Source organism: Chenopodium album, chromosome 15 (genome assembly GCF_948465745.1).
Source record: "Chenopodium album chromosome 15, dcCheAlbu1.1, whole genome shotgun sequence".
NCBI lineage: Eukaryota > Viridiplantae > Streptophyta > Magnoliopsida > Caryophyllales > Amaranthaceae > Chenopodium > Chenopodium album.
The window spans coordinates 3,245,424-3,306,371 of NC_137848.1; the positions used below are offsets into that span (position 1 = coordinate 3,245,424).

A 60,948-nucleotide genomic window follows, 5' to 3' on the forward strand; every position below is an offset into this window, starting at 1 on the left:
TGGTTTTTCTCATATATTAAAGCACTGCACTGCGCAAATAGGCACTTAAATATTACCAGCTGACTACAGTCGTGTTTTCTCAACTTATACATGTAACTTAACTATTTTTTGCCAAACTCTTGCTTAACTAGACTGATTTTGGCTGAACTACACTCATTTTGTTGAAAAGAAGCTTATTTTGGCTGAAACATATTTAAATAAGCTGTGAGAACAAAGCCTAAACACTTAATACAAACCGTTAATGCAACCACTTACAGTAGATATTGGCTAGTAAACCAACCACCGGCCAACAGTTGATAGCCAAACAATACCGATATACTTCATTTTATTTTTTTCACTTCACAAGGTCCAATGTGGATGGAGACTTGGAGAGACAACTACTCCATAAGTCCATAACAATACAACTCATGCCATACAGTCATAGTACTAACAAAATCAGTGGTACCAATACTAGCAATAATGCAATAAATTCCATTGACATAAATGCAAACTAAAATTCAGTCATACTTACATTATATAGACACATAAATACATAATAACAATATTCTACTGATATATTCATTCTTATGGGGCCTGATACATCTATATTCTTACTTCCCAACATCATCATAGTACAAGCAAATTCAATGGTAAATTATCAACATTCAATGTAATCTCACAACCTTTTCTTAATTTATCAAAAACACACAAATAAAAACATGGGTACCTTCTGTTTTTCAGCATCCACGTAGCTCTTAACACCAGGAACCAACCTACAGAATTCAGATTACAAAACAGAAGGTAAATAATTCATAACAAAAATAATAAATAAATGAATAAATTAATAATACCCAGATTGCAAAATCGAAAAATTACTTGATCAAATACATGAAGGAAGCAATAAGACAAGATTTGAACCCATTTTCATGAACCGTAGAAAGAAGAGATTGAAGAAATCCAGCAATTAAGAGAGATAAAATTGGAGCAATAACTAAAGTAAGAGGCTGGAATTGAGACAAGAAAGTGTTGGCAAATGCTCGGAATTGGGTTAGGAGAGAGAAAATCGCCATTTGAGATTAGCAAAGCTTCTCAGAATTGTTGAAGACGACGACTAACTTTCTCTTTGTCTTCTTCCCTTTAAATAATTACTTGAATTAATTTTAATTTTCTATTATAAGTATCATTTTCAATTGATTGTTAATTACGTAATTGGATTTAAATTTCATGTTTTGTTGTTTGTCGTTGATCTGATTGGTAGCGTAGACGTAAGTGTTAATGTGTTTGTGTGTTAAGTGTGTTACTCGTGAATCGTGATGGCCGGCAAATTGCGTGGTTAGCCAGTTAACTGAGGATTGATGATTGTACTGTAATACATATGAAAAATGGAATAATTTGCATAGGCCCACTTAATAAGAAATCAAACCTAATACTCCGTAGAATAGATCCATTGGAAAGAGTCTAGTTTTGATTTAATAAAGCCCGATTCAGTTTGCCTTTTTTTTTTTTTTTAAACTAAATTTTTTTTTTTTTTAATAGCATAAATATTTAATTAGTTAAAAGTCATATGACATCTACAATAGAGATTGGGCGTTAACAAATACATAAGATATTGAATTAAATAAAATTTTCCTGAAACTATTTTAATGAACTGAGATTATTGTTATTGAATAAAAATTAATTTTGCTGAACTGAAATTATTTTTTACTGAATTAAAATTGTTTTTACTATTTTCTCAAAAAAATATTATTTTTACGATTTTCTATTATATTTCTTTTTTAAAGTTACTGATTTTACTGAATTGAACTTATTTTTATTAAACTGAAAATATTTTTAATGAACTGAAATTAATTAACCTGAATATTATATTTTTAAAATGAAGTGAACAAGGCCTAACATTGTGTACATCTAAAATTCTTCAATATAATTCTTCATACTTAATTATGAGTAGGCTCACTAAATATTTTTATTAACGAATATTATTTTAGTAATTATGTTGAGAAAATTATCTGAGCATAGACCGATGCACCTAGACAACAATCAATATTGTTATACCTCCATACGAGATTACGAGGTAAAGGGAATTTACTTTTAATAGTTTGATTTTGGAGTCATATACAATATCGATCGATAATGTGACACCTAAATCATAATATGACTACGAATAATATTTGTGTCCGCGTGAACTATAATAATATTCAAGGTGATATGACTGATATCAAACTCAAATGCCATTTCATTATGTTTAGCATTGTATCTCTATAGTATCATCTTGTATTATGTTTAGTCTAACTAACAACTACTATAGACTAATAGTCTCTATCTATAGTACCTCCAATTATTTTCCAAAATGTATTTTCTTGACTATTGTAACATAAAATTAATATTACTCCAAGAGACCAAGACAGACAATTCAAATTCAACCGCCATATATTTATGGTAGTTTCAAAGGGCTTTATTTTGGGTCTATATTACCGACAGTGTCCGATTATTCCTTCTTTCCACTATAGTGACATAAGAGCACCGCTCAGCTCAACAAAGACCAATAATATGTCATCTCAATATAGAATATCATAAGAACGTTTTGAATAATGTATGAAAATTGAAAATGATAATTATATATATAAGAGGTCGAAATCGAATAGACCACTACCTTACCCTTTATTTCTTAAGTTGTTCATATTGTGATCTTAAATTTTCTCGTGCTTACAATAAAGGACAATATGCCAACTAGTGCATTAACATGACTTTTAAACAAATTCAAACATGGAGACTATACAACAATTTTAACGTTTTCATCTTGTGGCAGATCTAGCTTGGAGCAAAAAAAAAGAAAAGGAGAAATTAGCACCAACAGTCTCAACTATGGTCGGTCATCTTTAAAAGGTCTCGACTATCGATTAATTTAGAGCGATCATAACTTTAAAGGGATTCTGCTCAAAACAATCCCAAACATATTTTTAACTGAATTAACGAGTTAATAGTGTCACGTGTCTTGTTTTCAATAGACGTAGTTTAGAAAAAAATTCTCCACCACTCTAAAAACCTATCCCCTCTGTTTAAGTCTTGCTCTATTCACCTAGAAGTCGAACCCTACGATCCTAGCCAATTACTACTAGACAATGTATAAAATGAGTTACAATATGAGTTCCTTTCAACTTGAAAATAATTGCAATATGAGTATTATTTAGATTGAGAGTGTAAATAGGGGGAGGCCGCTCTTATCACAGGAGGAAGGACGAGGATCGAACTCTTATCATTTGGGGAGGAGATGGAAGGACGACTCATTGATCCTTTTTTAATATCGATGATATAATAATGTGATAGTTTAGACTTGTTTAGTCGTATCTTGTCCATAACCGAATTTTATTTTTATCCTTTAATTTATAATTAGAAAAATATTATATATAGTTTTTAGGTTTATAGAATACATTAAATGTTTATTTTTAGCCCTACCTAAGGACTACATATAACATTAGCCATATGATTATAACCCACCATCATTATTAATTGTTCCAACGTTGGTGCATGCATGTAATCCGATGCAAGCATGCAACACCAACACACAATACTTGTTCTTGTCAAAATAAAAAAATAAAATAAAATAAAATAAAAACACACACACACCATTCATACTTGTTGAGTAAAACAAAAGGTAGTAAAATATAAAGGCATGAGTTTGTGATTATCAATAATGTATTTCGAGTACTCGGTCCTTATATGACTAAATGACTAGTCGGCCGTGCAAGATGAGCAGAATTATTAATTGTTTCATTTTTTTTTCCAACGTCCTCTAGCCACTCTGCCGCAGCCACAGAAGTTACTGATTGGGTTAATTAAGCCGATGCAAAAGTGGTAAGCTAACTAAGATATCCAAAAATTCGAAGAATTTAATAAACATGTAGTAGTGTAATTATACCTTGACATTTACATTAGAATTGTCGATTTCAAAAAAAAAAAAAAAAAAAAAAAAAAACAAAACAAAAAAACAAAAACAAATACTAGTATTAGAATTGTCAATTCACGTGATTTGATCCTTCAAGTTAATAAGTTAAACGGGGTAACTTATAAGCCGCCAATATTTACCCTTTTTCATTTTTACCAAAAATTATATACTCCATTCCATATGTAACACTCTGTATACTTTATCTGTTTCTTTTAATTTCAACATATTTTATATTCACAGACTACAACGCATATAAGTATTTACAATGGTAATTTATTCCTATTATTTTTTCCACTTTTCTGCACATGACATTCTTGCTTGCTGGATCCTCATTAATAATTCCATTGCATCTCTCACGCACTATCACCATATATCTAAACTAAAAATTATGCATTTCTCATGGGGCAATTAAAATAAAGCAATTTTATTGGTGTACATACTAGTGATACTATCCCGTGTATAGCAACTATAGCAAGCGATCGAAGTCGTTATTCTACGAATTGAAAACAAATGCGTTTAATTTGAAGCTAAGCAATCAATTAGCTAGCAAGTAATAAGTGAGTAGCAAGTCAAGAAGTTTAGTAAAGTAATGTCTCTTATCTCAAAATAATACAGCGTTTAAGAAATTGTTACGAAACAATTAATACTGAAGTGAAGAGTGATGAGGACACTGACTACACAAAGTTTAAAATAAAGTACGTTACAATAAGCATAAACGTATAGTTTAGACATACCATGTCGAAGATAATGTGACCAAGATCAACCTTTCCAACTATTAATATTATTTGTAATAAACATCAGTGATGTATAATTAAACGACATCAACTGCGGTTTTCAAAAAAAAAAAAAAACAGACATCAATTACGTATGTCTTTTTTTTTTTTTCCGTGAACTACTAGGGAACTTATGCTCGACGGCTCGACCCCTTTCTAACCTCATAAGTATTTTTTTCTATCACAATAATAAAGTATTATACTTTTGTATTTCAAATCACTCTAGCTACCGACTTTGTTTAAATTTATGTGTAGAGTTTTAAGCCAATGAAAAACTTTATTTATTTCTCATTCCCTTTTGAAAAAAAAAATAATAAATAAAATTAAACTTTCACCTTTTAAAAGAAGACTTATGTGAGTGGGTAATATAATCTATCATATACTATACAAAATAGCTAGTAATCTAGTATTAAAGTATCGTTATAAGTCCAACAACAACTAACCCTAAAATAAAAGTTAAAAGAAGTGTAGAATAAGACATCCGGAGTAAATATTATATAAATTGCTCCAAATTCATCACGATGATCATGAAATTAAATATTAAAATTTCACAGCCAGTGAATGCAACAATTATTATAAATATGAATAATATAATATATACCCTCAAATTTAAAAATTAAAAAGGTAAAATTGATAAACACGAACACACAGAAATAATACTCGTATAAGCATGCATTAGTCTGTTGAAGTTTGAAAAGTATATGGTCAAAGAGGAACCAACTAAAATTTAGTGGTAGGTGTATCTTTGACAGTCAAACACACTCCATCTAAGGTATTCTAAATCAAGAATTTTGTGTACAAATTAAAAGGAAGGCGTCACTAGATTATGATATCATCTTATTACATCTTAATTATTCAAGGATAAGGCTCTAAGATATTTGAATAAGTTTTTGAGAAAAAACTTTATGTTGAATTTAGACTTAAACTCTATATTGTTCATCACCTACCTTTAATTTCTATATTTAGATGTTCACACTGTTAATAATTGCCTAATTGGTATTGTAGGGTTGTAGGCATTGCCTCATTGATCACAATAATGCATGTCCGCCTGTGGCCTATAATATATACTCACATTATAGACTGGGCCGTCTTAAGCAATTTAGAGGCCCTGTTCTAATTTTTAAAATTGGGCCCTAAAAATAAAATTTTGATTTAAAAAACATATTCCAATAATTTTCTAGTCCGTGTAAATGTAAAGTACCAAATATGTAAATTGCTTTACACAATAGTCATAAGGTGGGAGTTAGGGATAGTTCAAGTGGTTAGAGCTTGTTGATTCTCATAATTTACCCTTATGACCCTCTACACAACAAAAAAAGAGTCACAAGGTGATTTTGACTCAACTCCAAACTAATATTTTAAGTGAAACTAATTATTGAAAAAAAAGACCAAATTAAAACACATTAACTTTGATCAGTCTGATATGGCTAGACATTTTTTTAGGGTAATAAGTCTAGACATATTTTAATTCTCCTTAAAAAAAAAAAAAAAATCAACAATTACCTAGGTAATAGCCCACTAGCAAAAATTGAAGAAAAGAAATCAAACACAAACTCAATTGAGAAGTAACAGAACTGTATTCTTCCATGGATGCATGATGGTTCAAAGATCAAGAATATTATCAATATGCCATTGTTGATTTATACGAATGAGGTAAGAATGAGTGTTTGATGGATTTTTTTTTTTAAACAACCCAATTAATATTAATGCCTTTTGGGAATTGCAATATTAATGCCTTTTGGGAAATGCAATATTAATAGGGAGAGTGATTAATTAGAGGATGGATCATGAATATAATTGCTGGTTTAATGGAGATGAGTGAGGAAGAGAGGATTAGAGGAATCAACATTTTTTTAAAAAAAAAACAATTGGGCTCATATTTGGGGGCCCTAACACCTTGGAGGCCCTGTGCTGAGGGGCTGGTTGCACAGCCTCTTAGCCGGCACTGATTATAGAGTACCGATATTCTCATATACCACATATAAGCGCTTGCGTTCCATATAATAAAATAAAATAGAGTTAAATATTTTATAAGGTAAAGGGTTATTTGTTCGTCTTATTATCATGTGATTTAATTTTGTACTGTAATAAAAATCATCGTAGATTTATGAAGTGGGCTCTCTCTAGATGACGGATGCAGCTTAGACCATGGTGGATTGGTGGGTATCACAGAAGTACTAAATATGAAGAGTACGTAGCACATGACCTCAATTAGTAAAGTGGTACTACTCCAACGTCCAACCTCGTGTTTTTGCTTACATGCACGTGCCATTGACTAATGTGGGGATCAGTGAGAAGATTATGATGTTCGCTTGAAATTAAAACTCAAACTATGCTCGTACCATTAATTTTATTATTATAGATAATCGATCTGTACAAGTATATAATCTGATGGTGATATATATATATATATATATATATATATATATATATATACACGCAACGTTCAACAAGCATTGCTATCTTTATTTGACTAAGGTCCTGTTTAGCTTTTAGCGATCAAGTAGCGGGTAGCTGTTAAGGTAGCGAGTAGTTGTCAATTAGCAGTGGGTAGAGATTAGCTCTCAAAGTAATGACTGATAGTATGAGTGTTTGGCAAATTTAGCGGTTGCAATACTAAAAATATATCAAAATTCATATACTAAATATTGTTTAAAAAGTAATAAAAATTTGTCAAACGCTACCCGCTTATTATAAAATTTAATTCCCAAATTAACTAATTTATTAACTTGGAAGGAATTTATCTATTTCTTATTTTCCTTTGAATCGGTTTGGTTCACTTTATTAATTTTTTTTTAATTTTGTTTTTTTGGTTTATTTTAATTTTCTTAAAGATTATTTTTTAAGCTGGAAAATTTAAACAATATACAAAACTACAGAGTACGTAAACAGTCAAAGAACCCTAATTTCAATTTTAAAAAAACACTAATTTTTGGTCTTGATCATATCAATCACAAAAATTTGGAATTTCAATTAGCATTGTTCTATCAACTTATCAAGACTAGCGCAAATTTACACGACGATAAGGGATTTTAAGGTATTGTTCATCTTTTTTATGTCTATTAATTCTAACTCTTTGTTAACGTCGGCTAATTTGAATATATTTTTTTTGTTTAATGTGTATGATTAATCAAAGTTACATATATTTATGAATGGCAGAAAATGAATGTTCGGAGAACAATCTGCTACTCAATTGCTTGATCTTGTAAGTCATTCTTGCTCCTCTGATGTGAATATCGATGATCTTATCTCGTACATAGTGGCTAATGAGGTTCCAAGCAATGCTCAATAATGAGATAACAAATAATGCGGAAGAGAATAATATTGAAGTTCTTGAGTCTGACTTTGATATTGAATATGAAGAGCCCCCACATTCTGTTTTTATTTATCCTGTGCACTTTGAATATCTTGAGAATTACGAATTTAGTTTTTTTTAAAAAAAGTTATGTTATTATTATTATTAGGGATATTATCAATGGTACACCCGTGGTATTGACTTTTATCAATGATACACCTGTGTTTTTATTATTTATCAACGGTACACCTGTCGTTTGGACTTTTCTCACTAATACACCTATTCCGTTTGAAAAGTTAAAAAACCGTTAAAAATTTTAATTTTTTTTTTTTTAAATCTAAATTATTCTAAAATCTTTAAAAAAAAAAAAAATAACCCAGCCTCCCTCCCCACCCCATTGCCACCCCCTCCTCCCCGTCACCATCGGTCCCCCTCCCCCCCAGCCAGCGGCCGACGCCTAGAGGGTCGCCCGGCGCCGGCCACCCCACCTACGCCCCCCTTTCCCCCATTAAGGCAGCCTACCACCCTCCATTTCCCCCTTTTCGTTTCCCGACCCCAATCCCAAAACCACCCCTAACCACCGTTCTCCCTTCGAAAACGCCCCCTTCCTCTCCCCCCTCCCCCGGAAACCTCCCCTCACCTTTCCCCCTCCCTTAATTGACCCCCTATGGGTCCTAACCCTAAACCACCACCTTATTGAAACCCTAAAACCGCCGGCGAATTAAGGGAGGGTTAGGGCGTTAGAGTCCTTAAGGGGTCGATTAAGGGGGGGTTTCCGGGGGAGGGGCGGTTTCCGGGGGGAGGTGAAGAGGAGGGGGGCGGTTTCGAGGGGAGGACGGCGTTTAGGGGTGGTTTTGGGATGGGGTTCGGGAAACAAAAAGGGGGAAAAAGAGGGTGGTGGGTTGCCTTGGTGGGGAAAGGGGGGTGTGGGTGGGGTCGTCGGCTCTGGGCGCTGGCCGCCGGCTAGGTGGGGGAGGAGGGACTGGTGGCGACGGGGAGCAGGGGTGGGGGACAGGTGGCAGTAGGGTGGGGAGAGGGCGGCTGGGTTTTTTTTTTTTTTTAAGTTTTTATAATAATTTTTTATTAATCTTAAATTATTATAAAAGCTTTTCCCTTAAAAAAAATTTAACACTTTTTTAACGGAATTAACGGAAGAGGTGTATGAGTGAGACAAAGTCGAAACCACAGGTGCATCTCTGATAATTATTAAAAACACGAGTGTATCATTGATAAAAGTCAAAACTACGGGTGTACTATTGATAATTTCCCTTATTATTATTATTGTTATTATTATTATTATTATTATTATTTGTTGATTGAAAGTTTGGATCAATTTTTGAGTGATTGTTTATTTTGTGTAACTTTTTTAAAAATTGAGAATTGTTGCATAAACATTATATTGATTGTTATTGTTCAAATTAATGGGATATTTTAAACTATGACATTAGAATTTCCCAAAGAAAAACAAAAAACCAATTTTTTTTTGAACCAAACCGGTTCAAAAAAATATAAGAAGTAAATAATATCCTTCCAAATCAATAAATTTAGCTAGTTTTGGAAGTAAAATTATAATTAGCCGTTTTGGTAAATATTTTTGTAAAATTAGCCATTTTGGTAAAAGATTTTATTTGTTGTGCATGCAATCATGCATATATGGTGAGATTATAAATAAATACGAAAATACATAACAGACTAGAGCTATTATAGGATTAGTCTCAATATATATTTTTATAAATCTTTAAATAAAAATAAATTAAAAAAAAAAAACCTATTATTGGTGGTTTAAGTTATCATGTATATGTGCGTGGTACAAAAAATTACAACTATGATAAATAATTTAAAAGGGTCAGTTGTGGATTTCTTGTTGATTGTGCCATACTTTGTTAGCCAACACACCTCTTGAGCTAAGAGTATCTACACCTAAGTTAACACAAGTCTGTGTCATCACCTTGAACTTTTTCCCTAATTTTATTATATAGAATTAATTCGTATATTATCAATTGCACATTGCAAGCTTGCGTCGTGATCAATCGTTTGCCATGCATGCCCCTTGTCCATGTCTTTGCAATAATAGGTGAGTTCATGTCGCCTGCATACCCTTTTAAACTCAATGGGTGCCAAAGACCAGTACACGTATAATAATATTCAAAGGGTTTGTTTTCAGGCTCTTGGCTTAAGGTCTGTTCACATTTACTGAACCGAACTGATTGGAGCTGAACTGAACTGAACTGAACTGAACTAATTGGAGCTGAACTGAACTGAACTGAACTAATTGGAGCTGAACTGAACTGAAATGAAATGAATATTTTATGAGAAAAGGAAATTAGGAGATGAGCTGAAATGAAATGAATATTTTATGAGAGAAGGAAATGAAGAGCTGAGCTGAAGTGAACTGATTGGAGCTGAATTGAACTGAACCGAATCGAACTAAAATTAAGCTAAAGTGAACATACACTTAGATGGTAGGGAAAATATTGATAAACCAAGAGATTGAAACACGAGGAAGTTCCCTTCTTAAAAGACGAAAGTGTTGGTTGAAAGTTCAATTCATGCACTCAAAACAAAATACCTTTCAACAATTTAATTAGTTGATACAATTACCCTTTAATTATAAAAACTCAAATGATGCTAAAAATGTGACCAAGGAAAAGTCCAAGAACGAACATACTACTGTGATTATCATTTGATTCTTTCCCCCTTAATTATAATCACCTTCAAATCAGCTGATCACTATTATGCATGCACGTTTCCATTTATCTGACCGAATTCATAGTAATTATACTCCTAGAGTGCAACTTTTTACATTACTTTGGATTTTGGATTAACAGAACAATTACTTAATTAGGATTTAACAACTTTCACGTCCGCTACTATTGAATCAACTTTCTTTCAATTCAAAAATAAAAAAAGTATTTCTTAATTACACTCTAGAATTTTTTTTATTAGAACATTTATTTATGTACTTTGATCTATTAAGTGATAAATTAATTTAGAGTATGTTATATATCAGTTAATTTATACCTTATTAAAGGTTATTTTAGATCTTTATTAGTATGTAGTAAACTAAACTAATTTAAGACACTCCTTATCTGAATGTGTTAAGACTTTTTTTTTAATTTATTTTATCCGAACTTATATATACTTGTAATTTGCTGAAATAAACGTAATAAGATGAACAAAATAGGCACCTAGATGTTTCAGAAAAAATTTTAATAATAATAATAAAATTAAAAATTAAAAATTAAAAAAAGAAAAAGAAAAAAGAAGCACCTAGATTGGCTAGATAGTCTTCATTTATAATTTTGTGTCTTATTATTTTCTAAAATGTCATCACATACGTACATTACTAGTTCAAAATATAGAAAGGTCTAAAGTAAGATAGACTTCCTCTTATGGGGTTACAACTTATTACAAGTATTAGATTATGAAATCACAATTAAATTTGAGTTCAACTCTTTTTCAAATAGTTGATTTTTCAAGTTCAAACTAGCCTTTGTTCATCATCATATGAATTCAACTGGAATAATTTAAATATTTAAAATCAAATGTATTTTGAAAAGAAAAGTTTGTATATAATTTATTATTCTATACCCTAATCATTAAGCTGCCTTAATTTCAACCTTATCGTAGTGCTCCTTAAGTCATTTGCTACTTAATTTCAAAAGTAACTAATTAACCCCGAATTCAAACTAGCTAGTAATCCCCTAATCCATCCAAAATTTCTAAATTAAATATGAAAATTAAGCAGTACAGTAGTACACTAGTACTTTAAGTTATATTTACTGTTTACCATTTTGTTGATTACGTGCCGTTTACGTCTCTTATTTATAAATGTAATACTGTAGGTCTGTATTACATGCAGTCTCAAATAAAACACTCCCTGACTCCCTGTTGATCTAATTAGCTCAATATTTCCAACTTCATTTTTCGATATTAATTATAGTCATACATTGGAGGATTTTGGATTTTTTTTTTAACTGTACAAAAATGTCTTTAGAATAATTGTTTACTTTATTGTCTCATCATTTTACATTTTGCAATTGTAATCATTTTACATTTTGCAATTGTCAAGCGCATTCAAATGAAATTGTATATAATGTTCAATTATGTAATAAGTTTTCGCCTAGTTTCGAATGAATTTTTCAAATCATAGTCATTTGTAGAATATTTTAAATTTAATGAAAAAAACTATTTACTTCAAACACAGATACCGACTCAAATTGAATTGAAATAATGTACAAGTACACAAAATTCAACATGAATGAATCAAAAATATCCCATGCAATCGCGGTAACGAATTACCTATTGACCAATAACCAAGCTTTAACTATTGCTAGTCTAAAACACATGCGCATTTCTTTTTTTTTAAAAAAAAAAATAAAAAAAAAAACATAGGCCGCCATCAATCAAGCCGCCATATTTCTTCTACTTCTACCCCTTAATTCACACAACACTACACACATACTATTATAAATCTACATCTACTTTCATAATATAACCCTTTTTATGATCATCTTATTTACATCAAACATACAATAATAACCCCTCTCTCTCTCTCTCTCTCTCTCTCTCTCTCTCTCTCTCTCTCTCCTCTTACTCTCTCTAGATAAAAATGGAAGGCTACTCTATATTTTCTTCTTCTACAAACTCATCAAATTCTTCACCAACTAATAATAGTAACTTTCCTTTTTCATTAAGCCAAGTTTCTAGTTCTTCCAACAATAGCTTTGATCATGCTATAGATCAATATAATCATGATCATCACGGTGTAGGGAACCAATCTGGACCGTTGATCACGGAATTGATGATGATGGGTGAGCCGCCGCAGCAGATTCCATCATCCATGGTTGTTCAATCTCAATTAATAGATAATTATCATGATATTATTATCCCTCGTAATCATCAAGATATTAATAATGATGATGATCAAAGTAAGAGGTTTAATAATATGACTAATGATAATAATAATAAGTTAACTAATAATAATAATGATAATAATAATAATAATAAAAAGGGTTCGTCGGAAAAGAAGGCAAAGAAGCATAGGTATGCTTTTCAAACAAGAAGCCAAGTAGATATACTTGATGATGGCTATAGATGGCGAAAATATGGTCAAAAGGCCGTCAAGAATAACAAGTTTCCAAGGTGTGTTTATATTCTTGTGTAGTTGTGTATGTGTAGAGATGTATTTTTGTACTAAAACAAATTACTTTATACTTCAATTATAATTTGCTTAATTAATTAGTATCACATAGTTAATTATATATCTCACTTATTTTTATAATTTCGTCAAATGTCTTTCGATCATAGGGATGATCTTTAATTTACAGTAATCAGCTAATATACTCGGTGAAATTTATCGGTTCAATTCAAACAATTGCTCTATAGTAGTACTTATAAAAAATGCTATTCAAGTCAAAATGCAATAATAAAGATAACAATTCAATTACGACACTCAACACACTCTATGGTAGTATAAAAATGCTACTCGTATTCATATCAAAATGAAAGTAATAAAGATAACAATTCAATTAGAATACTCAGCAATACAAATTCTATTCTTCAATTTTTTTTTTTCATTTTTTTTTTTTTTTGAAATAATACTAGTATATACTTTGTAAAATTACTTTGTAAAATCTAGCGTAGATCAAACATGGGTAATTTAATGAACTAGCTTTTAGAAGTAAGGCCCCGTTCTCTTCACCTTATTTTTGCTGAACTGAAATTATTTTTACTGAAACAAAATTATGTTTGCTGAACTTAAATTATTTTTACCGAACTTAAATTAATTTACTGAAATGAAATTATTTTTGCTGAAGTGAAATTATTTTTACTGATTTTCTATTATAATTCTTCTTTAAGAAAACTGAATTTTACTGAACTGAACTTATTTTTACTGAACTGAAATTAATTTTACTAAACTGAAATTATTTTTACTTAATATTATTTTTTTTAAGGTGAAGAGAACGGGGCCTAAGTGTAGGTCCTTTAATTAATGTGCAACATCCTAAATTCAAGATTATATCTCTCAGCTAAATAAATCTATCTATTTCATATAGTACTTTGTATGAAAACATCTACACCGTAACTGAATTTTAGCTTCAGTATACTTCTCGTCATAAAAAACCATATAATATACGGAGTAATTAAGATACTTTGTATAATACATACAAAGTAATTGATTTGATTTTTCATGGAGTATAAAATTACATTTTGAATTAATATTTTTTTTCCTTACAAAAGTCATGAGCATTTAGATGAACGCATGCGGCATGCATATAAAAGAAGATAAAAGAAAAAACCTGTTCTCATCAGTCAACTTCATTTGAATTGATTATAGTTTAATCATCTTATTAATTACTAATCATTAATAATTCAATAATTATTCTAAGATAGCATGCAAATATTTATCATCTCATTTGTATTGAAAATATGCAGGAGCTACTACAGGTGTACGTATCAAGGATGCAATGTGAAGAAACAAGTTCAACGCCTTTCCAACGATGAAGGAGTAGTTGTCACTACTTATGAAGGAATTCATTCTCACTCTATTGAAAGATCAACTGATAATTTTGAGCATATTTTGACTCAAATGCAAATTTACACTTCCTTTTAAATAACTTGTTTTTTTTTTTTTTAATATCTTCAAACCAAAAAAAAAAAAGTTGATGAGTTTTAGATCGAGGGGAAAAACTTAATGTTACTTGTTTTTTTAATACTTCGTAATAATATACTATGTATGTAAATTGAACAAGCTAAGCATGCCTTGGATTTTTTTATTTATAAACAATTACAAGTATTTTTACATACTAGTATTTTTTTTTATTATCAACGAGAATAGGATTGGATAGGTTAAAGATTACTTCGTATTAAATCACTATAAGCAACAAGCACGATTGATCATATTTTGAAATCATATGTAATTTGATTAACATACATCGCGTGTATATTATAGCTAGTTTAATTTCTTATATATAAATTCATACGTATATAATACCCACTTTGTTCTTGTAGACACCAATTCAAATTGTGTCCCCTCATAAAATGATGATGGTGAAGCGTACATTACCGCCTAATTTAGTATTTAAATTCATATCATCATCCTCGAATCTCTTGTGTCGACAATTTCCCCATACATGTTGACCTAAAAAGTTAATTGGTTAATGTATCATGGTTATTATAAGTAGGATACAAGTGAAAATGTTCACAATTTGAGTCTACTCCTATATTATTAGTGTAACACCCCGACCCCAAACAGATTAGGGAGGGGCCTATTGTCACGAAATGCGCATCGAGGGCCAACAACTGTCCCCACAGACCAACACGAGTCCTTCCGGCGCATTTTGTCCTCACTCATGCGCACCCCGAGAAAACTTCCCAGAAGGTCACCCATCCCAAGACTACTCCCAGCCAAGCACGCTTAACTATGGAGTATTCTTAGCATATGAGCTCCCTAAAAGGAAGATGCATCTTGTTGATATGAGTAGTATATCAAACTCCTTTAAAGCAATCATGAGAGGTATTACATACACCCCCACTTGAGAACGGCTACGCCCCCGTTGCGCCTGAAAGCCTGAGGACTCCAGTATTACGCCTAACGACAACTGGGTAGCCAAAGTGTTACATCCAGTTTGGCTATGGCCATATGGCCCCAAAATTCTCCCCCGCTAGACGACTGACATAAGATCAATTATCCACGGTCAGCACGCGGTCGCAAGCTTGCTCTGATACCATTTGTAACACCCCGACCCCAAACAAATTAGGGAGGGGCCTATTGTCACGAAATGCGCATCGAGGGCCAACAACTGTCCCCACAGACCAACACAAGTCCTTTCGGCGCATTTTGTCCTCACTCATGCGCACCCCGGGAAAACTTCCCAGGAGGTCACCCATCCCAAGACTACTCCCAGCCTAGCACGCTTAACAATGGAGTATTCTTAGCATATGAGCTTCCTAAAAAGAAGATGCATCTTGTTTATATGAGTAGTATATCAAACTCCTTTAAAGCAATCATGAGGGGTATTACAATTAGTCACTTGGGTTTGTTTAAAGCGTATGCCTGTTAAAATTTGGATTAGTTAAAAATAAAGTACAATTGAAATTATCTAAAACAAATGACCTAAAATTAATTGTTTTTACTAATAATTGTTTTCTATATAAATTTGAATTTTCATGTTCCTTTTTATAATTGTATAACTAGTGTGTGGCCTGGGCGATGCACCGGGTTTTACTTTGAATTTCAACAAATATTATTTGAGCTATAAAATAAAAACTATATAATTAAAATAAAAGTGAATAATAATAACTAATAACTATGAAACTAAATAAGTGTTCTCAAATTGATGTTTAATATAAAGTATTTAGTTTTATTATAATTGAATATGAAACATAATTAAAAGATAGCAAAGATGGTAACACCATCAACTCATTTATTGTTGGTTTTGCGTTCAAATCTTGTAATAAGCATTTTTATTGCCATTAAAATATGTTATAGACCTTATAGTACAATGGATTATGTGGTGTACAATATATATGAAAAGTGATGTGACATAAATTTAGTAGATATGAAGGGTGGCACGTGGCACATATTCAGTTTTAGGAACGTTGTTTAATACATAAGTATAGATATAGATTATAATATTAAAAGTTATTTTTTTACGTGCTCATTTATTATTAAGAAATATTCATTTTTTCACTTGCTCATTTGCTATAACTAATTTTTCATTTTTTAACGTGTTCATATTATTTTTATTAAATGTTCATTTTATAGGGTGTGATCCAATTATTAAATCTGCACTAGTGTGCAACATAAACTAGTTAAATCTCATGTTACCCAAGCTAAGTCATTCTCAGGCTATAATTCTCAACCTTCACAATTCATTTAATTTCAAATCAGGTTTGTGCCAACCCATTTAGTTAATTAGGTAGAAAAGCTTATCCCAAACACGTAATTTCAAATCGGGCTGAATTATTGAGTTAGGGTTTGTTCATATTTACTTAATTTCAGTTCAGTTCAGTTCAGCTCCAATCAGTTCAGTTCAGTTCAGTTCAGCTCCAATCAGTTCAGTTCAGTTCTTAATTTCCCTCTCACATAAAATATTCATTTCAGCTCAATTCAGTTCAGTTCAGTTCAGTTCAGTTCCAATCAGTTCAGTTCAGTTCAGTTCAGCTCCAATCAGTTCAGTTCAATTCAGTTCAGCTCGGTTCAGTAAATGTGAACAGGCCCTTAGTTTAGCTTTTGCTAACCATATAGACGCTAGCAAATATTGTAATATGTTGTCCACGCCACGAACTTGCTCAACCTAGTGTCATTTTTAGATGTAGTGCTACACTGCTACTCCCATCGTTGTTGTTGTTGTTGTGTTTTTTTTTTTTTTTTTAAGTGATGCACTTACAAAATGCTATCATTTTTGCAAGTGTTACACTTTCATTCTTGGCAAAAACTACCTCATTTTAATATTGATATCACTCATTCCTCGTGGTATCCATTCATATCCATTGTCAATTTTTATTATTTCTTTTCCTCCTAAATTTTCTTACTTTTAAGTAAAATATTAACACCATTATTTATTTAATACTCTTATTACCTCACCTATATCTTTTTATAGTAAAAAGTAAATTAGTTTATGCCGATCAAAGTGTAACAAATTTTATTAATGTATCCATATGAAGTCAGATCCAGTTCCACCTATTGAAAGTTTTGGTACCTTATTATAATATTTCCTTCGTTCTTTTTTACTTAATCAGTTTCATTTATCACGCTTGCCAATGTAAAATTTTAGCCATTGATAATTTAATTCTCCATAAGTAAAAATTATAAAAGTTATATATTATGATTATGACAATTTCAACAAGATCCCACATGATAAGTTTTTCCTTACAAATAATTCACAAAATACGGTCATAGAACTAGGGCTGAGCACGGGTCGGATATCCGATCCGAAATCCAAATTCGGATCGGATATCCGTATCCGAAAACTCTGATATTTGATATCCGTATCCGATCCGAATTTTTCGGATATCCGATAAATCAGATATCCGAAAATATCGGATCGGATAGTTCGGATATCCAATATCCGACCCTTTTAACAATATACTTTTTTTTTTATGAAATTGTTAAAATCTAATGGCAATTTTTTTTTATTTTTTTTTAAAGTCAAAATGATACCTCAACTGTAAAAGTCAAGAAAAACGAAACTTGAATACATTGAATCTTGACATTCATGAATGAATAATCAAACTCATAATTGTAAATTACAATTGTTCATATATTTTGAATTTAATGAACCTACAAATATCATAATATACCAACCCCACAAATTTCTAAATATAACAAACATACAAACGACAAAGACAAGACGGAAGTCGCCGACTCGCCGCCGTCGGAAGAGATGATTACTCTTGTATAAAAATTCAGTGTAGGTTTCAATGAAAACTAGTTTGGTAATGGAATTTTAGTCTTTGAAAGCTTAAGATCTGAGAGGACAAATAGAGAGGAGAGAGAAAGAGAAAGGAAGAGAGGAGAGAGAAGAAGAAAGTGGCGGTGGGTGGGAGGTGATTCTGCATTTTTAGGGAATAATGAAATAAGGGTTTAGCTTAAGGTTTGGGCTTGGGCCTAGGAGTTGATGAATCTGCATACGAAAAAAAAGCAAGTTGTTTAATTCGGATATATTTTCGGATATCGGATATCCGAAATCCATTATTTCGATATCCAATATCCGATCCGATATCCGATTTTTTCGGATCGGATATCCGATCCGAAATTTATTTCGGATCGGTTATCCATAATTTTCGGATCGGTTGCGGATCGGATCATCGGATTTTCGGATTTTCAAATAGTTTTGCTCAGCCCTACATAGAACAAGTGGTGGATAGTGTAAAAGTCAGGTCAAATAAAAAGAACGGAGGAAGTATTATAATTGACCTACAATCCAGTTCTAGTGTTCCACCCATTGAAATATTTAGTACCTTAGATCAGAGCATCTCCAATGGTTGTAGCTAGGGATTTGCTTGCAATTTTCAAACTAGCTTGACCATTGGAGCTAAAAAGTACAATAAGCTAGGCTAAGCAAATTAGCTTGCCCAACTAATTTGCTTGAGAAAAAAGTTTCCAAAATTATTGGAGATTAATATATTGATGGTGAAAGCGTAGATTATCACCTAATTTGGTATTAAATTCATACCATCATCCTCGAATCTCTTGTGTCGATAATTTCCCCATCTATCATACATGTTGACCTAGAAAGTTGGTTAATGTGGTTATTGTAAGTAGGATAATATATACAAGTGAAAATGTTGACAATTTTAGTCTACTCCTATTATTAGTCACCTGAATCTGTTTGAAGTAGATGCCTACTAAAATCTGGATTATTTAAAAATAACGTACGGTTCAGATTATTTAAAACAGATGACCTAAAGTTTAATTGTATTATAATTGGGCTAAATACTACTTTAGTTAGATATAAATCAATTTACCTAAAATTATATGTCGGTCACAATATACACTTAAATAAATCGGAGGGAGTAGGAGATACACATAAACTTCCATTCTATTAATGTATTTGATTAATCTGAAGCTGGATCCATCGCAAATTTTTGTCTGGTCTCGAGACCAGCTACCATTTGATGGTCCCTCGTCAAAACGACGTCGTAGTGATTTTATTTTCTACCTATATTGGTTTCCTTTGTTGAGTATATAAAGTATTTGTTTTCATTTAGTTCAAACTTTCTTTCTCCTCTGGATTTTATGATATTTTCTTTTCATTGTTCAATTCGATTTTTTTTTTTTTTTGATTTCTGGTGTTAAATTGTTCTACATATTCAAGGTATTCAAGATTTCCGATTTTTTTGTTTATGAATAACAATGGAGCTTGCTACTGATTGTTCATTTGCAATTCTTCTTTCATTATTGGATGAATGTAAGTTTATTTATTGCTTTTTTGATTCAAGTAGTTTTTTATTTATTTATTTATTTTTTTTATTGATTAATTTTGTGTATTTTTTACTCCTTCTTTACGGCTGATTGTGAGTATATTCCTTGTTTAACTTTATTTACTAGAAAAAAAATGAACATTTACTAGAAAAAAAATGATCATTCATTAGAAAAAAAAATAAACATTTAGTAATTGAACATTGCAATATATAAAAACGAAAATTTATAGTATAAGAATAAAATAAAAACACTATGAGACTGAAAAAAAAGATTGTACATCTAATGTTATATAATTGAACATTTCAGTTGTAAAAATTGAACATATCACATTTCATAGTCTCTTTAATGTTATTGTTTAACGTCTATGCAATAAAAAGTGCATATGTTATTTTGTACACTTTCGTGTAAGTAAATGTTCATTTAGTAATTGAACATTGCAATATTATATAAAAATAAACATTTATAATATAAGATAATATAAAAAGACTATGACATTGGAAAAAAAAAATATACATCTAATATTATATAAATGAACATTTATTTATTAAGAATGAACATCATATTGCATGAAAATGAACATGTAATTATTGAGAAATACAAAATTATTGTAAAATATGTTTAGTTAGAAAATGTTCATTTTTATTATAATAAATGTTGATTTTTTAACGAGAGACCATAAATATCTACCTGATCTCGAGACCAGCCTTTAAGAATTGTGGATCCAATTCTATCCATTGAAACTTGTAGTACCTTAAGTTTTATATGCGGCTGGCCGCACTGTGCGGCCAGCCACATTTTTTATATTTTCTCTCTCTCTCCTCTACCTTCCTCCATTTTCTCTTCCTAACTTTCTCTCTCTAACCATCAATTGCTAAGCTAGGTCTTACGCCGCCGTCAGGTTCGTCGTCTCCGTCCAGATCTTCTCGAAGTTCCAAGCCAGATCGTCGTCACCGTCTTCGTTTCGTCGTCGTCGAAGCTCCTCGAAACTCCAAACCAACCCAAACATTCGTCGTCGTCTTCATATTTGCCGGTGAAATCAGCCAAAGACCTCCACCTCCGTCGTTGTCCTGTTAATTGATTGCTGGTGGAGTCGAGCAATTGCAAAATCTTAGTTAATTGCTCTTATCTACTGTAAATTCATTCATTCTACTGTATTTCGTTTTGTTGAAGAATTTTGATGCTCATTCTTCCAGAATTTTCATTTTTTCGCTGCTTTTCGTATTAGATGTTTGAATTTGAGTCCTAGAGGAAAGTGGCGTGTTAGGGGCTCGATGTATTTGGCGATGGCGTAGGGGCTCGATCCTCCCTTTTCATTCAGACCAACGATTGCTTCCTTTATCATCTGCAACATTTCTTATATTTATGCAAATTTTATTTAAATTGATACATGAAAGTTTCGTTATTTTGGTTTGATTTGGATGAAATTGTGGTCACTGTTTTGTTGTTGTGGATGTTTACTTCAAGGGTTACTAGGTCGGGGTTACTTAAGCAGTTACTAAGGGTTACTAGGTCGATTAGGGGTTACTTGGGGTTACTAGGTTAGGGGTTACTAGGTCGGTTAAGGGTTACTTGGGGTTACTAGGTTAGGGGTTACTAAGTCGGTTAGGGGTTACTTGGGGTTACTAGGTTAGGGGTTATTTGGGGTTACTAGGTTAGGGGTTACTAGGTCGGGGGTTACTTGGGGTTACCAGGTCAATCAGGGGTTACTTGGTCAGGGGTTACTTTGTCTGGGGAGTTACTAGAGGGGTTACTTAAATGGGGTTACTTGAGGGGTTACTAGAAGGGTTACTGATATGACACCTTGCCGTACCGTGCGGCCAGCCGCACCAGAAACGCGCTGTATTATAATTGGGCTACATGATAAAAACACAAAGGCCTCATAATCACAATTTTTTTTTTTTTCTACAGTGGATCCTGTACCATAACCCTAGCCACATAATCTGGGCTAACCTGCAAAATCGGATACCAGAGATTCCCCACCAAATTCGAATTTACCTTCTTCAGTTTTCTCTCTCTTCCCCACACAATCGAAATTGCGCACCCAACCCCAACCTCAACACAAAGAGGAGAGAGAAAACGCGCCCCCTTCTCCAAGTCACTGCTCATCTTCTCTATATTTTCTACGCAGTAATTTGTTGAACACCTCAATCGAAGAAGACGTTGTTCTGGAAGTGGGTTCGTCGGAGAACGGCGGAAGGACGGAGGAGAGAGATTGGTGTGCGGCGGAATCAGGGAGTTTGAGCTTGACTTCGAGCTTCATTATTAAGGGAAAGAGAGACCGATTCGTTGGGGTTTGGACTTTGGAGGAAGATCGATCCAAGTGTTGAAAAAATTTCCCTTTTTGTATTGGGAATTAAATTTGGTTTTAGGGGTTTTTGGTGGGGTTTTCTCCATCAATGGCTGGGAAGCTTACTATCCTCGTTGGTGCAGGTTTGGCCTTTTCCTCTCCTGTCCTTTCTCGATTTTCAATGTGTTATGTTTATATTATTTTAGGTTCAATTTAGTTGATAATTAGGGAGGTTTGTTTGGTTTTTGTTGTATTTGCATTTTGATTAAAGTTTGTGAAATGGGTATAGATTGAATTGTTTAATGGGTTAGTGAATTGGGTCATCAGACTTTTGTGGAATAGCTTGTGGACATTGTTGTTTTTGCCCAAAACTCAATTTTTTTTTTTTCATTAAGGGTAATTTTATGCTTGAATCATTCAATAATAGTTAAGTTATTAAGGATATGTTTGAGCTGATGGTTGTTCATGATATCCGAACTTGGTAGTAGTGTGGAACATAAGGTTGCTAGTTTCGGTTCTGCTACTGAAACCCAGAATGTTGATAAAAGGGTTTTTAAGGATCAGATCAACCCGAGTATTTTTGTTCTATGGAATTTTCCTTAACGAGTAGCTTTGTTGACTACTGAGAACCAGAATGTTGCTGGATGGAGTGCTTGCTGATGGTACGATATGATTCTCTTTTGTTTCGGCTGGTGAGTAATCAAGGATATTAGACAGGGAAGTTCTGTGTTTATATCCAGTACATAACCTTCTTCATCGTGGCAACCTCTTACTACATTAAGTTATTCAGATTCTTTGTTCTGTTTAGTGTTTACTATTTAGGTATGCACATGATATAAAGGCTGAAAGTGTGGTATGGAAAGGAATTGTGCCTCAGATTTGGGTGCCTTCCATAATGGTACATTCTAAGTGATGTAGTCCAAAGTAGTAAACAATTGGCAAAATTTTCTACTCCACAGTTTCCAACCTATACTTCCTGGCTTAGGGTGTGGCGTGGCGGGTGACAGCATAATGATGTATTTGGCTAGGAATATGTTTAATTTTGTCTTTTGGGTGCCTAGACACCAGAAGTTTGGAGTTTTGAATATCCATTTGGGATGCTGAAATCTAGAACCAGTGTCCATTTTAATTCTTCCTGATTTTTTTAATTTTTTTTTTCTAGCTGATGAAACCTCTTAGTGTAGGTTAAATCCACTAATTGAAAATTTCCGCTCTTTTGCACGCTGATTGCTGAGATATGACATATGAGTCTCTATTGTCATGGATGTGGTTTGTTAAATGTTACTACATATTATCTTTGTTGTTTGCTTCAAAAGACTTAATCATAACAAACGGAATGGATTTAGTGAAATTGTGTGTAACATTTGCTGTGAGAATTTCCCTCTTGACTGCATACAGTCATAGACAGCCGTAATGAAAGGCTTCATGAAAATTTGTTGGCTTCTGTTCCAAGATTATCCTCTATTTAAAGAATTTAAGGCTATGTCCCTCTAATATACTTATTCAACCATACTTATTATCTCTCATTTTAATTAGGTGCAATGTTTCTGCCCAATACGGGTTTGGATTCTTGGTTATCCTGCATACATGACTTAGGGTTCAAATTTGAATGACACGGGGCACAGTTATATTAGTTGTTTGATCTTTGGAGTGGGTAATGAATCTAATGATGACTTGTTGCTTGTAAAACAAGTAAAAGTCTTTGCAAACTAGTACATGAATTTTCTCTATAATTAAATTATTAATTGTCTACAACATGACAATGATCTAGAGACCACCATATCTTGCAGCATCGTGCTTGACCTTATTCTATTTTTGGGAATCCATACCTGGTACGTAGCTTTGATTTTGCTTTCCTGTGAGTGAAGAGAGCAGTTTGAGTATGCACTCAGTATTTCAGTAGAAGTCCTTCAGGGCTTTAGCAGATAATTTTAACTTTGTGTCGTCTTATTTACTGTATTAGGGTCAAGATTATAGTTTTGTAGACACGTAGGTTTTAGTTTTGTTATTAGGATGATAAATGGTTGAGGTGTTCTTGTATATATTATTTGTAAGGTTATACCTTGGCTGATCAGTTCTTTGAGGCATTTTATATTTTACAAGAGCGGTCACTCTATTAATTAGGGGTGTTGTACTTGGTAACTTCATTAGATCATGGGAGCTCATTGTGTTTCTACAATATAATACATAATACTTCTTATGTCCCTATTTAGTTGACTTATTATCCTTAGAGCCATCCCTATTCAGTTGACACAATTCTATTTTTTCCTAAAAAGGAATGGTCTCATCAATTTTATGTAGTATATTATTTTTCTCACATGTTATGGGCCCCACTTTTCTTTCCCCTACTTCTATAAAAAACATTTTAAAATCAACTTCCTCTCCCATCAACAAAAGTAATGGTTCTCACAATCCCCTTAACACATTAAAATGATTACTCTCTACCAAATTTCACATAATAAAATACTAGTCAATCTGTATGCCTATCCGTGCCAGTCAAACCTTGTCAGTTAAATAGGGACGTACACCATATCTGCATTATAAAACATTTATGTCCTTGTGGTGTGTTTGTTTAAACGTTCACTTTGTTATATGATATTTCCAAGTTCCTTTTTGTGAAACAAGTTGCATGCCTCTTCTCTATACTGAATACTTCTCATTCATCTGGCTCAAAGTCGTACCATTTTTTGGTATGTACTGGTATTGTTAAGGAAATATTTGTACATCTGGCTCAAAGTCAAACCAATTTTTTTTGTACATACTTGTATTATCAAGAAATTGTAAATGGTAAGTCAGTGCTCATTGCAAATACTGTAATTCCTGTGTCATATCACATATTTTGTGAGAAATTTCATGGGCTTAATAGCATTTTGTAATTTTTTTAACTCAAAATGGTTACATTAAGGCTCTTAAAATTGTGGTCTCTGCCCTTCTGAAATATGTTGGAAGTTGAACTGCTCATTATTTGCAAAACTGCTCATTATTTACAATTTTACCTTTTGTTTTGCAGGCATCTTGGGTTCAATTTTAGCCAAAGAGGGGCGCATGCCCAGCTTTTCTGATGTCATCTCAGGTGCCTGGAAGGTGTCTATCTTTATTCAGGCTTTTTGTTTTTAATTTTTTTTAAAATTTTTTAAAAATTCCAGTACTCTGCATATGCCCAAATAGCTGGTTAACCACTTCTGTATTTCTTCTTTATTTTATGTTATTGTGTTATGTTTATGTGTAGTTCTTCTGTTCCTGCTTTAAAGTTATAAGCTGTTCAGAATGGTCCACCTCACCTTTCCATAGCATTTTTGAATTATACATGTTCTGTTCTGTGACTTGTATCACAGGTTGCTTCAAAGCCATTAAAGCAAAGCAATTCTGCTTCCACAACATCCAAACCAAGAAATGATGCATTGGTGGCTGAGGTATTCACTTACAATAAAGTAGTTAATTTGCTCATTTCTTTTTATTAATGTTTATTTTTTCCTAATAACTATAAGAATATAGTTTCCTCATAGTGTATAAAGATAGAACTTAATATTGTTCAAAGTGGCAAAAACTAATCTGATAATAAGTAGGTTATGTAGAATCTAGGCAAGAAGTTGTTGATAAGGCATGCTCTTTTTTTTTGTAATTTTTTTTAAGAGCTTCTAACTTACTAACCATTTGCCTTCTGATCTTTCCATTATAAAAAATTAAATTATTGAAAACTCGCCTGATGGAAAGAATCTATTGGCTATGTATTTGAGATACACTGCCTTCTTTGCTAGATATTTTTGTATCTTAAATGCTACTTGGAAAAACTAGAAAGTCTTGTTTGATTTGTAGAACTTTGGTCTCTTCGACGTGTTCTATCTCTTTGACCCCTCATCTGCTCATTTTGTTCACTTATTAATTAATACTTTGTCTGATTTTTCACATGATTGTCCTGCCTTGTTGTTTTCTGGGGTGTATTTAACTGAAGAGTCTACACAATAGAATTTAGCTGTAAACATTAAATCAACTTAACTGAGCAACCAACTGTTGTATGTTACTTTTCTCATTTTAACAATCAGAGGTTATGTTACAAGGAAAATTTGTAATGTGTTTTAAAATGTTCATATCGTGGTTCCTTCAATTCAAATTATTCTGAGTGGTATTAACGATTTTTTTTTTTTTCTTTTCTTTCTTTCTTTTTTTTTTCCTTTTTCTGTTGTGCTTCCTTGCTATGTTTTAAATGATCCCACGCGTTCCTTTTTTGTTTTCGTTATATAGCATCTTATCTCCTTCTTTCCCTCCTGACCATTTGCTATGAATTAGTAATAGGGGGAGCCAAGGATGGCATTTTAATTCTATGAATTGCTGACAAGGGTGGAGGCATTTTAAGTAGTTATATCATGAGTTAGTGTCATGAATTATAAGCTATTTAGCTAGAAAGAGAGCTCTATACATAGAGCTAATGATAGAGTGGAGTCATGTTGAATATTGTGATGACTGATTAGTTTGTTGCTTTGGTAGAGTGCCAGTCTTCTTGAAAGATGGGTAATTAGCAGTAATATAGTCATATCTAGCTCGATCTTCACTATTATCCTTCTTCTTCCCTTAATACATCATTTTAATCCATGATCTTTCTTTCTTTTTATTATTGTTTTTTTTTTTTTTTTTTAATTTTTATAATGCTTGAATCTATATTAAATCATAATGCTATTTTTATTGTTAGGCGGTGTTTTATTTCTCTTTCGATATAATTAATGATCTTATGGTTTTCAACAGAAATATTTGGTTTTGAATTAATTGGAATTCTGGTCTGACTTTTTCAGGTCAATACTTTAAGGCAACAGCTGCAGCTCATTGCATCAAGTGGATCGACGACGATTGTGACTTCTAATGCAACAGGTAGCTTTTCTTTACCTTGTCGTTCAGACAAAACAAGTTGTTATTGCCTGCATAGCTAAATTATAGTAAATGACTGTTATATGGTATACCTTGCTAGAACTAATAGTATGGGGTGAGAAACTGAAACGAAAGGAATAAATCTTGAATTTCTGATTTCAATTGCCTCTGTGGACTGTGCTCTCAGTGAGATATCTTAACTACCTGAACAAATATAACCTGCTTGTTTGGTGTGGATGAGATAAACAGTTCGGAAACCAGGAAAAATTCTGATTGAAAATGGTTGCAGCAATGGCAATGTAATGGATCCGGTACAAGGAGCAACACTAGGAGACAAAATTAATTAAGGAAGCACTAGGGAGTGTGGCTTTATAGGACTGAATTCTGATACTCTTGAGCAGTGGACAAACATTATTTAGGTTATTTTTGTAGTTTTGCTTGATTATAAAAGGGAATTAGCATAGCAGTAGATAGGCATGAGAGTTGTATTGTGGAATGAAAGAGAATGGTAATCTCAAATTACTTTGAGAGTGATACCTTAAAGTTATCAAAGAGAGTAATAGCCTATGCTATTAACCTATCATTTGTAACCTCTTTTGCCATTAACGATCAAACAACAAGCTTTCATTTTTATTCATGTGCCTTGTTAAATCAGAAATACTTGGTCTGAAAATCAGTCTATTACAACTTGGTATGAGCGCAGTGGTTCTGGGATCTTCGGTGCTGGCAACCACCACCTCCGAATATAAAAAATTTAAAATGTAGTTGGCTAGGATAGATGCAGCAGAGGAAATGGATTCAAGAAAATTTCGAACACATTTTGCACCACAGGGAGCGAGGAATTTCGGATCTCAAGGAGGAGCAGAAATGCCGACAAGAGCTTCAAATATATGAGTTCAATGGAAGAAACTCAACTGATTGGATCATTGCAATGGAGTAATTTTTTCAATTTTTCCAGTTGAATGAAGAGGAGAACCACCCTGGACTGGTTGGCAATGCACGGCCATGGTTTGAATTGGAATGTCGGCAATAACAATTCTTCAGGTGGGAGGAATTGAAGGTTCAGGTGGTGCATCATTTTCATTCGACGGCATCACAATATGATCCTCGGTGTGGTCCCCTGTCCAGCAGCGAGGTTGTACATCAGAAAAGTCAAGTGGTGTTAGATCCTGTGGGGTGTGGTTTTGGCATTGGGGTGAGAACTTTCACAAGTTACTTCTCTGATGATTTTACAGATAAACCAACTGGAGTTTTCTTCGAGGCAGTCGCTGCACAGAGTGCTGGTTTCGGTGCAAGACAAGCTGGAGTCGCCGATGAGTCTGGTGATGGGGTTTGTAAATTTAGGGGTGTTCTCTGTACCGCACGTGGGAGTGTGACTGGTATATTCAACGGTGGTGGGTTAGGAAAAATTTTCGAGAGGGGCAGTGCCAGTGCCCAGTGGTAGTGGATCTGGCAGGGGTCCTGGATTCCTTGCCGGAAAATGTGAGCGTAGTTGTAAGACCACTGCGGTCTGAACAGAGGAGGTGGCTTCATAAAGGGTAGGTCTGGTGGTGGTCCGGGTGGCTGGTCTGCCAGAGAAAAAGGTGGTGAGTGACAAGCGGCGTTGGTTGTGGTGGTTTCGCTGGTATGATCAACTCTTCTCCCTCGATGGTGGTAGGATGGAATGGTGATTTTTCTAGTGGTTTTATTGGCGGTGGGGGCTTGGCCCCAGGTGGATTAGGAGGTGGACCGACCTCTGTTGCTTGTGGTGGAACTGATGTTGGACTTCTAGTGAAATTTATTTTCTGTTTAATGTTCACTTCTACCTGTTGGAAATGATAAAGTAGTATTTTTGGTCATCTTTTTTCTATTGGATGGAGCACTTTTTTTTATTTTATTTTTTTTAAAAAAAGAATTTTCCCAGATTCAGTTTATTGATGTCTGGTTGCTTTATCAAACATTTGACATGTCTCCTTTCCCCTTTTAAGCTATGGATATTTAGCAAATGCTGCCTTTTTTCCACATGTACTTGTTTCGTATCGGCTGATGGGATATTATTCTTTTATTTTATATAGGTGGCCGTAAATATGGTGTAATAATTGTGATTGTTGCTGTTGGCTATGGATATGTGTGGTGGAAGGTAAAGTTTTAATGTTAAGATGCCTAAGTTTATTAGTTTGCCCTACGTTTAACACTTCATAGCTTGATCGAGTTCCCTCCCTAACAGTAGCTAGTTGCAACAAAGCCTATGATCACAGTACTTGAGCATCTCTACCCACAATGCTATCTGTCTTTGGCTTGGATGAAACGTTTTATACCATTGATCTACTGTCTAAATATTTACAAATGCTCTATATTTTTGCCCCTTGCATATGCAGAGAAAGGTTGGGCTAATTTGTTCAGAAAGTAAATTATTATAATAAGTATATTGCAAAAGCTAACTTTGTTACTTTGCCGAAGCAAGTTATTAATATTCTATCTTGTTCTTGGCTTTAACACCTTGCATGATTCTCTGTATTTATAATCTGTGGTTTATTTTCTTGAGCAATTTTTTTTTGGTGAAGAGCCCACTAAAATTCCAAACTTTGTCCTTTTTTGGCTTTGTTCTTGTATTATTGGTTGTTGGTGAACAAGCTTATCTCAGGAATTCTTTGAACACTTGTCAATACTCAATATTGTAAATGAGACATCATTTAATAAATAAATAAACAAAAGTCAAGTGCCCTAACCACGTTGGGAACATTGCTTAGCACGTTCCTTGTGCTTCCAAAGGGTATGATGGTTGTTTTGCAAAAAATCCTAATCTTATGGCCATTTCATCTACGCCACTTTCCAAAGTCCTTTCTCTAAGCAATCTAGATTTGCTAACGTACCACGGCCATTGTTTTGTGGTAATAAACCATATGCAGGCACATCTTTCTATTTACTTATTTAGTGTTATTGTTGGCAGTAATTTTTTTTTATTTTTTTTATTTTTTTTATTTTTTATCCAAATGACGTCTGTCTACATAGAAAGATTTTATCCACATTTTATATATGTTATCTTATCTATGCTATACATGGTATTCCACTGTCTGTGGTGGTTGATGATTGATCGACAAAATATGTATTTGTCAAGTAGATGAAGGTATACTTTGTTTTAGGGACTAATATGATTTGTGAAAATTTTTAATTGCTTCTGTTCAGCCTTTATAATTTGATTATATGTGTCACCCTATATGCTACTGTGCTAGTCCAAATGTTTAATTGCTGATTCTGTTAACAATGAAGAAGTTAATAACTCAATGTTATTTTGTTATTGCACATTGATAGGGTTGGAAAATCCCTGACTTCATGTTTGCGACCAAACGTGGCTTATCAGATGCCTGCAATGCTGTTGCGAAGCAGCTTGATGAAGTTTTTCTTTCACTCAGGGCAAGTTCCTCACTTCCAGAGTTCCAGCAACTCACCTAATGTATTGGGTGTTTTCTTTTTTGTTATCTATTTTTATATTTTATTTGGCCATTTAGTTTCATGTTACGAGTTTGTGACTGTCGTTAAAGACCAGAACCTCCCCCCCCCCCCCCCCCCCCCAACAACACACACACACACAAAATGTCTTTTTAGGGACAGGATTTTTTAATGCTATGGGATTTTAATTGGGGATGGAGGGAGTAATTGGTCACTTGCGTTATGTGGTGCATTGTTACAAAGTTAAACAATAATTTTACCAGTATAAATATTATTTCAACAAACTACATTTCATAGCCATCTGTCGTGAATAGATTTCACTGCTACATTCTTTGGGCATGCTCTGTTAGAAGTTTCAATCGGGAAGTTCAAAAAAATGTGAGAGAGATACTGCTATCAATATTATGTTGAAGTGATAGCTAATTGATACTAATTGTTAAAAGTGACTGCTATCAATATTATGTTGAAGTGATAGCTAATTGATAGTAATTGTTCAAAGGGGTCAACAGGTCAAGGAAAAACAAAATGGAAGATAATTTGTATTGATTCTTTGATTTAGAATATAATTGTATGTGTATAGTTTGGAATATATACTATATTTGTTGGTCTTTTTGTGGGTATTATAGTAGTCGAGTTGATTTTAAAATATTAAATTTATAAATTATAACATATGGAAACTATTCTCTTTGCTAAATTAGGACAGGCTTTTTTTTCTTCTTCCATGTCTTTTTTCAAAAATATGAAATAATGATTGGATTTATATATTTTTGGTTGAGAGTTAAAGAAATTAGGATTTTATCTCAACTTCTCAAGTCATTTTTGTAAAACTTCAGGTTTAAGTATCATTTTGAGTATTATTTATGTTTAGATCTGACATTCATTCTCCATTGATGCAGACTACCAGAAATGAGATAGCTTCCAAACTTGACCAATCAAGTAATAAATTTGAAGAAATTATTGCATGTAGTAACTCTACGAAGGAGGAGGTATGGTTTCGAATCCCTCACACAGTGATATTTTTGCTTGTCTTTTGAGGAGTCTGAGAACCGTTGAATTGGTCCACAAAGCTTGGGAACCAGTAACTACACATTTCTTTTGATGGACAACATTAGACTATTGGGTGCCGACGCTGTTTCAGAATTATAATCATTTTGATGGGGATTTTATATATTCAAGTGAATATAACTTTGATGATATGGAGCATTATATATTAAAGGTCATTGGGCTGCCAATAGAAACTCTACAATGATCCTTTAACATAAAGCCCAATAATAACCCTGTCCATTTAAAAGTAAAAGGGTCAAGACCCTTTAATAAGTGACTTGCCCCTTTTACCATTGGACTACCCTGTCCAATAACCACCTCTATTTGTGACTCACATCCAAATTTTATTTTATTTTATTTATTTTTTATTTTTTTTTTGTGGGGCTTTGATACCTGATTTCTTTCTGTAAGATAAGCGCCACCCCCCCCCCCCCCAACCCCCCAAAAAAACAAAAAAAAAAGGCTAATAATAATTTTCTTACCTTGCAGCTTCCTTTACAAGTTTCTGTTTCCTTGATATCATCTTGTATGCTTCTCAGCTTTTAACTCAAATTCCATTACTTCATTATTCCCAGCTCTCTCTGCATGCTAGCCCATCACAATTAAATAATATACTTCTTTTGTATTTTTTCCCCCCTGCCTATAATGCTATTTTTCTGTGTTGAATACGATGCTTCTCTCTTCCAGCGGTCCAGCATACCCAACATGTTTCATTATAAGCATTCTATTTAGTGGCTTATAACTGGCAATATGAGAAAAGGTAGAGTTTTAACAGGTTAGAATTCAAGGCCTAAGATATTTAGCAATTTAATACCTATCTTTGTGTCTGCTATTCTCATCGTGTGCATGCTATTATTAAAGTTGCATGGCAGGTAGTAAGATGTCCTCTATGTGATTTGTGAGATGTTGGTGTGATATTTAGATTAATGCATATAATGTTGGTAAAAGAATAAAATATGTGTGGCATTGCTATTCTGCTCTCTAAGTATTGGCAGCAAATTTTGCTTTCATTTCAATTTTTATGAGATTCCGAATTCTCGTTGATCTTTTCAGGTAGCTGCAGTTAGTGGAGAGGTTTCCAACTTTGCTGCGGATCTCCAAGAAGTCAATGATACAATTCGAACTCTGGTAACACATGTTTACCTAGTGTTGTTTGTTGTTGATGATCAATAACTTACCAAATCTTTTCCCTGGCTGGGGTAATGCATTATCTGACCTTTTTTTTTTTGAATTTAGGAGACGAGAATGGGCAGGATTCAAGGAAAACAGGTTCAATTTTCTACATTTTTGAATATCTATGCAGAATAATATTACAGTACAAAATGAAAACATTATCTCATGCTAAAACTGTTGCCAAACTACTTTCAGGATGAGACGAAGGATGGAGTGGCAAAATTGTTACTTTCTACACTTGAAATGGAAAATATGTTTACAGATCTTATACAGGTATATTTTGGTTGTCTGCTTCCGGTGTTTATTAAATAATTGTCATATTTGCAAAATCATTATTTACATTCTCAAAGTTTGTGCTTGTGTTTATATGTTGTCTATTAGGCAGTCTTGGGCTATATATCTGAATGTTCATAATTGATATTATATTAGTCAGTAGTCTTTTCTTGTTGTGTATTATTTCTGCTCTCTAAACTTTAGCTCGTGTGTTCTTTCACTTTTCCTTCATTTTGAGCATGTTACATTACGTCTCTCTCTCCCTCTCTCTTAATTTTGATGCATGAAGAACTCTCTTGATTTCCATTTTGGTAATTTTTTTTGTGGATTGAACTGTTTCCAAATTTGTAGGATTCTCCTTCTGCTGCTTCTAGGCCTGCTATTGAACATCAAGTTGCAACACCTTCAAGGGTAAATGTTATGCTTTATGCTGTGAACTACAACCACATGATAGCTATGCTACTTTGCAAAGCCTGGATAATGAAGCATTTTTTATGCATGTTTTTTTCTGTTAAAAGGCCAATTTGGCATTCAAGTCGTCATTGATCATATTAATTAAGGATGCATGGTCACTGCCAGATGGGTGAGGAATATAGTTGGGTTTATATGTTCAGTGATTGCTGTTAATGAGGTTCTTGAGAATTCTTGGGTATTTTATATTTTTTTTAAAAAAACATCTGCCATCTACTCTGGAAGTTTGTTTTGGTTGACAAGATCATCTCTGTTAACGAGTTCAGACTTCTATTCTACTACTATTTTGAAACAGCTCCCTAGTTTTCTTGTTTGAATTGTGATGTTATTAGGTGTTTCTGAGTTAGGATTTTGGAAGATGTTGAATCATGGCGGTCTTTCATTGAAAATTTGGTTTCCAGTGTTTAAAATTTTGAAGCATGTTTACTGAATTTATTTATACAATGCTGAATTGAAAATGGGCAATCCATTATTTGATCCTTAGCTACTGCTGTGTAAGTTCTGTGGTATACTCTCAATTTCTTGTTGACTCTGTAATCTTGCAGTCTGTGTCCCTGCCTCTTACCTTGGAGCCTTCCTCTCCTTCAACTTCTCGTGGATCTAATGAGGTGTGCTCTTATCTCCTACTTAATTCTGATGGATACACAACTTCCCAAATTTTTTGCCTTTCCCATGTTGATTTATTTTACTTTTGGTGTTTATTATGTCTGTGTTTGTAAATGTATTGGTTGTTTGGCACACTAAATTTGATCTCAGTAATTTTCATACTGCTAATGGATCCCGTAAGGTTTGTAATATGTGCTCATCACATGCTGGCTTTTTAATTTAATACTTTGTGAATTTAGAGTCATTTTTACAAGGCTCTTCAAAATCAATAGTCATCAAGGCCATTAGTCTTTATTTGATCTAGTTAGTTCAGTGGCACTTCTGAGTGCAACCAATGCTATGATGCCTGAGAGAATGCTATAACAAACATTTAAATTGAATAGAGGGTGAAAAAAAAAAAAAAAAAAAGCTTCCAGTGCTGTTTTTTCTTCCTTGTTTCCAATGATTGTGAGACCACAGCATATAGGACCCAATGGATTAACATCCAGTGATGTCTTTTCTTAAGATTATGTTGGCTACAATTCTTGGGAATAACATGCCAAGCACAAAGGTGTTTGCTAGTGAGATTTTACACGTCTATTGAATAATATGTTTTTTGCTGATACATCTTCTCTATTCCAGGCTAATGGAGACCCAAGTAATGCCTCCTCAACCTCAGGCTTGACGGTAAGCTATTCGTTTTCATTTTCACTTCCATTGTTATTTCATGCTTTCAACCAGAACCAACATAGCCAACCTTTCAGGAGTATCAAAAGAATTCAGGAGCAGTAAAGAACAATGTCAGTCCTAGGGTTTCCCCCAGGTGCAATGTAACAGAAATCACAGAAAAGCCTCCCAGTCCTGAGTTGCCTGCGACACAGCCCAATGTCAAAAGTGCTGGCTTGCTTTCTAGAACAATTAGTGCAACAAGAAATTTCAGATTCATGTAGATTGGTATACTTGCTTAATTTAAGTACCAAAAGATTATACAAGATATAGCTCCCTTTGTAAGCTGTCAAGAAAGGTTTTTTGAATTTAACATCATATCAATGGCCAAATTCCTTATTGGCAAGGAATGGCCGGTAAGATATATGAAGGTCTTTCTGGTTGCTAAATTTTGTAGAGAAGCAGACGAGTTTAGATATAGGATCATTCTTGTTCATGTACAAGTGCATTATTGAATGTTTGGAGACCTCAAGTCCTCATGGGAACTATATCATAATAAAGACTTGAGTATTTCTCTCATGTGTTTCACCCCTCCCTTGGAGTTAAGCAATTTCTGTCTTTGTGTGAGGGATTTTGATTTGAAACCTCTCGCGGGCAGCTGCCCAGCTGCTGCGCCATATCTGCTGCGGAGTAGTATCTCTGCTGGGAATTTGATGATACCTTTTTTCTTCTGCTTGTACTCTTATAAACTCTTATTAAGACTCTTTGTTTTAATGTGTACTTCAAGAGTACGGAGTAATAATTTTTGCTTATAATCTATCTATATATAGTATGAACTAATTCACCAAATATATTATATATGCTACTTCGTATATAGAAAGTATTTGTTAAATATGTAAATATTTTGTATATATTATTCTCTAGGCCTGACTATATAGAAAGTATTTGTTTAATATTTTGTAAATATTAGCCAGTTATATACAATGTACAAGCCTAATGTACATATTATTCTCTAGCCGTGACTGGAGAATAATATATTCGGAGTACAAAATATTTACATATTTAACAGTATTAACTATTTAATAGGGGTATATCGAAATAAGGGTGAAAAGGAGCGCGATTTAGGTGGTAAAATATATAAGTTAAACTAAAAGAAAAAAAAAAAAAAAAAAAAACAAACAAAACTAATCAATAACATAATAATGACACCATGAATGACACGTGTCAATTCCTGGTGTAGTTTTTTTCCTCCAAAAAAACTCTTCCTTTTTTTGCTAAAATCTTTTTTGAGAAGTTTGGTATAATGACTATTATAATATTATTTCAAATATTTTACATGTATCTTTTATAGTAAAATATATTCCTTTTAGTTATTACTCTATTTTCCATAAATATTACTCTGTATGACAAATCTTTAATACATCACAATTTTATTTTTTTCATTCAATTGATTAATATAATTTAAAATGATGAATCTAATAAATAATACTTCCTCCGTTTTTTAAATATTGCACTACTTACCTTCTAAGGAAATAACACAAATATTGCACCATTTCTATTTTAGGAAAAGAAATATTTGTGTTCATACTACAAATACCAAATATACCCTTACTTTTTCACACTTGATTTTTTAGTTTATGTATACCATCACATGGACAATCTTGTATTTTTATCTTTCTCTCTCATCCTTTTTTCCACTACCAAAAATCTTGTGCTAAACTCCTATGGTGCAATAAAAAATAACGGAGGAAGTAGATTTTTTTAATTATTATTAAATGGGATTTTGAGTTTTTTTTTTTATTGTTTTTTTAGTACTTTAATTGGTTTCTCGCCTAATTCTAATACGAATAGCCTAATAAAAATATGAAGAGAGTTTAATCATGTAAGATAATTTGATTAAATTCTTTGTATTTGTATCTCCAATACTTCATATAGTATCATAACTTAGGGAAAAAATTGACTAAATATCAAAACGGGATTATTATTCCTGCCCATTAAGTGTAATACACAATTTTAAATACTTATTTGATTAATAAAAAAGAAAATTTTATACTAATTTATCATTGAATTTTTAAACCATGTAGATGTAGTTTTAATATACACATTTGTCTAATTGACCCTTTCGTTATATTTCATGTTTCATTTCATTATATACGCAAAATAAGAAGATAATAAATATGTTATAGATGTATTTTATCTATGCTATTTTTTAATACAATTTTTTCTTCTTTTATTGATTAAATTTAGTGAAATATCCGTGCATGGCACGGGACCTAATCTAGTTTAAACTAACATTCATGCCAAAGTTTCAATTAAATTGTTTTAAGGTTTGTTCTCTTCAGCTTAATTTCAATTCAGTTCAGTTCAATTCAATTTACATTCTAATTTTCTTCTCTCATAAAATATTCATTTCAATTCAATTTAGTTCAGTTCAGCTCCAATTAATTTAGTCCAGTTCAGCTCAGCTTCATAAATGAGAACAGGCCCTTAAACCCATTAGTTTAAACCAACAATCAAATGTTAAATGAACACAATGAATATATTTGGGTAATAGTTTCTTTAACGACATGAATTTAGATATTAATTACATCATGGATTGGTCATTGTAATTTTGTATTTATGACATTTATAAAAGAACGGTATAACTAATTATTTAATCACGGATAGGTAATTTTTGTATTTTTTTTTTTATTTTATGAAAGGATGGTGTAATGCCTAGTTTTTACTTTCTATGTGAAGCCTTCTACATTTAACATTTTTAATGAATTAGCTTAAATAATTAGCTTAAAATGACATTCATGTATAAAATTTGGATCAAAAACATTCATGTACTAAATTCATTTAGCTTAAACTAACATTCAAGCAAAAGTTTCAATTAATATGTTAAATACCTCTTAATTTGAATCAACAATCAATAAACCTTTTACTACGTATGTTAAACATAATGAACTTTTTATAATGGGTATACTAATTTGTTAAGTCGGTATAAATATAGATACCTATTATAAAACATAAATAAATTGGTGTCACTAATGCTTAGTTATTATTTTTTTTCAACAAAAAAAAAAACTCTTATAAAGCCCAGTACTCGTAGCAATTTTATTTTTAATGAATTAATATAATTTATATGAATTAGTATATGTTCATTAAACAATTTTGAAAACAATGATGGCTCATTTATTAGAATTTTTTGCCTAGCCTAATTTGTTAATCGAAAATCTCAACTCATTTTGGACATTCACACCTATATTGTACAAGAAAAGTTAAATAAAACCATCCAATTATTTAAATAAAACATCGCCATGTCAAATAAAAGTTTTATTTCTCTTATTCCAAAGGTTAAAAGTCCAAATAAGGCAAGTCAATACCGCCCTATTAGTCTTTGTACGTACAACCCTTTATAAAGGCATCTCCAAAATCTTTGTAAACCGTCTAAAACCGTTCTTGAAGCAAAATATAGGTCCTTATCAAGATGCTTTTGCCCTCGATACTTCTATCCAAGATAACATCCTTTTGGTTCAAGAAGTGTTGAATATCTTTGATAAATCGAAACAAATCGGGATGGTTAGCTCTAAAGTTAGATGTGGAAAAGCTTATGACAGAGTTAAATGGGATTTTTTATGGGCAACTCTTTTTGCTTTTGGTTTTAATGACATGTGGGTTAGCTGGATTAAAGCTTGTGTTACCACAATATCTTATTCTCCAGTGGTCAATCGAAATTCGTCTAATACGATTATTCCTTCTAGAGGACTTCGTCAAGGTGATCCTTTATCCCCAGTTTTATTTGTTATTTGTATGTAAGTTCTTTCAAAGAAACTTCTTTTGGATTCTATGAATAGAAAGAATGGTATAGGAATTAAATTAGCTCCATCTGCTCTAATTATTCCTTGCCTTCTTTTTGTTGATGATAATTTGCTATTTTGTAAAGCTACTTCGGCATCCTGCACCCATATTCGAAATTTTTTAGGGGAATTTTCTGCCATCTCGGGTCACTTGATAAATTTTCACAAGTCTTCTATTGTCTTCTCAAAAATGGTCCCTTCTTCTAGAAAGAGGAATTTAGCTGGTTATTTTAATATGACTCCTAAGTCTTTCTGTAACACCCCCAAATCTCCCTCTACGTAAATACTATATTTATACGTATACAAATACCGTAGAGATAGACTTGGGCATATTACCGCCACGTGAAAACGTAAGGCTTAATTAATTACTCAAATTGCAGCGAAAAAATAACTAACTTTTATTAATAATAGGAGTAACCATAATAACTGTTTCAAAATAAACTAATAAAAACTTGTCCATAAATAAAATTAATTCCTAACTATGTGATCCCAATCCCGACTCTAGTATGCGCACGAACAACTTCACACCTGAAATCAAGACTGCTTACCAAAATGGTAAACAGGGCGAACCAAAACAAAAAGGAAAACAGATTAGCAAAAACGCTAAGTACGTGTAAGTGCAAGGCATGTAAATACTTTTATTAGACAAACATACTTTTGAAATAACCCATTAAATTTAATTGTCACAAGTCAATTTCCAAAATTAAACTTTCCAAAAATAATTAAACCTTCCAAGGGTAGTAATATTCATCAATAAAAGCTTTCCAAACCAATAGATTTTCAATTTATAAACTTCTCAATTTTTGATATATTCCTAAACCAATTTTCCTCACCTAAGTGTGCACACCCCCCAAGCAAGTTATACTATACTCGAGGAAAGACCAGATCATACAAAGCTCATGGTCTTACTTAACCAGTCCCGGGTAGAGGGACAATTAAAATACCAAATACTCAGGCCCATAATGAGCTGCAAATTAATTGAATCAAGTAATTTATAAATCAACAACTTTTATTAAATCGATCAACACTTTTAAAGATTAAACCGTTAAATCGTGAAATTATATATTTCAACTTATTATGAAAATAGTTAACTTAAAAATTCATACGTTTACTCAAACAATCATCCAAACAAACATTTACCAAAACACGCATTGCATCAAGGGCCTAGCCACCTATACGTACCTTGATCACGAGAACAATTAAGGTACGATCACTAAACTTGACCACGATCGAGGGACTCCTCCTACACAATTAAAATAACCTTAATTAATATAAGGTTAACAAAATTAACACAAAACTATAAATAATACTCCACTAGTGCATGAACTACCAAACTATTAACTTATAAACCAATCCTTTAAAATGATGATTCTTAGTACGTATAATTTGTACATTAAAACTATAACATTAATAAAAGTATAATAGTATTATCTTTAGGGTAGTAGTAAAAAAAATAAATAATAGTAGTATTATGGATACATAAAAAAAATCAAGTTACAATAAGTAGAAGGGTGCGTAGCACCTTAGCTTGCGGCAACGATATTAATATGGGTCAGCACAAGTTGTTGACGAGAGAAGGGTAGTGTATGGTTGGGAGAAATGGTGGTTTGGTTGAGCACAAGAAAGGAATAGAGGAGGGCTTGAGATTGAGAGTAGAGAAAAGAGTTTTCTGATTTTTGGTGTGAGGAATTTGTGAAGTGTTGAGGGTCTATTTATAGTGTTTAAGGGGTAGTAAGATAGAGTTAAAGGAGGGTTGAGATTAGCATGGGAACATGATAAATGTAAGTTTGTTAAATGAATATGAGTGAAATTTAGTCTAGGTTAATTCATGTGGGAAAATACAATGGAAATGATTAGGGATGGAAGTAGGATAGATGCTAATATGGTTAAGATAAATTAACAGAAATTAAGGGATTTAAGTTAAAATAGGATAATGATAACAATGGCTTCATAACTACTCAAAACTCACGGCCCTTTCAATTCATTTTTTTTTTCTAAATAAAAAACGAAAATCATTCTTAAATAAATAAAATAATTAGATTTGATAATTAAATCAAGTTAAAATATATAGATAATATCAAAACTAAGATTTGTTGTAATTCATGAGATAATAATTAAGCTAAAGTTGTTGAGTATTATTAAGATAAAATCCGGAAAATAAAATTAAAAACGGAATATAACGGTAATTAATAAAGTATGGACCGACCAAGATCATAATTTAGAAATATTTAATTATTTCAATTAATTAAAGAAATTACTAATTAAGAAAATATTTCCAAAAATTAGGGGTATTACACTTTCTTAGGCAAATATTTGGGAGTTTTATTTAACTCTCGATCTTTTTCAAAACACAATTTTCAACATCTGGTAATCTAAGCTGAACAAAAATTGAACAGTTGGTCTTCAAGCACAGTGTATAAAGCTGTAAGACCGTCCTTATCTATAGTAATTTGGAGGCGCTACCTTCTTTTGTTATGTCCACAGCTTGCTTATCGAAACCTATTACTAATTCTCTTGATCAAATTAATAGAAAGTTTTTCCGGAAACAATTGCCAAACAAATCAGCTATACCTATGATCTCATGGGATAAAATCTGTCAACCTAAAGATTATGGTGGCTTAGGCCTTCGTAAAACCGAGGCGGTTAACTCCGCCTTTTTAGCTAACTAGGTTGGAAAATAATCTCTAACAACCCAAATAATCTTTGGGTTTGTTCTATCACTGCTAAATATCTAGCTCACAAATCCTTTTTTGAATATAGTCCTCAACCAAAGGACTCTTGGATTTGGAAAAAGATTCTTCAAATTCGCCCCTTCCTACTTAGTGGCCTTCGATGGAAAATTGGTAATGGTACTAGTGTTCTATTCTGGCTTGATAATTGGTGCTCTTCTGAAAATACAATTACTATGCTTAATTTAGATTTTTCGAATATTTAGAACCTAGATCATAATGTTGATCATTTCATTCTAGACAATAATGAATGGGATGTTTCTACTCTGTGTCTTTATGTCCCGTCTAATATTGTCCATCTTATTAAAGGAATCCCACTTCCCTCTTCAGTTATTCAAGATGAGCCTTGCCGGAGTTTCTCTAACAGTGGTGATTTTACTGTCAAATCAGCTACTTGGCTTGCTCATAATATCTCTTCTCATACTAATTGGGAATTTTCTTGGATTTGGAAACTTGATATATCTCCAAAATTGAAAATTTTTGTTTGGCAACTTCTTCATAATGCTCTACCTACTACGGCTAATCTTACTCATCGTCAGTTGATATTCCTTCTATGTGCCCCTTTTGTAATTGTCATGATGAAACTCAAGATCATCTTTTTCTATCTTATTCCTACACTTCTGAATTTTGGCATGCTGATGCTACTATTCGTTGGATTGGTCGGTCCCTTTAACTACTGATATTTATTTAATTTTTAAAGTTTAAAGGGTAATTTCTCTACGTTTCTAAAAAAGGTTATAACTTCTTTATGGAGTATCTGGAAAACTAGGAATTTAGTGATTATTTTTTATGAAATTGCTTTTTCTCGTATGACAATTTTTTCTCGTGCCCAAAAAATTTATCATGAATGGCATTTTCGTTCTTGTCTCGACTCTATTGGATACTCTTGCTCTCGCTCTTCCTTCTCATCCTACCCCAAGGAGTATTCTTGTCTCTTGGTCGCCCCCTCCCCTTGGTGTTATTAAAATAAATTTTGATGGTTTTGTTCGAGATGGTTCAGGGGTTGTAGGCATTGTTCTAAGATATCATTTAAGAAATAATGTTTGTAGTTGTTCTTTTAATATTAGTATGAGTACTCCTCTTATTGCAAAAGCTACGACCCTTCGTAATGGTCTACTTTTGGCGAAGGCTCATAATATTTCAAAAGTATTTATTGAAGGGGATAATTTGCTTATTATTAATATTTTGCAGGGAAGGCTCAGTGCCCGTGGAAAATTCAGGTATTAATGGAGGACGTTAAGGAGCTAAGTCGAAATTTCACCTATGTTGATTCGCGCCACATTTATAAAGAGGATAATAGAGCAGCAGACTATGTTGCTTCAGTGGGCCATTTTATGCAAGCTCACTAAGATATCGCTCTCTTTATAGATAGTAAACTAGTCTTAAACCCGTGTGATGCACGATTGTTTAATGTATTATAATAATTGTTTTTGTATTGTATTTTTTTCTTATATTAATTATTTCAATTTCATATAAGAATAGTACTCTATATATTAAGTGCATTACTAAAAAAGAATTTTAAAAGTAAAACAGAATAGAAAGTCGATCAAAATTTTACAAAAATTAAAAATTTTAAACGTACGTCATATTGTGAAAACTGCATCTTCTAGCCGTTTAGTCGAACTTGCAAATTTTTTTTTTCAAAATTAATATTCTTTCACTTTCTCTTATTATTAATATTCTATAATAAGCATTGCACATATGTAAGGTTTCTTTAACTTTCTTTTTCTCCTGTCATATGCAATATTGTAAGGATGAATAAGTTTTGAGACTATACCATTCTTTTGCCATATATATACAGTATCAACCATGCAAAAAAAACAAAAAATAATGTATTCCTTGTACAATATACATAATAAGAGGGCTACAAATTAAATTTTCCAAGTTATTAAAATTGTATTATACTCCAAATTGAAGAAACGGGTTCACCTAAACATAATTTGAAGCCCGCTTTAATCTTCACTTTCATTGTTGACCCACTATCACCTTCATGCAAATTTAAAATAACAATTTTGTTAAATTTGGAAAACAAATTGATCATACATAATAACATAAATGAAACTTAAAATATGAATACATATATATATAATGGAATGAAAAATAGAAAGGAACTTACTATTTTCAATAGGGTGGGTCTATGAGCAAATGACTTTTTTGTATACAAAACATAATCTTTCTTTTTTTTTTAAAAAAAAAAAAACTAATTTTGGGTTTAGCATCCCTGTATTTATATTTTTAAAACAAACTGAAGTGACATTTTTGTAAGTTTGTGAATACTTTTTTCACTCAATTCTTTTTTTTTTTTGTTTTTTTTTTTATATAAATAACGGTTTAACTTTTTTTTATTTTTTCTTTTTTTTTTATTTTTTTTTACAAAAAAAATTCCATCAAACATTGCTTCTATCCTATTTTTCTTTTTCCCTAAAAAAAAATAATAAAATAAAAAAGATGATATGGCACTCTAGATTTTCTTTAAGTTTTCTTGTATTAAATAATACTAGATGAAGCCCGTACGATGCACGGTTTGTTTGAATTTTTAAAAATATTTTTTTTTGTATTTATGTGCTATAATTTGTTACATATTTAGATAAAATTCCTAATATCAAAAGATAATATTTTATATTTAATTAATTTAAACTTAAAATTATCATACGCCAATTTTGCTTGCGTGACATTTGAATTAATTAATTCTAAAAGAAATTAATAATCTCTTATTTAATTGGCTACAACTAAAATTTATAATCTTACATTGCGCTATGAAAATTAAATCCTACGTGGCTCTTTTAAACATCGGGAATAATATTGAGATTTTTTTTTTTGTTAAATAATTTTTTTAATCAAGAAAAATTTGAAAAAAGTTAGTTTTGTTTTGTAAAGGCATGATAAAGTTTTTTTTTTGTAAAGGCATGATCAATTCTTTTTTTTCGAAAAGGCATTACCAATTTTCATATATAAAGTTAGTTTGAAAAATAATGTATTTGTAAAGGCATGAGATTTCTTTTTTTAAATTTTTTTAATCGAGAAAAACAAGAAGAGGACACGTGTCTTTCCAACTTCTTGTTTTAAAATAATAGTATAGATTTTCTTTTTTTTATTTATTCTGATAAGTTAGGGTATAGTTTTAAGAGAAAATTATCCTAACTTCTTGTTCACTTTTTCATTTTTTAAAAAATAAAAATAAATAAAAGGTTTAGTAACAGGCTAATGGGTATCCGGTACCCGAACTGTATCTACTAATCGATGTACTCATATAAGTCATACTTCCTCTATTTTTTTTTACTTGACCTGTTTCTTTTATCACGCTTGTTAGTGCAAAACTCTAATTATCAATAACTTTAATTCTCCACAAGTAAAAATTATAAAAGTTATATATTATGATAATATTTATTGAGACGAATTCAAAAAGATCCCACGTGAATATTTTTTTCCTTATGTATTATTCACAAAAGACGGTCAAAGGAGGGGTGGTGAATAGTGTAAAAGTCAAAGCGGGTCAAGTAAAAAAGAACGGAGGAAGTATGATACTCCCTCCGTGTTTTTTAAGTGACACACTTTGACCGACACGTAGTTTTAGGAGATTTTATTGATTTTAATAAAATAAGATGTTAGTGGGGTAGGTTGGAGGAGTGAGAAATGATAAAGTAAAAGAATGTGAGAGGAAGTGGGGACCATGAAAGGAGTGAGAAATAATAAAGTAAGAGATAGTGGGGTGAAGATATATTATTAAAATGTAAGGAATTTCTAAAAGAGGAAGTGTGTCACTTAAAAAAAAAGACCGTTTAAAGAAAGTGTGTCACTTAAAAAAACACGGAGGGAGTATACCCTAATCCGGTTCGGGTCCCATGGTTTTTTCCTTAACCCTCATCCTTATAAAGCAGACACCAAAACTTTCCCGCTATTTTTACCCTTTTCCAATCTCTTGAGACGACTCTTGGCGCCAAACTCCCATTTCCCATTTTCTTCTCCACCACACTACCGCAGTAAACACCAGTAGAGAGAGAAAGTTAGAGAGAGAAAGAGAAGGAAAACCATGGAGATCATGAGATCGCAGAAGAAATCTTCCGCCGAAGACGTCGCCGTCGTTTCCACCATCCCTCTCTACCGCACTCCTCCTGTACTCGAAGTTCGCCTTGAAGATTTCGAACTCTTCGCCATTGATCGTCTCCGAGGTTTTTCTCTCCTAATTTTTCTGTGGATTCTTCGTTTTCGAACTTCAATTTTACTATAATTTCGGAAAATTAGGGTTTCCACAATGTGCTTTTTATCGATTGGTTTTTTTTTTTTTTTTTTTTTTTTGTTGGGTGAAATGATAGTGCTCAAAGGAATTTCCGACGGACTTTCTCGCGGAAAAAAGCCTGATGAAATCGAAAAACTGGTAATCATTTGTTAATTAAAATAGTTGGTCAATGTAATTGAATTCTTATTAATTTTGTTGCATAGTTCTTAAATTTCCTTTGATTATTACTGCTATATCTGTTTTAGGTTTAATTTCAGGCTGATTTGATTAATTAATTAATTTGACAAATTAGGTGAAGAATTTGTTGAAAACTCACATGGGACATCCGCAGGCTTCCGAGACAATTAACAAGGACATAATCTCTCACTTTGTTCTCCGCCTAGTTTATTGCAGATCGTAATAATTCTTTTACATCTCAATATATTTTTCATACTTGTATATACTCTATTATTTGGCTTTTTTTTTTACTAATTACTATTGTTTAATTTTGTATTATTGTCATTTGTTGTGTAATTTTGCTTTAGCTAATGATTTTTCTCCAAACAATTGGTTAATTCTAGGGAGGAGTTAAGAAAATGGTTCTTGTCAATGGAAACAACTCTCTTTCGTTACCGATATAAGCTTGCGAGCTACGATGATCAGGTATATATAATACTATTTTGTAGTTAAAGCCTTTAAACATATTCAATAAATATCAGCTTCACAGCAATATATTTCAAATTCATTTGTATGTAGAAAGCAATATTAGCGGAGTTTGATCGTCCCTACAAAGCAGTTAGCAATGCAGAATTTGAGGTGATTAATGTTTATTTTAGTCATATTTTGAGATCGGTTGTGTAAGCTTTAACTATACGTGAGTGATTATTGTAAGATATTAGTGCTGATTTTTTTTATTTTTACTGTAATGTAATACTAGAGTGTGAAGGAGAAGCTAACACAAGTTGCACGATCCCTTGGGCAGCCTTTGACCAGCGGTATGAGCAATTTTGATGTGATTTTTTGAAAGTCTTTTAAATGATTGAATCTATTAAGTACTCGTATGTATTAAAGGTTGTTTTATGAAAGTTTTTTATGAGATGATGTTATTCTATTTTCTCCATTTGATTCTATTTTATAGTTGCATGTTTATGCTCTAATGCAATCTTATTGTTGTTACTTCATTTTTTTTGCAGCTGATACTGTATTTTACAAGGTAAGCTCAATGCTCTTGTATTGTATTTTCTTCCTTGTCCTAAAAGCAAGTTTTCCTAGCAAATAATCATTTCTAAATACCTTTTCTACTAATGGATACTATTGGCATGGGTTGAAGGATATACAGCTCAGAACATTGTTCTCCTGGTTGTGCTACATTTGTCTTTTTGACTTTTTTCTGTTGCTTGTCGAACACGAGAAATTGACTGATGTTCATAATACTAAGTTCTGTTCTAAGTAGCATTCCCTTGTTTTTTTGCTAATTACATATTCTAAATTAAGGTACCATTTGAAGAAGTTCCTGAGCTTGTGGCTGGACGCAGAGTGTACATTCATAAAGGGCATGCCTATGTTGCTATGAATCAGGTGAGATAGTAGTGATTAGCTGGTTTATTTATTAGTTTTTAATGGTCTTAATTCATGTACTATAGTTGAGCTGATCCATATGTCTTTTAGGTTGTTTCTCTTGTTGTCACACAATTTCGCAGCAATCTATCAAAAGATCTTATACTTACAAATAGGTTAGTTGGTTGATTCTTGTCTTTGAACTCTTCTTTTACGGTGTTCTAATAGCTAGTCTGTGTAGTAAAATAACCAGATTTAGGAGGGAAAATATTAAACTTTCTTGCTATACTTTTCTTGTTTCAGTCTGAATTTTATGGTTTGTTGATATAATATATAGCACATAAATTTTAGCTGTAACTTGTTTTACTTGCCTACTTGGTGATCTAATCTTGAAACCCCAAATGTTGGATTTCAATCAAGGAAGTCTTCAAGTCATTTACCTGCTAATTGATTGGAAAATTTTAATGGTAAAAACTAAAAGGAACCTTTAACAATGTCCTTCATGCTTGGGAAAAATGTCCATTGGTACTGTTTAAGTCTATCTACCCTTAATTTATGTTTAAAGTGGAACAAGACATTTTTCTAGCTGGCAGCGTCCTTGGCACAAAATTGTGTAAAGCAGAATTAAATAAAGCATATCTATCTGCCTGTGAGTAAATAGGTGATTAACGTTTTCTTGGGCATTATGGGCTGCAACACTCCTGTATTGAACTCATGTACTTAGGACTCGTAAAGTTGTATACATACTGTGTCCACAAGAACATCACGAGTCAAAGTGAACTCACTACAAGTTTAGAGTGGATAGAGATTGATCTTGTGGAATTGAGACCAGCCACAATCTGTACATCTAAAACTCCACAATTAGTGCGTCTTAGGTTTCAGGCTCATTTATTTTAGGAAATGAAAAGCATGTGTTTGTTCTGCAATTATGTATTTAGGAAATTGTCTTTCTAGACTGGAAACTTAGACATCTTTATGAGTTTTGTCTCTCTTCATGTTTTTAGTTATTTTTTTTCTTATTCTTTTTGGGAAGTTTTAGTATTTTCTCAGAATCTGATCTCAATAAGAAAAGAGTTGCAACACTGATTTTGCTCTTTAATTCCTGCGATTTTACTTCAGAAAATGGACCTCTATGATCAGTGAAAAGGAGAAGAATAGATTGACTCCGGTAAGTAGCAGAGCACGTGTTTAAGAATCTTGAGTTTGTCAGTTATTGATCTTTGTGCTTATGGTCTTGGCAGATTGTTGAATCTCTCAGCACAAGCTACCTTGGTCCTGACTATTCTGAGGTATAATCTCTTTTTACTAAAGTTGTACACCTGTAGCTTCTTGAAAACAAAATTTGAGTGTGTCTTGCTGCCTGTGCAGGCAAATGAATTTGCAGAGATATCACTGAAAGATATTGATCAAGTAGCAAATAGTTCATTTCCCCTCTGCATGCGCCACCTATTTGAAAAGGTTGAAAAATATACTGTCTAATCAGCTAGTTTCTTATATTGTACAAATTTATTCTCTAATTGTACCTGTATTTGCATTTTCATCAGATATTACATTGCTCTCTTGTTTGACAATATTCACTTGTGTTTTGGGCAGCTAAGGGAAGACCATCACCTTAAGTATGGAGGCAGGATGCAATTAGGTCTATTTCTCAAGGTATGCATTATCTGAAATAAACCTCTTTTACAATTTCCCAACCTTTTCTTGTTGAAGATAATGAAATCAAATGTCATTCTCTCAGAACCCTTTCTGCACCTAAAATTAATTTTAGTTTTTTGCATAAAGAATTCTGTCCTATAGGTCTTGTGCTTTGGTGATTTAACATCCTTACTTGCTCTTAAAAAATGAGTTAAGATTTCCCTAACTGAGGGATGTTTTAATTTTGGTTACTTATGTTTGTACTAGTGTTGTTTATAGTTGACAAAGGTTACATTTTTTTTTTTTTTTTTTACTTGCCACTTAATGTATTAACAAATTTGTTTGGAATTTTTCCGTTTATCATGTGATTGTGGTGAGTCTGCGTTGGTTTGGACATGTAAGACGGAGACCCGAGGGTGCACCGGTGCGAAGAGTGGAAGAGTGGGACCATGGAGGGATTAAACGAGGAAGAGGGAGACCAAAGATGACTTGGTTGGAAGGAGTGAGGAAGGATATGAAGTGCATGGATTTACGTGAGGATGAAGTTTTGGATCGTAAGGGATGGAGGAGAAAGATTTATGTTGATGACTACACGGAATAATCAAATTTGGTTCATGTTAGCCGACCCCACTTTTGGGATTAAGGCTTTGATTGATTGATTGATATACATGTGATTGTGGTGAGATACATCGGTATTTATTTTCTTTGCTGCAGGGTGTAGGATTACCGTTGGATGATGCTCTTGCCTTTTGGAAATCTGAGTTCTCCAAGAAGGTAATAGCTTCAATATCAACAACTGATTCCTGAAACTTTGGGTAGCAGATGTAGTATTGCTGTGCTATGAATATTTTTGAGTAGGTTGCATATCTGTATGATAATTGTTGCTGTTTGATCTGTCTTTGCTAGGTTGGTGCTGAGAGATTTGACAAAGAATATGCTTACAGCATTCGCCACAGCTATGGAAAAGAAGGCAAGAGAGTGGTAAGCTATCTATGCACCTTTTCCTAAAGAGAGGAATGACTCTCATTTACAATTTCATCATCATTGAGTTCTTGGATTTTGTGTTTTCAGGATTATACACCTTACTCTTGTCAGAAGGTCATCTCAAGCACTCCTGGTGTTGGAGATCACCATGGCTGTCCTTATCGGCATTTCAGGTAAGGTCACTCGGTAATAAAACATTGATTGACTTAGTTGAGTCTAAATAGTCACCTTTTGTATAGATTAGACTCATCACTTAGGTTTCTAGTCTGTTAGTCACGGGAATCTTATCATTACTTATGGGAAGCTATTTTGAATTTTTATTATTTTGATCATCAAATTTATAAGATGTGAAAGCTGGTTTTCACCATTTCTTAATTCATCTGAAATGTTCTATCTTTAGTTTAAAAGTCTGTATTCTGCCATAGGGACTTGTTTCTTGCAGTTGTAAACATTAATGCAAGGTTCGTGATAATTACAGTAGGGTTACTTGTTTACCATATCATGTGGCAGAGGCTTTGCTTTTAACATGTAATTTATCCTTTATATGATGTGTTATTTACTTTGGCAGTGAGGACAACCTTAGAGCCGCACTTAGTAAAATGGGAGTGAATAGTCGGGCAATGACTGATGTTATGGACAAAGTCCGAAACAAACACTACCAGGTAAGGGATAGTGCATTATGGTTAAATGTGCACTGTTAATTCCATCAGGCACCTTGGGTTGTTAATCATTTGGAAATGGTAATGCGTGCACAGATAGCTTGCACCTTAACATTTGAAGCTATTCACGGTTCGTCCTGTGATGCTGGAATCAACCATCCAAACCAGTACTTCGGTGAAAGCCAGAAGATTTTGCAATCGAAGGTATGCCATTATTTTTTCTGATCATTTTAGTTTGCAAATTTGAAAACCTTATTTTGCAAATTTGAAAACCTTATCATATTATTTGCTTCCGATATAAGCCTAGAAATGATTTCTAGGAATTTCAAATCTCATACATGAATAATGACTGATGTTGATCCATATCTGGCCATAGCTGATATTGGGTTAAAATCCCCAAATTCAGCTAGTCTTTATGCCTGAATTTTCATTTTTATGAAGTTCGGTAAATTATGTAAATAGTGAAATATATATGCAAAATAGTTTCATATCTATGTTGATAATAACAAAGCAAATAAAAGAAAAATTCATCATATGATAAAGTAGAGCTTAGAGAACATGTGTACAGCAAAATATACCTCATGAGGCCAAACCTTTATTACTAGGTCAAGTTAGCTTGGTGAGAACTTGGCAATTATATTTAGCTATCATTGAAGTTTAATCCTATTTGTAATATTTGGTGCAATGTATCCGTACAAGATTGCAATATTGCTTAACAGGAAATAGAAATAGGGAGAGATGAGAAGTAAAGACCTACATGTTAGCAATTTAGCATCTCACTTCTGATAGCATGGCTTGAGACTCAATATTCATCCAAAATATAGAATGTATACAGTGACTTTTATTCACGTATTGAAGTGAAGTTTCTTGTGGTGTGGTTTGAATCCAGTCAATCCACTTATACCTTTATCATTAAGGTTTTGAAGGTTGGTTAGTTGCTTTTTTGTTTTTTTTTTTCCCTTTTTATTATAAATTCTTTTTGGAAAACAGTTGAATAATTGAGTATGTTCAGATCCCATGGAAACAAAATTTCTGTCTTCGTTTGCTTTTTCAGCATTGATGATTGATTATAGATGATTTTGCATTTCTTTTTATGCAGAACAATTCTTCTGTATGAAGATCCTTATATTAGGGCTTGGGCTTCAAGATGGACCTTTGTTATTGCTTTTGTCTTCAGGTATGAGTATGACTGTATTGTGTTGTGTGGGGTTTTGGTCTAATAGTTTCCAATGAACATTTAAAATTAAAAATTGTGAAAATGCAGATTACTTTGGAAGTATTTTAACCTAGTAGACGGAAACTATACTTATAAGTTACAGGTTTCTTTTGTTCCTATGGCAATATCATTGCAAGGCATCAGCCCAATGTTGAGTCCAGGCCTGCTATACAATTTACCTATGCTCGAAGGAAGACTAAATCAGCTGCATCTAATGGCTGAATGTGCTGGAAGAATGAGCTGGAATTTCTGTTACAAGTTTGTTAGCATTGAGGGCAGCTTAGTAATTCCTTTTCTAGTTTGTTATTCTCTAAGGCAGTTAGTTTGTTATGGCTAATTGTATTTAATAAGTAATTTTGCTTGTAGAAGGGGTATGCAAAATTATTATTGAGTGAACAAACTTGGAGAGAATCTCTTCCTCTCGAATGAAGAGAGATTGTATTGCTAGATTATCCTGATCTTCAATACAAATATCAGCTACTTGGCCCTATTTTTTCTGCATTTCCTTTGCTTAATTACTCTGTTTCAGCTAAGATCCTAGCAAATTTGGTATCAGAGCAGTCTCGATTCTTACCGGAGAAGAAGATGGCTTGCTTAACTCATGCGCAGCGTTTGGATTTATTGGAGCAGGAGATTGCCGGAGTTCCTGGCCGCGTGGCCCAGGAGATCACTGATGCTCTGGCAACGCTCAAAGCCAACCTTAGTGCTCAGTTTGCTGCTGGAGCAGCGAAGAATCGGTCGGACAACCGCTCTCCCTTGGGAAATGGACCACCATATCAATGGGACAACCCTTTCGCCGGTTCGCAACCACGTTTGGAGTTTGGTGATGGTGGGCAATCGAATTGGAAGTTGAGAAAACTCGATTTGCCCCTGTTTGATGGCACGAACCCAGATGGATGGATTCTCTGAGTTGAACGTTTTTTCCATTTTTATCGGTTATCGGCTGAAGATCAGTTGGAGGCTGCGGTGGTGGCGCTCGACGGCGACGCCCTGCTATGGTACCAGTGGGAACACAGGCGCCACCCGTTACTCACTTGGGAAGACTTGAAGAAATTGATACTCCGTCGCTTCCGCACCACCGCCACGGGCACACTCCACGAGCAGTGGCTTGCTCACCAGCGAACCGGCTCGGTGGCCGACTACCGTCGCCGATTCATTGAGTTATTGGCTCCGATTGATGGAGTGCCTGAAGAAATTGCGAAAGGGCAGTATATCAATGGATTGAGGGAGGATATACGGGTCGAGGTTCGGATCTTAGATCCGGTTACTTTGGATCAAGCAATGGAGCTATCCATGAGGATTGATGAAAATTGAAGCTCAGCCCAAAAATAAGGCCCAATCAGGCCCAATCCCAGTTTACCCAGTTGGCGAACCCCAAACCCATCCTACAGATCCAACCCACAAACTACCTACCCAAATAACCCGAACCAAAACACAAACCCAAACCTAAACACTAACACCCACCTTTCCCAGAATCGCACCACCACCCCATTCTCCAAAGCGACCGGCGATATAAGGCGGCTGACGGAGAAGGAGGTCCAACAGAAGAGAGAACAGGGATTATGCTTCCGTTGCGATGAGAAATGGAATTTAAATCGCCGATGTCGCCGCCGCGAACTGAGCGTGCTGCTCACGGTGGATGACAGCGACGGGGATGAAGGTGAGTCGGGTGAGTTCGCGGCTGCTGAAATTGAAACACCCACACCTCCGCCACTCTCACCACCTCTAGCGGTTGACCCAGGAGTTTCCCTTTGCTCGGTCATGGGTATTACTAGCCCTAAAACTATGCGCCTGGAAGGTGCAATCAATGGCGGCAAGGTTGTAATGGTGGACCCTGGTGCAACCCATAATTTCATTTCAACGGCGGGGCGAACTATTTACAGTTACCCATTACTGAGTCTAGAAGCTTTGGTGTCTGGGAACAGGGGCAGCTGTACAAGGAGAAGGGGTTTGCGTTGGGGTGTTATTGGAGCTGCAAGGACTCATAGTCAGGGAGGATTTCCTAGTTCTACCTTTGGGAAATTCTGACGTCATTTTGGGGGTTCAATGGCTAGAAAAATTGGGGACTATTTTCTCCAATTGGAAAACTCAGACATTGCGTTTTCAAGTGGGTGGAGAGTCAGTCACCTTGAGGGGTGATCCTCAGCTAGGGCGGTCTTGCATCACACTAAAGGCGATGGTGAAGACTATACAAAAGGCTGGCCACGGTGTATTGTTGGAGTTTAATTACTTGGAAAGTTCGGGGGAGGAGGAACCGCAATTTCCAGAAGCTCTCGAACCCTGCTGACTCAGTTTCAAGAGGTGTTTCATATGCCCAACGGGCTACCCCCTCAACGGGCGGTGGATCATTCTATCACCCTGAAGAGTGGAGCAAACCCAATCTCTGTTCGCCCTTATAGATACCCGCAATACCAGAAGGATGAAATCGAGAAATTGGTGAAGGATATGCTTGCTGCAGGTATAATTCAACCCTCTACTAGTGCATTTTCTAGCCTTGTTCTTTTGGTTAAAAAGAGGGACGGTTCATGGCGTTTCTGCGTTGACTATCGTGCTGTGAATAAGGAGACTATCCCTGATAAATTTCCCATTCCCGTAATTGATGAATTGTTGGATGAATTGTTTGGTGCTACTGTGTTTTCTAAGTTGGATCTTAAATCTGGGTATCACCAGATTCGGGTTAAGGAATCGGATGTTCATAAGACCGCTTTTCGAACCCACGAGGGCCATTATGAATTTTTGGTGATGCCCTTCGGCCTCACCAACGCTTCGGCCACCTTCCAGTACTTAATGAATGAAGTGTTCAAACCATTTCTCAGGAAGTTCGTCTTAGTTTTCTTTGACGATATACTTGTTTACAGCAAGTCTATGACAGAGCACCAAGAGCATTTGCAGCAAGTTTTGTCCACCTTGACTACACATCACCTCTATGCTAACCTTAAAAAGTGTGAGTTTGGGAAGGCTAAGGTGGCTTACCTAGGTCATGTAATTTCGGCAGAAGGGGTAGAGGTTGATGCGTCTAAGGTTCAAGCTATGTTGGAATGGCCCGTTCCTCAAAGTCTTAAGGAGCTTCGGGGTTTTTGGGGCTTACGGGGTATTACAGGAAGTTCATTCAGGGGAACTATGCTTTGATTGCTAGCCCTTTAACTGATCAGCTTCGCAAAGATTGTTGGGGTTGGAGAGGAGAGGCCACTAAGTCATTTGAAGCATTGAAGGCAGCCATGACTCAGGCCCCTATCTTGGCTATGCCTGACTTCTCCCAGCCTTTTATTGTTGAAACAGACGCGTCAGGTCACGGTTTAGGTGCTGTGTTGCTCCAGGGTGTTCACCCAATTGCGTACTTCAGCAAAATTTTGGGTATGCGAGCTAGGATGAAGCTTATATATGAGAAAGAACTTATGGCAATCGTGTTTGCAATCGAGAAATGGAGACATTATCTTCTAGGACGACAATTTGTGGTAAGAACCGATCAAAAGAGTTTGAAGTTTTTGTTGGAGCAAAGAGAGGTGGGGCAAGCATATAAAAAATGGGTGAGTAAGTTGCTGGGATACTCTTTTGAAATCCACTACAAACCCGGCCCTTGCAACAAGGTTGCTGATGCTTTATCGCGCCAATTCTCACCATCACTACTTGTGGTTTGAGTTGGGAGGTTATTCATGGGTTTATTACCAGGGATCAAGTCTTGCAAAAATTGATCTCTCAATTACAACATGGGGAGGCTGTTCCTAAATGGTTCACATTAGAGAAAGGTATCCCGAAGTACAAGGGGAGAGTGGTGCTTCCGAGAAATTCTGAGCTTATCTCTCTTTTTCTCAAGGAATTTCATGACTCACCTGTTGGTGGACATGCTGGAGATCTTAAGACTTATCAGAGAATGGCCGGGGAATGGTATTGGGAAGGCATGAGGAAGGATGTCTATGATTATGTTAGACGCTGCCATGTTTGTCAACAAAATAAAACCTCTACTCTCTCTCCTCTCGGGTTGCTTCAACCTTTGCCAATTCCGGACAAGATTTGGGAGGACGTTTCCATGGACTTTATTGAAGGATTGCCCAAATCCTTGGGTTGGGACTCAATCCTTGTGGTGGTTGACAGGTTGTCCAAGTATGGGCATTTCATTCCTTTAAAGCATCCATTCACTGCTCAAACCGTCGCTCAAAGTTTCTCCAAGGAGATCATCCGTCTTCATGGCATGCCATCTTCTATTGTCTCTGACCGAGACAAGGTTTTCCTGAGTATTTTCTGGTCGGAATTATTTAGGCTTCAAGGCACTCAGTTGAAAAGGAGCACCTCTTATCATCCTGAGTCCGATGGCCAAACTGAGGTTGTGAACAAGGGTGTGGAGTCCTACTTGCGTTGCTTTATCAATGGGAAACCTAAGACTTGGGCTACTTGGCTGCCTTGGGCAGAATATTGCTATAACACAGCTTTTCACAGTGCCACCAAGTGTTCTCCGTTCAAGGCTGTGTATGGGAGGGATCCCCCTACTTTGTTGCGCTTCACACCTGGCAGCACTCATGTCTCTTCACTGGAAGATCAATTGTTAGAGAGGGATGCCATCTTAGATGACCTTAAGTTCCATCTAGCCAAGGCTCAGATTTATATGAGGCAGTATGAGAATAAGAGCAGAAGGGATGGCTCCTTTCAGATTGGGGATTTGGTCTATGTGAAGCTCAGACCATATAGACAGCAGTCCTTGGCTAAACGAATGAATGAGAAGCTTTCTCCGCGCTATTATGGGCCTTATCCTGTGATCCAACGAATTGGAGAGGTGGCTTACAAGCTTGAACTCCCTGCTACAGCTCGCATTCATCCCGTTTTCCACATTTCCCAGCTCAAGCAAGCCATAGGAGCAGGACAGCAGGCCTCTCCCTTGCCTGTGCAACTCACTTCTGATTTGGTGCTTGATGCAGAGCCAGAAGCAGTTCTTGGAGTGAGGACTACTCAGGCTGCTACAGAGGTCCTGGTTCAATGGAAAGGGCTGCCGATTGGGAAGCCACTTGGGAGGACTTCACTGAACTTGACTGCAGGTTCCCTCACTTCCACCTTGAGGACAAGGTGAATCTTTGGGAAGGGGGTATTGCAAGGCATCAGCCCAATGTTGAGTCCAGGCCTGCTATACAATTTACCTATGCTCGAAGGAAGACTAAATCAGCTGCATCTAATGGCTGAATGTGCTGGAAGAATGAGCTGGAATTTCTGTTACAAGTTTGTTAGCATTGAGGGCAGCTTAGTAATTCCTTTTCTAGTTTGTTATTCTCTAAGGCAGTTAGTTTGTTATGGCTAATTGTATTTAATAAGTAATTTTGCTTGTAGAAGGGGTATGCAAAATTATTATTGAGTGAACAAACTTGGAGAGAATCTCTTCCTCTCGAATGAAGAGAGATTGTATTGCTAGATTATCCTGATCTTCAATACAAATATCAGCTACTTGGCCCTATTTTTTCTGCATTTCCTTTGCTTAATTACTCTGTTTCAGCTAAGATCCTAGCAATCATGTTGTTATGTCAGTGAGGAACTGAGGATATTTTAAGTTGGTCACTTGGTTAAAAGTTAAAACCTGCAAATTGTTCTATTTGGGTAACTGTAAAATTTACAGTGCGTCTGTTTCAATCTGTGGAGTCACATTTTTTTTTTTTAAAGAGCAAGTCAGAATCTCTTTTCTTTATGATATCTATTTGGCAAGTTTGTTATTATGGGTAGTTCCTACAAAGGATCGGACTAATGACGTATACTTGAATTCTCGACGTAGATGCTACATAGTGGGTTCTCATCCTTCCGAGACTACGAGTGTAATAGGAACATCCGTCGACAAAAGGATCACCCTAAGATGATCATTTCATGGCTATTGAGAACGAATCAAATCAGATGGTTCTATCACCATCTAGTGAATGAGGTGGGGCTCAAGAGAGAATTACTTTATTTATTTATATATAAATTTTTATTCTGATTATTGTCCTTCCAGGCAATTTAATCTCAGAATTCTTAACAAATAAGGGTCAAGTCCTGGATACCAGTATAGATAATGGATATTAGGGAAATCTAGGAATGAAGTTTTAAGGGTAAATATAGGAATTGTCAAATATGGGCTGGATAACCTTATCTTGAGGCAACATCTTCTTGGTAGCCTGACCATGTCAGTTTGTATTTAAAATTGATTATCTAAGATAAGATCAAACTGCATTGGAAATCTTGCAAATGGATACTGTCTGTGAATACAACAACAGGCATGGAACACTTTGGGGTTTAGGTGTATAGATCATAAAACTTCCAAATATGAGAATATCTTTTGAATTGAAAGTTGGACCTATTGAGATGCTAAACAACTAATTTTGGGTGACAAAATTAGCAAGCCAGATTAAGGTCTATAGAGAAGCTAACGAAGAGGTATCCAAAAATTTGAATGTATGCTGTTGATAGTGCTGTTAAGATCCGTGGACTTTTAATTTGCATAGAGATGTTTGATATATTGAGTGTGTTAGAAGATAGAGTCTGTAAAGGAGTCCATAGGAGTATTTCAAAGCCACAAGAATTTGGTGAGGGGTAAGACAAAAGGGGGGCTAGAGCCTAGGTGCAAAGCACATGTATGAGATGTAATGTGCCTCTTAGTGCCCACAGTGCACTTTAATGAAAATGCTTTGCCCAGGCTTGCACAGTTGCACTTGGGAAGCAGCTAGGTGCACTTTACTAACAGTGCTACGGAGATCTCCAAAATTGACGCGTGGTTAGTTGATAGTAGATGCAGTAATCGCATGACAAAATCTTCATGCATCAGTGAGAACTGAGAAGGCCTATAAAGATGGGCAATGGTGTTTATGTTAAATTAGGTATTGTAGGCCCCCTTGTCATTAAATCTTGCAAGGCACAAGGTGATGTTCTATGTTTGCCGGAGCTTGATAAGAACATGTTGGGTGTTTCCTGATGATATAGAATCACAGATCCCTGATGTTCTATGGCATTATCAAGCCCATTGTACTCATAAAGCCATTGTATCTGTCACAAGGTTGGGCCGTAGGAATGCCTTAGTTTTCTTCCTTTTGTCCAACATGTGGTAGATCTTATGGCCTAATGTGAGCAAAAGAAAAAGTTTTTTGGAGCGTCATGCAAGATGGGCAAATCTTTACCGTTGGTAGCACTGTAGTAATAATAGCACTTCCAAATAGAATACAACTACTAGCTCTCAATCAAGATTGTTCTCCGTTTGCATTGAAAGAGAGAATGTCTTATTGTCTAAGTCTTTTTCATGGCTATTTTTAATTTCTCAATGCCCTTGGAAAGTATTCATAGGCTTTGTACAGAACTATTCCCCAAGCATGTTTATTAGGAGTAAATGGAGCACAGGGGTGTAGTTGGTTTCGGACACCAACCTTTTCGCAGGGCCAAGGGTAAAAAGTTGTCTATCCCGAGCAGAAAAGCCTTGCCTCGCGTCTTGCTACGTAAGGTAGTATACCTTTTCAGATGTCCAAGGAGGGCAACATACATCAAAAGAATCCGTTCACGTGTAGCCTTCGAATTACCCCAATCCATAGCTAAAGCCCCTGCTTTGCAATAGATAGCGGTTCTCGGAGGGGCTTTTAGTTGATTCGTGAATTGGTTCTGAAAAGGCCGGTAAATCATCGGCTACACAACCATTGCCGTCTAGTCATTCCGAGTTATTCATTCACACTTATAAGTCTATGACCTGTTGTTGTGAATGTTCCTGACTTCCTGCTGATTAGGCAGCCTCGAAATGGTTCAAGGGTCAATTACGATGATTTTAAAAAATTTTAGTTTTAGGATCTAAATTAAATTTTCAAAAGTATTTTCAATGCTTTATTTTTATTTTATTTTTTACGTATTTTGCTCTAGAGGATCAATACCTATATTTAGTATTAGTTCCTTTATTTTTGGCTCCTCAGAAGTCCTGATCCATAGGTTGTTTCTATAGAAACAGGAATTTTAAACTTTTTAAGTGATACTAATTCCTTTATATTCACTTGTTTTTGGTATGGCCTGTTTGCTCTTCCTTCCCTCTCTTGTTTTCTTATGTCCGTGTATTATGTGGCTTTTGGCGTTAATTTAGGGCACTGTTTGGATGGTGGAGAATTTGTGCATTCAACACACACTGAGGGTAAAGGTTTAATCTATTTTGGTTTTATAATACTACAATCGTGACTCATGATTACCAGTACCTAAGGTTGGATCAGGGTTCAGATATATAATATTATTCATTCAAAATTCTTATAAAACAAATCAAATCACATGTTTTGGTGTGTATACTTTGTGTTTCTTACAGCCTCGTGAAACCTTCTGCTCCATGTGTTTACTCAACTACCTCTCTGAAATTATAGAACTGATTGTTATAAAACCCTGATGCCTTTCGAATATTAAAACTTGAGTTGGAATAAAGGTGGGTGTGTGTGTGTTTTTTTTTGGGGGGGGGGGGGGGGTGGGGCGGTTTAGAAAGATTGTATGGATAGAATCGTGGATGATATAGTTGAACTGAAAGTACTAGTTTTACAGATTAAGCTTTATTCTACTTACTGCTTTCATAACTTTGAGCTGTTGAAAGTACTAGTTTATTGAAAGAATTTAAGAATGTATGGATAAAATCGTGGATGATATAGTTGAATTGAAAGTACTAGTTTTATAGATTAAGCTTTATTCTAATTATTGTTTTCTTAACTTTGAACAGTTAAATTGCCTTTTCAGGTGAGCATATTGGTATGCTGGAATCATGCTTTTCTACGTGGTCCTGACGACATCTTCTGTCTTGTTTTATTGGTAAGTTTACGTGTGCAAAGCAAGGGAAATGCCTTCGCTGAGTTATGTACTTGATGAAGTTTGTCGAAGAATTATAATATTGCAAAAGGCAATGAGAATGACGGCACTTAATCAGTGCCTTTAGGATGTAAAATATTAGTATCAGTTATAATTATATACTAACTTTAATGTCCATAATCATCTTTTCCATTTGTTTTATGTGAAATTTGAAAGTTCCCCTAAGACTGGAGGAATATTTTTGTCTTTGTTTTTTCATTTTTATATAATTAGTTCCATGCTCTACAAACACGACTACGGAAGGATGCAAAACTGTGCTGCATTGTCCCTTCGTCAACATGTAAGTTGTTGATTCGCTTCTGTCTAACTAATGCTGTTTTTATATACAAGTAATTCCTTTTCTGTATGATCCTGCATTTAAGCTGCTGCAGCTCAGTATTTCGTATTACTTTGCGAACCTTTATTTTTAGACTTCATGTGGAATACATTATGTGATATGGCCTTCTCAGTTCCATTTTTTTAACCATGAATTGCATGCGGGCAAAAAGTTGATAATTATTTAAAACAAATGTTAGTCAAAGCAAAGTTACTGAATAGTATCAAAAGTTAAAATGTGTCATCTAATTTGGAACGGAGGAAGTAT

At 34.0% G+C, this 60,948-nt stretch overlaps 4 protein-coding genes across 6 annotated transcripts in view; 3 read left to right on the forward strand and 1 right to left on the reverse strand.

Moving 5' to 3' along the window:
* Positions 1-1,263, reverse strand: part of LOC145581612 (sphingosine-1-phosphate lyase-like) — an 8,300-nt gene extending 7,037 nt beyond the window's left edge. Inside the window, exons 1-2 of the mRNA XM_081638625.1 lie at positions 856-1,263; positions 707-752 (exon numbers count right to left, since the gene is read on the reverse strand). Coding sequence (XP_081494751.1) covers positions 707-752; positions 856-1,049 — 240 coding nt within the window. The 5' untranslated portion in view covers positions 1,050-1,263. The remainder of the gene's footprint in view (positions 1-706; positions 753-855) is intronic.
* An 11,279-nt stretch (positions 1,264-12,542) lies between these two features.
* On the forward strand, positions 12,543-14,668 carry LOC145581613 (uncharacterized). The gene is made up of 2 exons (XM_081638626.1): positions 12,543-13,135; positions 14,429-14,668. The coding sequence occupies exons 1-2, from the start codon at positions 12,603-12,605 to the stop codon at positions 14,604-14,606; spliced, it is 711 nt and encodes a 236-aa protein (XP_081494752.1). The 5' UTR covers positions 12,543-12,602; the 3' UTR covers positions 14,607-14,668.
* Positions 14,669-21,875: 7,207 nt separating this feature from the next.
* LOC145582697 (uncharacterized) lies at positions 21,876-35,496 on the forward strand. The gene is made up of 14 exons (XM_081639696.1): positions 21,876-22,352; positions 25,220-25,293; positions 25,545-25,622; positions 26,997-27,072; positions 29,124-29,188; positions 30,361-30,462; positions 31,395-31,484; positions 32,596-32,670; positions 32,779-32,811; positions 32,911-32,988; positions 33,340-33,399; positions 34,005-34,067; positions 34,687-34,731; positions 34,809-35,496. Exons 1-14 carry the CDS (start codon positions 22,319-22,321, stop codon positions 34,992-34,994), a joined length of 1,059 nt encoding a protein of 352 aa, XP_081495822.1. The 5' UTR covers positions 21,876-22,318; the 3' UTR covers positions 34,995-35,496.
* Positions 35,497-45,207: 9,711 nt separating this feature from the next.
* Positions 45,208-60,575, forward strand: LOC145581614 (putative DNA primase large subunit). 3 transcript variants are annotated; one of them, XM_081638628.1, is made up of 20 exons: positions 45,208-45,450; positions 45,595-45,656; positions 45,811-45,914; positions 46,079-46,160; positions 46,254-46,313; positions 46,435-46,492; positions 46,691-46,710; positions 46,992-47,075; positions 47,166-47,230; positions 48,174-48,222; positions 48,296-48,343; positions 48,423-48,512; positions 48,648-48,707; positions 49,404-49,463; positions 49,596-49,670; positions 49,761-49,846; positions 50,242-50,335; positions 50,429-50,536; positions 51,432-51,509; positions 60,220-60,575. In XM_081638628.1, exons 1-19 carry the CDS (start codon positions 45,312-45,314, stop codon positions 51,447-51,449), a joined length of 1,362 nt encoding a protein of 453 aa, XP_081494754.1. In that variant the 5' UTR covers positions 45,208-45,311; the 3' UTR covers positions 51,450-51,509; positions 60,220-60,575. The 3 variants fall into 3 exon arrangements, with proteins under 3 accessions (XP_081494754.1, XP_081494753.1, XP_081494755.1); XM_081638627.1 differs by having other exon boundaries at positions 60,237-60,575; XM_081638629.1 differs by lacking the exon at positions 60,220-60,575 and adding an exon at positions 51,686-51,937.
* Positions 60,576-60,948: the final 373 nt, after the last annotated feature.

Excerpts from the sequence above, each read along its gene's own strand:
- LOC145581613 (XM_081638626.1), top strand. The coding sequence starts at position 12,603 with ATGGAAGGCTACTCTATATTTTCTTCTTCTACAAACTCATCAAATTCT. Across the intron at positions 13,136-14,428 it reads AAGAATAACAAGTTTCCAAG|GAGCTACTACAGGTGTACGT; the intron begins GTGTGTTTATAT and ends GAAAATATGCAG.
- LOC145582697 (XM_081639696.1), top strand. The coding sequence starts at position 22,319 with ATGGCTGGGAAGCTTACTATCCTCGTTGGTGCAG. Across the intron at positions 34,068-34,686 it reads CTTCTCGTGGATCTAATGAG|GCTAATGGAGACCCAAGTAA; the intron begins GTGTGCTCTTAT and ends TCTCTATTCCAG. Across the intron at positions 34,732-34,808 it reads CCTCAACCTCAGGCTTGACG|GAGTATCAAAAGAATTCAGG; the intron begins GTAAGCTATTCG and ends CCAACCTTTCAG.
- LOC145581614 (XM_081638628.1), top strand. The coding sequence starts at position 45,312 with ATGGAGATCATGAGATCGCAGAAGAAATCTTCCGCCGAAGACGTCGCC. Across the intron at positions 46,161-46,253 it reads TTGCGAGCTACGATGATCAG|AAAGCAATATTAGCGGAGTT; the intron begins GTATATATAATA and ends ATTTGTATGTAG. Across the intron at positions 48,708-49,403 it reads AATTAGGTCTATTTCTCAAG|GGTGTAGGATTACCGTTGGA; the intron begins GTATGCATTATC and ends TCTTTGCTGCAG.